The 72,089-nt window shown below is 36.5% G+C and overlaps 3 protein-coding genes across 10 annotated transcripts; 1 reads left to right on the top strand and 2 right to left on the bottom strand.

Moving 5' to 3' along the window:
• The first annotated feature begins 3,928 nt into the window (after positions 1–3,928).
• GCNT3 (glucosaminyl (N-acetyl) transferase 3, mucin type) lies at positions 3,929–7,424 on the top strand. The gene is made up of 2 exons (XM_037833812.1): positions 3,929–4,022; positions 5,172–7,424. Exon 2 carries the CDS (start codon positions 5,226–5,228, stop codon positions 6,546–6,548), a length of 1,323 nt encoding a protein of 440 aa, XP_037689740.1. The 5' UTR covers positions 3,929–4,022; positions 5,172–5,225; the 3' UTR covers positions 6,549–7,424.
• A 6,741-nt stretch (positions 7,425–14,165) lies between these two features.
• Positions 14,166–28,621, bottom strand: GTF2A2 (general transcription factor IIA subunit 2). Of its 3 annotated transcripts, none has more exons than XM_037833819.1 (5): positions 28,346–28,621; positions 23,683–23,803; positions 22,787–22,891; positions 16,836–16,962; positions 14,166–14,472 (listed from the first exon to the last, which is right to left on the bottom strand). In XM_037833819.1, the coding sequence occupies exons 2-5, from the start codon at positions 23,752–23,754 to the stop codon at positions 14,447–14,449; spliced, it is 330 nt and encodes a 109-aa protein (XP_037689747.1). In that variant the 5' UTR covers positions 23,755–23,803; positions 28,346–28,621; the 3' UTR covers positions 14,166–14,446. The 3 variants fall into 3 exon arrangements, with proteins under 3 accessions (XP_037689747.1, XP_037689749.1, XP_037689748.1); XM_037833821.1 differs by lacking the exon at positions 28,346–28,621 and adding an exon at positions 28,145–28,271; XM_037833820.1 differs by lacking the exon at positions 28,346–28,621 and adding an exon at positions 24,097–26,476.
• A 47-nt stretch (positions 28,622–28,668) lies between these two features.
• BNIP2 (BCL2 interacting protein 2) lies at positions 28,669–67,270 on the bottom strand. Of its 6 annotated transcripts, none has more exons than XM_037833813.1 (12): positions 67,073–67,270; positions 61,689–61,795; positions 44,518–44,585; positions 43,951–44,127; positions 42,053–42,229; positions 39,901–40,003; positions 39,130–39,261; positions 37,866–37,952; positions 37,659–37,757; positions 36,860–36,895; positions 34,193–34,240; positions 28,669–28,770 (listed from the first exon to the last, which is right to left on the bottom strand). In XM_037833813.1, the coding sequence occupies exons 2-12, from the start codon at positions 61,736–61,738 to the stop codon at positions 28,695–28,697; spliced, it is 1,053 nt and encodes a 350-aa protein (XP_037689741.1). In that variant the 5' UTR covers positions 61,739–61,795; positions 67,073–67,270; the 3' UTR covers positions 28,669–28,694. The 6 variants fall into 6 exon arrangements, 5 of the variants coding, with proteins under 5 accessions (XP_037689741.1, XP_037689742.1, XP_037689743.1 ...); XM_037833815.1 differs by lacking the exon at positions 28,669–28,770 and adding an exon at positions 29,671–32,685; XR_005216457.1 differs by lacking the exon at positions 28,669–28,770 and adding an exon at positions 29,672–32,685 and having other exon boundaries at positions 34,095–34,240.
• Between the last annotated feature and the right edge of the window lie 4,819 nt (positions 67,271–72,089).

The raw sequence follows: 72,089 nt of genomic DNA, 5'->3' as shown, positions 1-72,089 counted from the left end.
GCATGTAAGACATAATCCACTTTTTGTAAAATAGTAATTGACCACTGTTGACATGCACTCTTCCAAAAGTTTTCTACAAGAATATCAAGAGTCAGTCACCAGGGTGCTGGATTAAATGCCACTTAGAATCCAGTGATCCTTTCTCTCTTCAAAACTGGGTGTGGCTCATTCACTCAACCACTTTTTCACTCGTTCAACAACTTGTTATGCACCTGAGGCAATGAGTGTGAGGTAAGCAAGCTGACTCCAAAGTTGAAATTTCTGAGTGTCAGTTCATCACATAGATCTGTTATCTTGAGCAAGTAACTTTCTTCCCTTTCATAAGGTCCACTCATATCTTCTTTTATGGGCGAAGAAACTGAGGCTCCGGGCAGAGAAAGTTTTCATCCAAGGTAGTGTCCCAGCCATGGAGATGAGAGAGTCTGTTCTAGAATCCTTCCAGGAGTGGCCGGCCTGCCCAGGAACGTGGTACTCACAGTGAGCAGCTGGAGTGGAGAGGATAAGGAGGTGGACCTAGGACCACACTGCTTGGTACAAATCCTGGCCCGGCTGCTTACTAGCTGTGCAATCTTGAAGGAGCCACTCAATGTTTCTGTACCTTATAGGATTTATTGTGAGTAAAAAAACTAATAAATGTACAGTATTTAGAACAGAGCCTGAGACACATGAAATGTGAGTGTATTTGTTAGTTAATAGCCGCAAGGCACTAGGGATTAAACGCTGGACAAGAAAACATAGTCCCTGTACTGAAGGAAGTTACAACATAGTAGAGAATAGAGTACGGGAAGCACTATGATGATGAAACGTTTCAGGATGTTACCCGCAAGCAAAGAACAGGGACCTCCAACACCAGCTGAGGGTCAGGGACCAACCAGGGGAGGTCCCAGACTAGCTGAGATATAAAGCATGCAAGCCAGCCAGGTGGAGAGGAGGGCGGGCAGGCACTCCTTCCAGGCAGAAAGAACAGTCTGAATCCTAGTGGAGTGTGAGAAAGAACCTCATTATCCTGGAACTGAAAGAAAAGCTGGAGAAATACATGAGCATATTCGGGGGCAACGACAGGTATTGTGATCTTGAGGCTAAGGAAAATATGCTGGACCTTCAGCAGGGCAGTTCCCTCTACCCCTCCTATTTGCCTAACTGATTTCTATTCACCCATTAGGTGTCAGGCTAAATGCCACTTTTTCCAGAATGTCTTTGGAGAATCACACCATTCCATGGAGCTGTAGGCCTACTTGCTGCAAGTTCCCTTATAGTTCTTTCCTTTTTATTGCTTGTTTGTTGTTCTTTCCTCCTAACCATGAATTCCTACACAGTTGGATTTGCATGGTGCTTGTTTATCAGGGCATACTATTAGTATGCTTAAGCTATAGATGAAATAACAGAGACAGGGAGAGGATCCAGAAGCTTCCCAGGGACAAAGAGTTAGAACTTCACTGGCTCCTTGGATTCGTTAATCATTCCACTATCGGCTCTAGTCCAAAGTAGGTACATACCCTGACTGACGCAGGCTGCACCTCTGGAACTCCTCTGGCCGGGGCCATGCCAGGAAACATTGCTCCAAGACAAAGTTTGTATCTGCTGAGCTGGAACCACATTATTTGAGAGCTGGAAGTGAACTAAGGACCATAATCAGTCCATGTGACCTCCCACCTGCAAGGCCATCCACCCTGTGCCTCCCTGACAGGTAGGTTCTCCTGTCCTCACCTTCCCCTCTGCTCCCCATTTAGGAAGGTAGAGACTGCTCAGGGCCCAGCCTGAGATCTCAATTATCCAAGCTTGAAGGATGGTCATGACCATAATTACACACATGAAACTTTCCAGGTGGTCCAGAATGTGTTGATAGGACTTCAGAGGCAGGGACAGCCTAGAGACCACTAGAAATACTTTCCTCATCTGCTATCAGAAAGGATAGCATGGAAAGCCTGTGGTTTTTTGTTTTATTTTTTTAATTTGTTTCTTAAGATCAAGAAAACAGAACTCAAATCTATTGTGCAGTTTTATCATTTAATGTATTTTTAAAATATTTTCATGGAATAGTTGACATGGTAATCATTTTCCTTTAAAAGATAATATGAGTAGTATATATCAAACAGAATTGAAAACAAGGACTCAGGTAACTGTACACTGACGTTCACAGCAGCATCATTTGCACAACAGCCAAAAGGTGGAAATAACCCAAGGGCCCCCCCACAGGATAAACAGACTGTGGTATACATCTTCAATGGACTACTTTTCAGCCATAAAAGGGAAGCTTCCCTGCTTTTGGCTGTCTTTTAGTAAGAAACCTGCAGAAAAGGAGGACCACAACAGAAAATAGCCAAGTTCTCCTTACTGAGGCTGAGTAAAAAATTCTTGCACAAAGAAAGTGACCCTGACTGTTCTCCATTATCACACTGTCTTCAGATCAAGCCCACCCTCTTTACTCTGCTTTCAGAAGCTGGAAGTGGGACTCTGCGAAACACGCTTCTGCTTCGCTAGCTGCTCTATGTTAGGCTCTGCCAATAGGGGGAGCTGGACGGAGACAGGGAGGCAGGGGGAGGGACTTCCTGTTTGCTTCTTACCTACTTCCTCTTCTGTGAGCATTGCTACGTCAACTCCTACTTTGCCTTCTGTTGGCCGTTGCTTTTTTAGCAGCACTGAACCCAGTTTACAGTAACAGTTTTAGCTACAAACTTGCACAAAAAGCCTCATCTTGTCCCCAGTAGAAACACCAGCATCAGCCACCTCCTAAGAGTTCTGGCTCTCAGCCCAGGGGCCCTCCTAAGCACAGAGACCCCAGTACACGGTGAGAGGTGCCCCTCCTTTGAGGTGCTGCGTTTCAGCTTCTTGGAGCCCTTTTATTCAAATTCTAAATTTAATAATTCCCAATTCCTCCTTTTTTCCCCTCCTGCCTAGGGTAGTAGCTGCATCCAACAATCGCTACTTCCCTAATAATTTAGTGTCTTTTTTTTTTCCTTGTTTTTTCCTGTTTCTACTTAATAGCTTTAAACCTAGTTAAATTGTTTATGTTAACTTATTTCTGTTTAAATGTCTGGTGCAGAATGCTGTCTTTTTTTTTTTTTAAGAAGGGGAGGGACAAGCAGGATCAGGGGCTTTGATAGAGTCATTTTCCACATTTTATTGCCAAATCCCATAAGTCTCTTGCTAAAGTTTACCAACCCAGGGATAATATAATCCATTCTTTAGACTGCCAAGAAACTTAAACTCACAGACATTAGTGAGGGAAATCTACAATCTGAAACCCTGTAGGTATTTCTGCAATCTACAGATTATTAACTACAGATTATTAATAGTCATTTAAGACAAGGCAAATGGATTTTTTTTTTTTTTTTTCCAAGCAGATGCCATTTGAAGAAACATCTGTAGTTTTCATGGACTGGTTTTTTAAAAAAGAAAAGTAATGAAAGGAAAAAAATTCTTGTGGGATATTTTTATTGCCTCACTCTTGTAATGATTAGGTAAAATAAGAGGAGTGACACTTATGCTCCAGGCCAAAAGAAGGCAGGGACATACCTGTGTGTTTCTTTGGTTCCTTGTTAAGGAAAAAATAAAAAGCCTCAAGTTCTTGTATGACCATTGACAGGTTTTTACTAATGGATATGTGGCAGGAGAACATAGATACAAACTGGGTTGTTTTGGTTGAAATACCTGCTTGCCTTCTCAGATATTGCCAGCATTAAAAAAAATTTTTTTTTCTGCCTCACCCTGCCAGATAACTCAGAGAACATAGTCTATCCTGAAGGATTTAGCTGAGCTAGCTCTCTTATCTGAGAGCAGGAAATCCAAAAGGAGAATGATAAAGCCATCTGCTACTCTCTACTTTGCAGAGATTAAAGAGGAGTTGCAGCTGGTTTCTTAGACATCCTGTGAATATCAAACAATATATATTTTGGAGGGGTTAGAAGACCAGAGAAAATGGTGTTTATGTTTGGTTTCGTGAAACCCAGTAAGTTCCCCCTTGGAAATGGATTCACACCCTGGCAAGAGATCTTCCCCAAGCAGGAAAGAAGCTATTAAAGGTGAGAATTTTCTTAATTTTTTGTTTCTCTCCCTCTTAGATTATCTTAAAAGTTAGTACTGAAGATGATACAATCTTTTGTTTAGAGAGAGGATGCAACAAGGGCAAACAACCATTGCTAGAAGGATGTTTTTCTCCTTTTAGGGACTTTTCTATAATATCTGGTTTCCTTTGGTGGGTACTGCATTTTATTGAAAAGATAGCTATAGTTTGGTGGAACAAGCAATAGGCTTGATGGCTACAAAGAAAAAACTAGGGGGAAGGTGAAGTTGGAAGGAGTCCAAGATCTACTTCTTATAACATGGGTGATATTTGGCTAGTTATCTGACTTTCCTTTTCCTATCTGTAAAAGAGATCTGTGGGCTCTGGGCTGCTAACAATGCTACATTTCAGGCTGAATGTGAGAATTAAATGGGATAATATAAAGAAATATCCCTGGCGCATAGATGACACTCATTAAATGTACTCAGAGCTATGTGTGTCTCTATGTGCAGATAAATTTTAAATTTAGATAGTCTAAGAGTTACCTATATGATGATGACAATAACCTTTTTAAAAAATTATATCCACTTTTTTTTTTCACTTCCTTAAGAACATTTTTTTAAGGGTGGCTAGATACCACGTCTGACCAAGGAATTATATGTGATAATAAGCATCCTGATGTATAAATTGCCAAACAAGAGCAAAAAATACACTTTTCCTTTTAAAAGGACTTTTAGATTTCTAGAAATGACATGTAGATTCTGAATGTCATGGATTTTCTCCCTAGACTTACTGGAAATTCTAGGTCCCACGTAAGAACTATGTAATATAAACAGGGTGGTGAGGGGTGGGAAGAAGAATGGAGAATGAAGGGTGGGGACTTCCTCTTACTAATTACACATCTACTTCAGCAGGTGCTCAGTTCTGCTTCCCCTTCTCTCTCCTGGGGTGGAGGTGGAGCTTGACCCCAGCATGGTCAGTTTGTTTGTAGGGTCAGGTTATAAACCTCAATGAGCAAGCCAGGTATATGAGGCTATCCTAGGCAGGACTTTACTGAGGATGTCTGTCTAGGGAAGAAACATTTTTTCCATTGTTGGAATTGAACTTGTTGTTCCTGTGAATGTGTTCAGGTTTAGTTTGTAATTGAAGGCATTTTGTTCTGTCCAAGGATTCCATTCTCCTCTTCCCTCCCTGTGTCCAGACTCTCCCTGATCTCCATTCCATGAAGATGATTTTGTGGAGGAAGAACCCCTGCCTAAAACATTACCTGTGGGCCCTGGGCTGCTATATGCTGCTGGCCATCGTTGCACTGAGACTTTCTCTCAAACTGAAATGTCGTTTTCATCACCTGGATCTGGAATCCAAGGACTTTCTAAGCCAGCATTGTAGGGACATACTGTACAACTCCCTGAAGTTGCCAGCAAAGAGATCCATCAACTGTTCTGGGATCATCCGAGGGGACCAGGCAGCATTGATCCAGGCTCACCTGGACAACCTGGAGACCAGGAAGAAGCGGGAGCCTTTCTCAGATGCTGACTACCTCAACCTGACTAGAGACTGTGAGCACTTTAAGGCCGAAAGGAAGTTTATAAAGTTCCCCCTGAGCAAAGAAGAATCAGACTTCCCTATTGCGTACTCTATGGTGGTCCATGAGAAGATTGAAAACTTTGAAAGGCTGCTGCGAGCTGTGTATGCCCCACAGAACATATACTGCATCCATGTGGATGAGAAGTCTCCAGAAACTTTCAAAGAAGCCATCAAGTCAATTATTTCATGCTTCTCAAATGTCTTCATGGCCAGTAAGCTGGTCCGGGTGGTTTATGCCTCCTGGTCCAGGGTGCAGGCTGACCTCAACTGCATGGAAGACTTGCTCCAGAGCTCAGTGCCTTGGAAATATTTTCTCAATACATGTGGGACAGACTTTCCTCTCAAGACCAATGCCGAGATGGTTCAGGCCCTCAAGATGTTGAATGGGAAGAATAGTATGGAGTCAGAGATACCTTCCGAATACAAAAAAAATCGCTGGAAATATCACTATGAGACGACAGATGCGCTGTACAAGACCAGCAAGCAGAAGGACCCTCCCCCTTATAATTTACGTATGTTCACAGGGAATGCCTATATTGTGGCTTCTCGAAACTTCATCCAACATGTCTTGGAGAATCCCAAATCCCGACAACTGATAGAATGGGTAAAAGATACCTATAGCCCCGATGAGCACCTCTGGGCCACCCTTCAGCGTGCACCATGGATGCCTGGCTCTGTTCCTTACCACCCCAAGTATGACATCTCAGACCTGGCTGCCATTGCCAGGCTGGTCAAGTGGCAGGCCCATGAGGGAAACATCAGTGAGGGGGCACCATATGCACCGTGCACTGGAATCCACCAGCGGGCTGTCTGCATTTATGGGACTGGGGACCTGCACTGGATGCTTCAGAACCATCATCTGTTGGCCAACAAGTTTGACCCAAGGGTGGATGATAATGCTCTCCAGTGCTTAGAAGAATACTTACGTTATAAGGCCATCTACGGGACTGAACTCTGAGACACACTATGAGAGAATTGCTACCTGCAGGACAGGAACTTGAGCACACATGCCCAGAATTTGCTGGGACAATGTAGGGGTAGGAGACCGGGGCTCTGGAATCTGTGGCAATCTGCAGGGTAAGGGGACTGCTATTGGAGTGTGGGTAAGTAGATCTGCTGCCTTGCTAATTACTGCCCTTCTGTGAATGCTTACTAATCTCTTACCCTATCTCCAATAGCTCCACTAACTTTCTCACAGAGTGAGATAGGGAGGGAAGTGTGGCAGAGGACCCTGAATTTTGGGCAAATGCTTTTATGCCAGCTTTTCCACTCTGTGGAGATGACTTTCCTATCAATTCTAGGCTTGATGGGGGAGGGAGGAGGAGTGCTTCACTAGGGAAGAGCACCCAAAAGATAGCTTGATGGAAAGTTGTACTATCAACTTAAAAATAAATAGTTCCTGATTCAAAGCCCTACCTCTACTCTTTGTCTGATAACCCAGGGATAAGATAAAGAAATATAAGAAAATGTACAAGACCATTTTCTCATAACTATTGGTGACATTTAAAGTCCCTGGAGGCTGGGAAGAGAATCCCCGTTATTCGGAAATGGTCGTGGCCAGTTCTGTATGAAGAGAAAAGTCACAAGAATATAGAGTAGCTGATTCTTTTGTTACTTAAAGTCCCCCTCACTTTGTTTACATTGCCAGATTCATGTCTTTTCTGTAAGGGAAAAGGCAGAGTGAATTAACCAGTTTGACCACCCATTTCCTTATGGGAAAATTACGGCACTAATTTTGCCAACTTCATAGCCAAAGCTTAAAATTCCATAACAAAGTTATAATAAATTATAATTTATTGTTCAAACTGGACCACATTTGAGTGTATGTGGGGGGTGGGGTGGGAGGCTGCACTATTAATAATTATAGTTGAAAACAAGAATAAACTGGGACTGATCAGCTAAACCAAGATGTCTGGTTTCTCTGCATTTACACCCCTTGAGTCAAAACTCATTTCAGTATGTGAATGGGAAGGTCATACTTGTGGTTCTGCAGCTTATAAATTTTCTTGTGGGGAGACAATAAGATGTGTAAATATGTATTTACATTTTTTCCCCTATCTCCTTTCTGAATGCCAGACATTTGGAAGGCAATTGGCTATCAGTCATACTCTTCTGTGATGGGCAAGGGATACTATACAAAAATATATAGGAAGTGCCTTTTGAATATAGTATACTTGATCTGCATACAATATGCTCTGGAAAAGTACTTTATATACAAATAAATTTGTGTAATTTGAATGATGTTCCCATTAACATGTCATAATGTCACTGTTTTCCTCACTTTTGATTGTGATTCAATTAATCAAGTTTTCTCTCACTTTAGGTATAATTTTCTTTGCAATCCCACTTACCCTGACACAGTTATCACTTAAGTGAATTTTCTATTTAAAAGTCAGATTCTTTTGCCAAGGTTGTACTCCTTTGATCATGGGCATTGCCACAACCAACTTCCCTGCATTGCAAATATTGAGTCCTCCTCACCTTGCCCCTGGCCCCACCATGGAGATGACTGATGATGGCATAGCAGGTGTGCCCTGTAAGGTCTGTTCCCAGCAGTGGTGAGCAGGGACCCCACTCCTGTGGTCCTTGTGACACCATGGGTCCTACCCAGAGGGGGCTGGAAGGGGGTGCACCGCCCCTGTGGGAAGTGGGACCGAAGAGCTTCCCTGAGTGCACGGGTTTGTTCCAAGAAAACAACTCAAATCTTCAGCCTCATAAATCAGCTTGCTTTATAAGCTTTTATGTAAAATAAATTAGAATTTTTCATATAAATAAATAAAAAGGGTTAAAATGTAAACGTCATTTTGGGGGAGCACAAAATCCAAGAACTTTCCAAGGATTGAAATTTTCTCTAGAAATACATTGTGAATAGGAAGTGCTCTCTTCATTTCATATTGTAAGGTCTTTGTATCAGAAATGTCAATTTCTTCCTTATTTGTTTAATGTATTTAGAAGTCATGCAATTAAACCAACACATCTGTTAATTTTTCCCTCTGAGTCATAGCTGTTTTCTTTAATCTCTGGAAACAAAAAAATTTAACAAATGAATTCATGAGCAACAATGTTTTATTAACCCCCAAAGTATGAATTTCCTCCATATTTTTGACTTGTGGATGATTGGTGAGCATTGTTTTTAATAACTATATTTTTGTCTAACACTCTGCTTATTATCATCTTTGTTCTTTGTTGAGTGAAGTTTTTTTTTTTAAAAAGAAAAGGCAGTTGATAATCTTATTTGGGAATAGAAGAAATATTTTATTTGAGGATCAAGTATTTGGATTAAAAATGGAAAGAATTAAATGCCTTGCCTGTCCCAAGTACCTTACTTGAGCCAAAGATCTAGTCTGACTTCTTCCATTTAATCAGACATTTATTACAAAGATGAAAAAGATATGGCTCTGTGAAGCTTGAGTGTAGTGACAAGGATGAAATAACTCATTCATTCATTCCACAATGGCCATTTCAAGTATAAAAATGAGGACTGTACCAGCTATGTTTATTTCTTCCTTTCTGTTATACAATTTTTTTTGTTTTACATTTTAATTATTCCCCACCTTCCTCTACTATTATATATAGTTTCAGTGGTGATTCACTTTACAATTCAGTTTTACAAATTATGAAATACCCAGGGGGTTGTGCCTTAATTAAAAGAGGAATTAACATCACCCAGAGATGTTCACAGTGACGACAGGATTTTGTGTGTTTCTTTTGGGGGAGAGATTAAGTATATTTTTGTAGAAGGGAAAGTTGTATCCTGTTATGCAAAAGTTCGTTGTTGGATGCAAATTTAAAAATGGGCAAAGGGATAAGCAAATATGCTAAGTCAAAGGAAAGTGATGGATACTGTCTGTTGTCTTTCATCTCTATATTCTCTCTGTATCTTCCTTTTTACCACAGTGGCAAGGTGTCTGCAAGCTACCATTTCCCAGACACCCTGCAGGTGCATTATATCAGAAGGTAATTATTTTTATTACACCTTCCGGTAGTACCTCAAGCAATGGTGGTGGCAGGAGCAGAAGCAACAGTAGGAGCAGAGGCAGCCAGAGTGGCAGGATGTAGCACCAGCAATGATGACAGCAGCACAGTGGCGGCCATGGCTGGTGAGTGTAGATCAATTGACTTCTGATCAGGCAGCTTGGTTCAACATCTTGGTGGCATAGTGACTGTGGCGTCTTGGCCACACCATTTTCCCTTTTGCTTTCTCCAGCATTAGGGATTATATCTGCTTCCTACAGTTACTTTTCTTTAGATAAGCTCACCTTTCCTTTTTTGTTCTTCTAGCCCTTTGTAACTAATTCCCTATATTACCTTTGTAACCAATTCCCTATATTAAATTCCTTCTGCTTGAAATGCCTAGAGTGGTTTCTATTTTCCTGATTGGACAATGACTGATACACTTCTCCCAAACAAGCTGAAGACATGGTCTGTTTCCTCAAGGGTCCTACAGATCAAATGTCAAGATTGGTAGATAATTCAACAAGTAGTTCAGAGAAGAGTGAGGAACATGGGAAATAGAAAGGTTGAGAAAAGCTCTTAGGAAATAATGGTGATTGAGTACAACAGAAAGATCTGGGATAGGCAGGGGGAAATAGATAGCATATTTTCCTCCAGTACTTTTAACATGTTGTTTCATTGTCTTCTGGCTGTATAGTTTTTTAAAAAATGCCTGGAATTCGTTATCTTTATTCCTGACTTTAAAAATTTTCTCTTTATCACTGTTTTTCCTTTAAAAATTTTCTCTTTATCACTGTTTTTCAGCAATTTGATTATGATGTGCTGCATTTATCCTTCTTTGAGTTTAAACTTCTTGGCTTTGTCAGTTTATGGTTTTCATCAAATTTAGAAAAATTTGGGCATTATTTCTTCAATTTTTTCATCCTTTCCTTTTGGAACTCAATTTTTTATATATAATACAGCATTTTGTGTGTGTGTGTGTTTGTGTACATTAGACTGCTTGATATTATCATCCCACAGGTAAGTCACTGAAGTTCATTTTTTCTCCCCAGTCTTTTTCTCTCTGTACTCTATTTTGGATAGGTTCTATTTCTAGGTCTTCAATTTCACATTCTTTTCTTCTGCAGTGTCTAATCTGCTATTAGTTTTATCCAGTTAAGTTTTGGCAGTTATTTGTGGATACATTTGATTCCCTCAAATCCTGTCTTCAAACTTTGTTAGGGAGGGTCTACACTAAAGGAGCTTTCACTCCAGGGATATTTCACATGCCTACTACTAGGGCATGACCCCTATGGGGTCTCTATCTAATGCACTGGATGACTGTTGAGGACTCTTGACTCTGGATCCCCACTCATGTGAGCTCTGGGAATTGTTCTTGTTTACAACCATATCTTCTTCAACTCAGGAAGGCTGCTAGGTTCTGTCAGGGTTCCTTCTCCTTGTCCCTGCAGTCTGGATATTGCCTCCATGTAAGGAGCTGGGATAATTATAGGGCTCACCTTGTTTGTTTTCTCTTCTCAGGGATTACAGTCCTGGGTTGTCTGGTGTCCAACATCTGAAAAACATTTGTTTACAGCAAGAAGTTAAATCCTATCCTTGCTACTCTGGTATGGTTGGAAGCAGAAGTCTCTTTGCAGGTAGTGTTCACCTTGGAGAAGAGAATGAATAAAAGCAGCAGGAGAAAAGCACAGAGCATGTGTGCCCAGTTCTTTAACACAGCCAAAGGATCAGTGCTACCAAGACCTCTCCTGAAGTGGGAAGAACAACGTCACTTCTCCATCCAGGGACAGAAGAACCAGTTTTGAAGCAATTTCTCAGGGAACAGAACTTCAAGAGGTTCACAGAATCAGAATAAGAGAGCTGGGACGTTTAAGAGAGAATACTGTTGAGTCTTTCCACACAATGCTCTTTTGAGCTATTTGTACTAAATCCTTTGCTGCGCTGCCAAGTTCCTGTAGCTCTTCAAAGGTGAAATGCCTTGCCCCAAGGCACAAGCAGATTCTATTTATGTACTAGAAAAATAATTAAGATCTCTTATTACTACAGCATTCAATAAGCAGTTGCAATTCTCACCAAATTAGAGGGTATTTTTAGAATGTATTGACAAAATAAAGGCTATAAATTCATTCAGAAGGGTCCTGGAAGGCACCACAAACAGATGGAAAGTCATTGTCCAGAGCAGCTGAAACTGAGTTGCAAGAATACTATGGGACATACAAGCCATGATGATATTTGGATAATGTGGATGGAAGAAAGTTAGTTTTTAAAACAAGCCCCTGATAAAACATTATAGGCCAAATGCTGTGCATTGATTTTTTTAAAACTTGTTTAGGAAATTTTCATACGTCTACAGGTAGTGAGACGGGTATTACAAACTCAGTTTACCCATTACTGAGCTTCAGCTACTATCAATATATGGTCAATTTTATTTGTATCTTTTCACCCCCAGTTATTTTTGAAGTAAGTGCTAGACATCATATCATTTCACTCAAAAATATTTTAGTTTGGGTATTTTGTCCCATTGGGTTTGCACTTGGACAACTTTATGTAGTGTACTCCTGGGTGGATCTGTGACCCTCATTATGTGACCATGAGTGGCATCATGAGTAGGCCTTGACAAGTGTTCTTATCTTTATTAACAGCCTGAACTCTAGGCGCTGTTGGTTTTTCAGTGAAATTTCCCTGACCTGGAGCCCTCTCATTCTCACCAGTGCTCCTCTAGGCCAGACTAATTTTAGTTTTGCCTAGATACTCTGTTATCTTTCCTGGGTATCTCAACTTTGTTTCATGTATCTCCAATTCTCAAAGACTATTAATGGCTCCAAGAAAATTCCCGTCCTGCTTTCAAGGATTGGAGAAGAAAAATGGAGGAAAATGGTGTAACTAAAGATAAAAAGAGAAATTTTAGATTCAACTTTTTTTTTGCTATGACTCTTAACTTCTGCCAAATCAGGTTTTTGTTTTTTAATTAGAGAACCTGTGAGTTTACAAAACAATCATGCATAAAATACAGGATTCCTGTACACTGCTCCACCATCCAATTTTTTTTTTTCCTTCCTCAAACATAACTGGGACAGACGAAGTGATTGTGATTAGTGAAAGCTAGGAAGTCAACATGGAAGAGTACACAGATTGGGACACTAGGATGAAAAAGTTCGCTTTAATCTGAAAGTCAACAGCTATTGTGACATGCTGAGGTAACACTGTAGGAGCACCCAGAGAATGGCCTAAGACATTACTACTACAATTGGCAGATCAAACCAGTTAACCATATCTTATTAAAAAAAATCCTCATCTAAGGGTCAACACGCCCCTTTTGTATCTTTTGCAAACATAATATAATGACATCATTTATACGATATTTTTACGTTCGTAAAGTTATACAGTTCCAGCCCTATACATCTTTAAGATTTTAGTGACTAATAACAGGAAAAAAGGTTTAAACCATGACTTATTCCTTATGAAATAGATTATTCAAATTTCTACAATCGCTCTAAAATTACTCTCAATACACTTGTCTCCTAAACACTATTGTTGAATCTCCAAAGAAAAAAGCATTCGTTTTGGCTAATTGCAATTAAGAAAACTCAGTTTCTTCATCTGTAGAAATGGAACAAACTTCTTTTCAGGGCCATTGTGAGGACTGCCCAAGAGAATATATGGAACACACAAAGCACTGTCTCTCACATAATAAAGTTAGTAATGTTGCCTCTTGTCCTACCAACAAGTCTCACATCTATGTTGCCAAGTTGATCACACTTCAGCTTCGGATGCTAAAAAAGGAATATACCTACTGTATAACATGTTTCTTTGGAAAAAGGGGGACTATGTGCAAGATAAAGAACTATTTAAAATTGTAATAGGTTTGTGAAAAGCTATTTTACTGTTTTTTTCTCTCAGCAGAGAGAAAAAGGTGATCTTTTACCTGTGTATGTGGTGGCTTAAGCACATTGAACTAGGGATGAAATGGGGTAAATGGGATGGGGCTGTGAAGAACCTAATCTTACTTAATGATACACATAAACACGATTTATATATAGTCAGCTGTTATATTCCAGACACTCAACTACCTGGTGATTGACATTCTACGTCTTTGGATATTCTGGAAATGCCACATTCTTCATTATATATTCTTAAGATTGACAAATGAAAGAACAAAACATGGGAACAAAGGAATTACACTTAATGGGATTTTTAATTGAAAGTCTAATAACTGATAAGATTTAGATCATTTAAAAATGTATGAAACTTGACCAATATGGCCAATTGAAGAAACAGTTTACATGTCATGTGGAGACTATTTTACATTATTGGGAATAGGTTTTTTGGTTTTGCTTTGACTATGGACACTATCTAAAGATGATCTAACTTTTCCTAATTGAATTGTACTTCTTAAAGGCTTTTCATACCAATGACTACTCCTGGTTTTGTACTTTTAAAAAAAGGGATTTTCTAAGTAAAATTCCATCCACAATTTTTGGCACAAGTTTCAATCACTGAAAATAACATGATTAATGAAATAAATGCATTTTCTAATTTCATTTGCAAGGAACATGGTGCTCTTCCAAAATGCTCATCTAATAACCTCATATTGCTAGCTTTACAGCACCACTCATTATTATACTGAGTTTTAAAATGAGTTTATTAAAGAATGTTCTTACAAAGGCAACAACTTTTGATTTGTCATTAAAAAAAAGTCATGTTTCTTCATGCTGTATAATACAGGTAATTAAGAGGCTACAGAGTTATAAGCTTCTTTCTACTGGAATTCTCTGATAGTAGAGCACAGTGTAGTCATTTCTGCATTGCTAGAATAAATTAAAAAAAGTCTCTTCTATGCTTCTCTTCAAAAAGTGATGAATAATAACAGAAGATGGCATAAAAAAGCCATTTTTTTTCTATTCATTCTGTAGCATTGGAGCCAGTATCTAGAACACAGAGGAGAGAAAGAGTAAATTCAAGGAGTAATGTAATTTTAAATTTAAATATTTTAAGAATATCTCTTAAAAAATAAAATAAGAACTAATGGTGGTAGTGGTTTGAAGTGTGGGGAAAAAGAGGCGGCAATGCTGAAGAGGGTCGCTAATCATGGAAATACCTTGAGAACTTATGTAACTTTCCTCTCAGGGCAGAGGTAAAAAGACTGCTTAGCTCTCCATTTATGCTAGAGAACAACCAAGTTCTATATTCTGTTCATATAACTCTTATAACCACATTTTTTTTTCAGGTACCCTACTGTCCCAAAATTTTAAATCACAAAAGGACCACAACATATAATTAGAAGAGAATTGTATTTAAAGAAATATCCTGGTGTGAAACATAAAAATTTCAGCTATCATCACTTTCTCTCTGCTTCTATACTAGGTACCCAACTTTATTTCAGAAAGTTGGCTTTTAGAATAAAATGGGCTTACTTTATAGTAGTACCTTATTTATGTGGCATCAACCCGTAGATGCCAAACCATTTATATTTTAATTTTCTATGAGTGCATTCTTGTCTACTGATATAAAGTACATGGAACACAATCTAAGCTTTTCTTGAGTTCTCAAGGATATTTTCTTAGAAAATAATTACTACACTGTGTTGTAGAAGGTCCTCAGGAGCCACTGTGATAGGTAAGGTTGATTAGCTATTTCTCATCCACTGAAGGTTTGAAAAAAATATCTTGCATCTTTAAGCAAGGGTAACACACTCTAAGGACCACCACATGGCAATGCCTGTAAGTAAAATACATATCTATACACAGACTTTTTAATTTCATTAAGGTTGCTCAGAGGCTTTCTTTACTTACTTTTTGGTTCCTAGCTATGTTTCAAAGACTGAAACTGATATTCCACTAGTCTACATCAGTGCTGTCCAAAAAATTAACTAAATGAAATGAAAACATTCAATTTCTTACTTGCACTAACCACATTTCAAGTATTCAATAGCTACATGGGGCTCCTGGAAAGTATAGTCATAGAACATTTCCATCATTACAGAAAGTTCTATAAGACAGTACTGGTCTACATCATTAATTTATCTTTGACAGAAGCCTAGGAGTTATAAATTGATGCCCAAATTTTGCAGTGTACTAAATTAGTACACTGAGGATTATGAGGATGTTATTAGCCTAAACTATAAGAAAAATATATGAAAAATATTATACATCATCTCAAACATCGAAATGTTATCATCTTGTGATGCAGTAACTCTTGGCACCATCTTCATGGGAATTAAAAAAAAAAAGGCCTTAAAATTATAAAACAACATTGTTTCTTGCTGTAATGACAAAAAAGATCTAAGTATCTGATGACTTTATTAAAAAGTCATCTGAACCTAAAGTTCTTAGCATGATTGATCCTAGTTAACCTGAAAGGTACAAATTGTCATAATGTTGCCAGTTTCCAAGACTTTCTGATATCAAAGACTTTTCTGATATAAAAGAGTAGAAGTTATACAATAAAATATTAAAAGTGAAGTTATCTCCAAGTGGTGTTACAGATCATTTTTCTCCTGTGTGCTTTTCTGTATTCTCTACACTTCTTCAATGATTTAGAAATTTCTTTTGAAATCTAAAATATATAAAACAAAAAATCCAACCCAGAGCCTGAGAGATGGAGGCAATTACTTTCTGCATTTCTCTTCCTTTTCAAAATTCCCCTTTCTGGGGAGTGGCAGTCTTCTTTTAATTTCAGGAATAGCTACCTTGACCACAAAAGCTTCAGATAATAAGGATAAATATATATTTAAAACATAATTAGCAAAAAGGAAATAACTAATTATGGAACAGAAAGCAGAGATGCATAACTTTTGACACATTAAGGACCTGAACAAGTTCCTAAATCTACTGTGGAGAATACATCTGCACAGGCATAAAAGATTAGAGGAATGAATATTTACCATTATGACTGATGAGGCGCTTATGGTCTTAAAATCTGCTTTTAAATAATCACTTTTTAAACTATAAAATGTATAAGCATCCAGCAACACAGAAATCAACTGTTAAAATTAATCGATACTTACTTAAAGAAAAAGGTGGTACAAAAAGCCTGATAAACACTTAACATTTGCAACAAGGTAAAAAAGCTTATTAATTTCCTCCTTTACTTCCCCATACAAAATTCAATCTCTGGAAGTAGTCTAATGTCACATGAGACTAAAGTGAGTAAGAGGATTCTTTGAGATCTGGAATTCAGAATCTAGCTGAGATAGAAGTCAAATCTGTTGCCCCTTAAGCTTTTCAGATAAAGATTTATAAAACAAGATTTCAAGTAGCTTGGCTTTCACAGTAATTAGGCAAACACTTACTTTTACCATCACAGGCTACAATTTTCACTTTATCCACTTTAATAAGCTCTGTCACCTCTCTGAATTCAACATCATTCAATACAAAAGTCCACACATTATCGCAGAATCTGTACGTATTTAGAGAGCCCTTTAAAACAAAATATTTAGACATAACATGAAGAGCCATTTTCCCCTCACATTTTTCTCCAAAGCAATTTAAGAGAACTCAGTTTCTAAGTACATAATTCTTAAAAAACAGTATATTACGTTATTTGAAGCTTAGCTAGCTTAAGATTTTCCTTAATTTTAATCACATCACCTATGTAAAAAGAATCCTATATAAATTTACTAAGAAAGAGTTAAAAAATATTTTAATTAGCATACTATTTTCAGCACTGTAAAAGTGTCTGCAAATTACTTAGCAGAAATCAGAAGAAAAGCTGAATGGAAACTTGAATTTGCATTTCTACTGCCCTCATGTGGCTACATTGTGAATCTTTCATACAAGCACTTTTTAAAAGCTACGTATTTTATTGTGTATGTTAATCCTCTGAACTTGTACAAAAACAGGGATTTCCTAAGAACCCTAAACTAATTTTCATACTGTATATCGCTCAAATGCATTACTGTTATCAGTCACTAAGACTACCACATACATCGCCCTGTGCCATGGATATTCTTCTAATTAGTAAAAAGTTCTTATTAAAAAAAAAAACAAACCCTCTATTCAGAAAAAAGTATTAAGCACAAAAACATACAACTGCAGTGGTATCTATAACAGCAAAATTTGGATTCCATCTAAATGTTCTACAAAGGGAGAATGATTAAGGCAATTATGATGGCTATGAATGAATTGGTAATGAATTTGACAAATATGAGCAATTACTATATGCTAGCCTCTGAGTATACAACGGTGGGAAATACGGATATGGTTTCTGTCATCAATGAGCTAAGTTTAGCAAGGGAGTTCATTAAAACAAGTAAATTAAAACAAGTGCAATACATCCTAAAGTAATCTGGGTGGAGAATAAAAATATATATTCGGGGCTCCCGTGAAGAGCTGGGGGAGAATGCAGAGGTGTTGGACTCCCTCACCTGGATTGTTGCTGTTCTCACAAACATTGGGGACTGACAGCTTGATGTGCTGAGCCCTGTCTTGGGGCTGGCCCCTATGAAGCTTGTTGCTACAAGGAGAGGCTTAACCTATTGTGCCTAAGAGTCTCCCCGAGTGCCTCTTTGTTGCTCAGATGTGGCCCACTCTCTCTAACTAAGCCACTTTGGCAGGTGATCTCACTGCCCTCCCCGCTACGTGGGATCTGACTCCCAGTGGTGTAAATCTCCCTGGCAACGCAGGATATGACTCCAGGGGATGAATCTGGACCTGGCATCATGGGATTGAGAACATCTTGACCAAAAGGGGGATGCGAAATGAAACTAGATAAAGCTTCAGAGGCTGAGGGATTTCAAATGGAGTTGAGAGGTCACTTGGGTGGACATTCTTACACACTATATAGATAACACTTTTTAGGTTTTAATGTATTAGGAATAGCTAGAAGGAAATACCTGAAACTACCAAATTCCAACCCAGTAGCCTTGACTCTTGAAGACGATTGTATAACAATGTAGCTTACAAGGGGTGACAGTGTGATTGTGAAAACCCTGTGAATCGCACTCCCTTTATCCAGTGTATGGATGGATGAATAGAAAAATGGGGGATAAAACCTAAATGAAAAATAGGGTGGGATGTGGGGGGGGTGTTCTTTTTTTATTTTTATTTTTTATTCTAATTCTGATTCTTTTTTGGTATAAGGAAAATGTTCAAAAACAGATTGTGATGAATGCACAACTATAGTATGGTACTGTGAACAGTTGATTGTACACCATGGATGACTGTATGGTATGTGAATATATCTCAATAAAACTGAATTAAAAAAAAACAAAACACTAGTTTAACAGTCCTATGAAAGAGTAAGTTACTGAGTATAATGGGAGGGGCACTCAATGGTATGACAAACATCGATGTCCTATAGATAGAACAGAGAATGCTTCTCTGACAAAATGAAGTTTAAGTTCTGACCTGAAGAATAAGTTAAGAGTTAATAAAAGAAGAGGTGGGACAGTAGAAAGGAAGAGAAACAGTAGGATTGGGGTAGTAAGTTCCAGAGAACAGAATGTGTAAGGAGGTGAGGGAGATCATGAAGAGGCTTGGAGAGCATTTATTTAATCCTATCCTAAAGGTAATGTGAGGTCAATGCAAGAGTTTAAGCAAGGGAGTCACCTGATTAGATATGCATTTTGGGTGATGGCATGAAGAATAGATTAGAGGAATATGACTCGAGGGTAGGGAGGGAGATCAGCTGAAAAGTTGATGCCTCTTAGCTGGCTGAACCAGAGAGGCAGAAAAAAAACTGGCCTTGCTACAGAAGCAGCAAGGGAATTAGTAGAAGTGGAGAGATTTTTAGAGATGGAACTGACAGGACGTGACAACCAACTAGATATGGTCAGGAGGAGAGGGAGAAATTTAAGGTACCTCCCCTGTTTCTTGTTTGAGTAACAGTGCTTTCACAGAAAAAAGGTGGTTGAGAGGGAAATTACATTTGGGACTTGCTGAATTTGAGATATATTCAAAAAGCAGTTGGAGTATAGGAGAAAGCATGGGAGAACAAGCACAATGACTTAAACTAAAGGCATGGGTTGGATGACATCAGTCAAGGAAAGGATGTAGAGGTTCTGAAAACCCTAAGGAATATCAAAAACTAAGGGACAGGCAGATATGGAAGAGAATGACAACGGAGCCTGAGAGGAAGAGGCCAGAGAATAGAAGAAAAGTTAGGATAGTATGGTTTCAAGGGAAGAATGGGTATCAAAAAAAGAGGGAATAATCAACAGTATCAGAAATTATGCATTAGACTGAGGAATAAATAACTTTGCAGGAGCAGTTCAGTGGGGTGGAAAGAGGTTAATGTATGTAAAATCACCCAGGACATAATGTAAGTGAAAAAGGACACAGAATTGTAAATGTAAAAAAATACATTAAAAAATCAGATCTGTGGTATAAGCCTTTGGAAGGCTAAATAGCCAAATGCCAACCTGAGTGTTCAATTCTGGCATCCGTGAGCCTGTGTGCAATTAATGATCCTGTGAGTGTGTAGTTTACCATCATACCTGGTTGGTGCTACCTGTGCCAATAATTTAAAAAGGACATGGTCAATGGGATTTAGGGTTTAGTACATGAATATTCACTTCCAAATAGAAATAAAGCATTTTAGATATAACTGAGAGTGAAAAATCTGTATGTTTATATGTTGAAATTCTATTAGCTAGAGTATAAATGTATATAGCCCATTTATTTTATTGCAAAATTAAAATGCTACAAAACTTCACTGTGAAAGCTGTTAATTTTATGTATAAAAGTTATTAAATGCTTTCCAATATTTAGATTTAAGAAATAAATGATTAATATAATTAAAAGTACATTAGCCAGATAACTTTAAAGCTAACAAATGTTTTAAAGAATTTAAACATAAGGTTAGATATAAATCTAATCTTTTTAGAATTGCTTGAACTACAATCCCTAATATGAAATAAAATAATCTTTATGTATTTAACTTTTAGTTATTTAAATATCTTGCTTCTTCACTGTTTTCACTAGAAAGAATCTATTTTGTATCTCAAGCATACAAGTGTGACTGAATAATTACATTTGAAAAAAATGAAATTTTAGATTTAATCTTTATATTCAAAACATTCCTTTTACATGATAATATCTGGCTTTGGCCAAATACCAATTTTAACACTCAAGTCATTTGATCAAATTGTATCTTCAACATACCCCTAATAAATACCTATTTTTTTTTTAACATATATTCCCAACTGGGCAACACTTTTTTAAAAAAAATTTAAAATAGCATCTTAAAATGTTAGATAATACATGTTTGTTATAGAAACATCAAAAAACAGATAGGCAAAAGGAAACTGTCAGTGCTGTTATAAGGACTATTTTTTTTTTGATCAATAAATTTTTTAATGCTTTATTAATTACTGTGTTAAGATCAGTACTGGTAATGTTTATTACTTATTATTACTCTATTTTATCTCCAGACATACATTTTCTCAAAAGCATACCAGGGTGCACTTTTAAAAGCCTGTATATGTAAGCTCAATCTCAATTTTTTTTTCCTAAAAATTAATTCAAGGCTCTTGATAGATTTTGACTCGATTTCTAATAAATGTCAATATATAAATTAATAAAGGCTTTACTCTCATACTTGGGATTTTTTAACTCTAACTTTCTACTAAATAATCTCTCTTACATGGAATTCATATAAGCATTAAAAAAATTTAACATGCTAAGATTATTCTATTCTTTCAACAGGTCTTTAATCTTACTGCTAGGTTAGGTAAAAATTACTATAAATAAAAAATATATGGCTTTGAAAATTAGGTGTTTATCAATGTACTATCTCTTTTTTCTTTGCCATATGCCCTGCCAACCTAAAGAGAGGGCTGTCGCAAATATTCTGGAATTAAAATTGATTGAGTTTGCTCTAATATAGGAGGGCAATGTGATGAAAGCTTAAACTAGAGCAGTAGCAGTGGGAAAAGAAAAAGCAAAAATGGAAATTAAGTCCTGGTCAAGACCAAGAAATTATTTATAGTTTTTGGAAAATAGACTAACTTACAAAACACTATGCAAGAGAAATGCAAAAATTAAATTTCCTTTCATTTTAGCTGAATAGACCCAAACGAGAAACCTACAATAAGGTAATGATTAGAAGACCTTATCAATCCAATGACTCTTTTTTTTTTTAATTATTAAATTCAGTTTTATTGAAATACATTCACACACCATACAATCATCCATGATATACAATCCACTGTCCACAGTATGATAACATAGATATGCGTTCATCACCACAATCTATCTCTGAACATTTTCCTTACATCAGAAAGAACCAGAACAAGAATAAAAAATAAAAGTGAAAAAAGAACACCCAAATCATCCCCCCATCCCACCCCATTTGTCCTTTAGTTTTTATCCCCATTTTTCTACTCATCCATACACTAGATAAAGGGGGTGTGATCCACAAGGTCTTCACAATCACACTGTCACCCCTTGTAATCTACATTATTATATAATTGTCTTCAGGAGTCCAAACTGCTGGGTTGAAGTTTGGTAGTTTCAGGTATTTACTTCTAGCTATTCCAATACATTAAAACCTAAGAGGTGTTATCTATATAATGCATAAGAATGTCCACCAGAGTGACCTCTCTACTCCATTTGAAATCTCTCAGCCACTGAAACTATTTCATCTCATTTTGCATCCCCCTTTTGGTCAAGAAGATACTCTCAGTCCCACGATGCCGGGCCCACATTCATCCCCGGACACTGACTGTTTTGATCTAGTTGAACAAATTTTCTATGTGTAGTAATGTGGAACAATTTAGAATTAAAGGATCAGGTTTTAGATGACAAACGGGAAGATTTCCACATACAGTTATACAATCAAAGATAAAATAATTTTGCCAGAATCATAACTGTAAAAAAAGTCAAGTATCTACTGATCAAATTTATTTCTGGAAATAACTTTGTACTTTTCTGAAATGGGTGAAGCTCAGAGACAGAAAAACATAACTGAACCTTAGGGATTACTCTGCCACTTACCTTCAATCCTGCAGATAATGTTTCAGGCATTTGAAATCTCAGTAACTCTTCAGGGAAGGTAGCCAAATATACACAGGCTGATTTGTAAAACAATGCAATAAAAGCCTAAAAACAACTCTGTATCTCATATTAAGTGGATGAACTTATACAGTTCATTTAAAAATATAATTTAGTTATTACAAAAGAAATTCCAGATTTTGATACAGCCACCTCTTTCTATTACAATTACTAGACATGCAGTGATCCTAAAAAACACCATGACAACAACCACTGGTGCAGACTTCTAGATTGCGAAAAATATTCTTACCCTGAAATTGACTCTGTTTCTGACCCTCTGAGCCAATGCTGAATTTATAGCCTTATCAAACTGAAGTAGAACTTGAAGGGCAAGTTGAGGGGTGATCTGTTGAGACTGAAAAAAGTAAAGGTCATAAATCCTCTTAGGGAAGAATAGTAGGACTTAAAATAAATAAAAACATATGAATTATTATCTAAAATTTAACCAAGGCTTACCAGAGTCTCTAAACTAGAATTCCTTATTCTCTTTTGCTGTAACTGACAATTAAGAAGCAAAGTTTGAAAATAATTTTGAAAAGGAAACATGCAGTGATGTTACAAAGCCAGAACAAAACTTTGTCTATCTTTCCTCTTAGGTCTGGAAAGAGGCTCTCAATAAATTGAGGGAACCAAGTTTCTTCTAAATAAAAACATAGCACCTATGTTAGAAAATAAATAAATAAATATATCTTATTGAAGCCCATAAAACAGATCTAAATAAATGCAAATACTCAATATAGTATTAGATGGAATTTACATAAAAAGGTTAATTCTCCAAAAATTGAAATATAAATTCAAAATTCTAATTTAAATCTCAAAAGACTATTAAATTGGGCAAAATTAAAGGTACATAGAATATGTCCTTATTATAAATACGAAAAGGAGAAAACCAACAATTCAATTTTTTTGTTTAACAAAAATCTTTGGAGATTTAGATATAACAACCATATCATTTAATCATCATTATTTTTATGTACTGTAGTCAGGACAGTGTAATAAACAGGAATTTGAGGTTATTCATCAATGATATTGACTTGCTGGGTCAAACAGTCCAAGATATTTTACCTCATATCTCTATGCCTGGGGATGAGGCAAGAATTATCATAGACCCATCTAAATAAAAACGTTTGATTTTTAGTTTCTTACCTGTATGAGCTCATCTAGGCTCTCCTGAAGACTGTTTCCCAAAGTGGTATTTCTGTATAACTGATATGCCATGGCTTTGGAGGAAGAAATTGTTTTTCTTATTCAGGCTTGCATTGATGTCCTAAAAATTTAATAAAAAATTATGTATGTAATATAGTTTACCTCATATATTCTAATATATACCATTAGAACTCTAAATAATTGCAAATTACTATATAATAATTTTAGAATTACAAGGAATAGTTTAAAAATGATTTTTCTAGTTTTTTTTTCCTGTGACTTTGACATAGGCATATATACTGCTTTATCTAGTCAAGACATGTGTTCATAAAAATGTATATCTTTACCATTTCTTTCAAAATTCTGCCTTCTATCCTAGTCTAGAATTTACTGTGCACCATCCTTTCTACTTACTGTCAAGTCACTGATCCACACAATCTTCAGCTCACATTTACAAGCCTTCCTCTTCTTTTTCCTGCTCACTTAAAATCTGGTATTTATAGAATGCCTACCAAGAAGATGGCACTGTGCTAGGTATCAGGTAGAGGAAGATGAATAAAGATACACCCTCGACCCTAAGAAGTTTATATTCTCAAGAGGGTATTGGATGTACAAAAACTTTAAATTCAGTCTAAAACAACTGTGAGAGATATGCACAGGGTTCCATGAAGGCTACCTGCAGCCTGAGCAAGTCAGTTCAGAAAAGCTTCCTGATTCTTAAAGGTAGACTTTAGCCAAACATAGGAGGAAGATCATTCTAGGCTGAAAGAATAGAATGCGTAAAGTCACAGAAGGATGAAATAAGGTCTGTGGAGAAAACTACAAACTGTTCCATATTATTAGGGCATAATTATGAACAGGAGTGATAGGAGATGAGACTGAAAGAGATGGCATGGACAGACTTGTCACACCAAGAGAGGTGCCACGATTTGACACAGTAAGTAAAGGGGAGCCATTAAGCATTTTAAGGAGGAGAGGTCGGACTAATGGGCAGCAATGTGAAGAATAATATCTGAGAGATGAGGGCTCAGACAGGGGGGCTGTATAGCCACAACAAATATTTATGCAGCTTTTACTATATATCTTGTATATAGGATCCCTGATCTCATGGCACTGCCAGTCTAGAAAGGAACAGAATAATAATCATCAGATAAAAATCAGTAAAATAATGGTTAGTTTTCAGTCTTCACAGTACATATCTTATCAGCATTTGACACAATCATTTCTGCCTCCTTGAAACATTTTCTTTGGCTTTTGGGACACCACTCAATTCTCTCCCATCACCTCAGTGGGCACTACTATTCTTTGTGCTTTCTTTTGCTGGTTCTTCTTCCACTCCTTGACTTTTAATTATCGACTTCTGATGGTTTCTCTGCTATATATGCTTTACTTCCTTGGTTATCTCATCCAGGTTTATGGCTTTAAATACCATTTATCTGGTGATGACTCCCCAATTTTTATCTCCAGCCCTGCCTTCTTCACTTGTACCCATAAATAAAACTGCCTGCTTGACAATGGATGGGAATATCAAGTAGATATTTCTAATCTGTCAAAAACCAAATTCACAATGCTACCCCTTCAAACCTGCTACGCCCTCAGTTTTGCCCACCTCAGTGAACAGTAAATCTAGTCTTCCAGTAACCCAGCCCAGAAACCTTAGTCTTTCTTCCTTTCTTTCTTTCTCTCACCCTGCATCCAATCTGCCAGCCAATCCTTTCAGCTATTCCATCTAAACATAGCCAGAATCTGATAACTTCTATCACCTCCACTGCTACCACTCTATGTCACCATAATCTGTCACTAAGATTACTGTGATAGCCCATTAAGTGGTCTCCATATTTCTACCCTTGCCTACCCCCATTAGAACCCCCAGAGCAGCCACACTGAGCCTTTTAAAACGTAAGTCAAACCACATCACTTGTCTGTTCAAAAACTACCCAGCAACCCATCTCACTCAGAGTGAAAAACAAAGTCTTTCCAATGGTTTGCAAGGCCTACATGATCTAAGCCCCCTACTGCCTCTCTGACCTTATCTTCTACTCATTCCCTCATTCCCTCTGCTCCATTCTGGCCTGTTGCTGCTCTTCAATATGGCAAATGTACTCTTGTTTCAGGGCTTTTGCACAGGCTATTCTTTCGGCTGCAAATATTCTTCTCAGATATATGCATGGTTTACTCCCTCATTTCATTCAGATCTCTGCTCAAATGTCACCTCAGAGGGGACTTCTGTGACTGATCAAAAATAAAAAATTACCCCCTTCCTCCTTACACTGTTTTATTTGCATTCATACCAATAATCAAAGCTGATATATATATATGGTTATTGTCTCCATCCACTAAAATATATACTCCCATGAAGGCAGTGACTTTTATTCAGTTATATATTTACCACCTAGAACAGTGCCTAGTATGTATCATGTAAGTGTTAGTTGAGTGAATAAATGACTGGGAGATATGTCAAAGTGCTCATATCAAATATTAGAAGTATGAGGCAAAGTTTTCTACTTTACTGAGGAAACAGAAGCAATGAAATGTTCCAGACTCTCAAAACCACATCTAACCACCTACTGACGTTTATACCCATATATTCTGCCTTCCTGGCCTGTCGCTTTTAGTTGAACTACCCATGATCTTATCTAAATCCCATCCTTCTAACTATACATTAGGTCCTAGTCCCTCTAGAACACTCAAGGATATCAGATAATTCAATTGTTTCTTCTCTCCCTCACCATCAAATTTCACCTCTCTATGGATCATTTTCATCAGCAAATAGACGTGACTACTTCTCCCAACTTAAAAAAATATATAAAAGTCTTGACCCACACACCTCTGCCGACTACCATCCTATTTCTCCATTCCCCTTTGCAGCAAAACTCCAAAGAACTGCCTGCACTCACTGTCTCTGCTTCCTTTTCTCCCATTTACTCTTAAACTACTAACAGGGTTTTTGTCTCCAACATTTGAAGGGTCAAGTTCACCAATGGTATTGCTAAAGTTAATCTTCAATTCTTCATCCTCACCAAATGGCAGCATTTGAAACACTTACTCCCTCCTCCTCTCTGATAAATGATCTTCACTTAGCTTCTGAAACACCACACTTTTTGGGTCATTTTGTCCTCTCATCTCACTGGTTCATCCTCAATGTTGTTTGTTGGTTGATTCTCTGCTCCCTGAACTCTTGATGTCACAGGACAAAGGCCTTGATCCTCTGCTGCTTTCTATCTACGCTCATTCCTTAGTGATAACATTCAGTCTCTTTGCTTTAAATACCATTGTTGATGATTTCTAAATGCATACAATAATGCAGACTTCTCTCACTCCTGGATCCAACATTTCCATTTGCAGTCTTTCTCATCTCAGTTGATATAGCATATTTCTGTGGACGTAGGCAAAACCTTTGAAGTCATCCTCCACTTCCTCCTCTATCTCACACTCCACATCCTATCTCTAGTAAATCTGTAAATCTGTAAGTTCTAACTTCCAACCATTTCTCATCATTATCACCCTCGCCTGAGACATTATCATCATGTCATCTGCATTACTGCAATAATCTCTTAACTGGTTTCACTGCTTCCACACTTGTCCCCTACATTCTAATCTCAACTCAGTGTGTGTGTGTGTGTGTGTGTGTGTGTGTGCGCGTGTGGTGAGGGAGATTGGGGGGGAAAGGATCTTTTAAAACATAGGTTAGAACATGTCTCTCCTCTGCTCAAAATCTCCTATGGCTTCCTTTTCACTCAGTCCTATTTACAATGATCTGCCTACCCATTACCTCTCTGACCCTATTTACTATTCACCTCCCCCCTTGCTTGCCCTTCTCTGGACATACTGGTTTCCCTGTTATTACTGGAACAAGGCAGGTATGCTCTTGCCTCAGTCTTTCCTTCTGCTTGGAATACTCTTCTTCCAGTCACTTGGCTATCAATTCCGTCAAGTCTTTGCTCAAATAGCACCTATTAAATGCTGCCTAGATTGACCATCATATTTAATATAGCAACTCCTATCCCCGAACTCTGGAACTTTCCAATCCCCCTTAATCTGATCTATTTTTTTTTTTTTTTTTGATAGCACCATCACCTTCTAACACATTATAGAATTTATGTTTATTTTCTGCCTCATCTAATAGAAGTTCCAGGAGGGCAGAGATTTTTGACTGTTTTCTTTACTGAAATAGACTAGGCACCTAGAACAATACCTCTTGCACATAGTTGGAGCCAAATAAACATTTGTTCAAGAAATGAAAGAGGGCAAACCATTAGTAAAGAGGTATAATGGGGTATGGGGGAAGGGTGAAAAGGGCAAGGGAAAAAGAGAAGTCCCAATCAGGAGATAAAAATTTGACAAAGTAGGAATACAGAATCTTGTGCCATGCCCCATTTGACAAGTGTAAGAGCCATTTAGACAACAGTTATAAGTCATTTAACCCTTTGTTAAAAGTGCTCGCTTTAATGATCTCACATACTTAAAAATTCCCTGCGAAATGCTCAAATCTTTTAGATGTTGGTATGAGCCACAGAAATTCAGAAGTCCTTATTTTGTAGTTTAAAGGATGAAGCATAGAAACCAGGCACTTATGAATGCGCTTCCCCGATATTCGGAAAAAACAAAAAACAAAAAACAAAAAACAAATTAATTGTTGATCTGGATGCTTTAAGACATTTACCTGTATAAAAATACGGAACTGGGCTAACGACCTTCTTCCTAGGTCGGTTCAGCTATGGTGGGATGCCTCGGAGCTCCCCGTGGACAAGCTTCCCGCCACAGAACGCAACTGTCTCCCTCTGCCTCGCCGCCCCTCTCGGGTACTGGCCGCGGGGAGTCCCCGCAGGGAAGTCGGTTTTAGGCCGACCCTGGGTATCCAGGGCAAAGGGCCCTAGAAGTCGTCCTCGGAGAGTACCCATCCAGCCACAGTCCTCTCTAAGGCGGCCCGACTTTCCCTTCCTAACCCGACCTAGTACCTGTGGAGAAGGCGCTTCCCGCCGCGTTGCAGACAGAAGTTGGGCGGAACGTGCCTACTTCCCAGACCACCTCTTCAGCAGCCGCAGAGACCACACAGCAAGGCCGAGGACCCGGAAGTGATCCCTGAATCTGGAAATGACACCACGGCAGTGGGCGGCGCCCCGCCCACTCCACTCCCAGCTTTCGCACGCCACTCAAAACGTAACAAGGAAGGGCGGGCACTTGGAGACGAGGGGCGAGGGCTGGAGCTTTTAAACCGTAGGGACAGGCTTAATTTTCGAGTAATTCAGCTGAGACTGAAGAAGCCGTTTTACTAAATCGTTCATAAGGGAATTATAGTTTTTAGGTACTAATATTCTTCACTGATAGATTCACAATTTATGCCTGGGGTACATTTGGAACGATATTGAAGACCTTGCAATACTCAAATTGAAGACAAATTCTGAAAACAGTATAGCCATTCACTAACGGCTGCAATTCACTTAGCAAGCTTTAAATTCGTGATTCATGAAGAATTTAAACTTGGGAGAATTTATATTTAAAATTTTGAGCCCAATGCAAGACATGCAAGACCAATACTTTTGATATATATTTTGTATTTGCACAATCTCAAATTCCTTTAAGGGTCAGAGATGGTATCCTAACTGTGGATTAAAGGTAGCAGTTTGCTATTACTGAATAATGACCAAGGAGTGTAAAAACAAGTGCTACCAACTGGAATCCTGAGAAAGTCCATAAACAAGTTCTCATGTCATGTTTCCAGCAATTTATTGAGCTGAATTCATCCTTGGATTCTGCACTAATTAAGATAACTCTAAACCATGAAAATACAACATTTGGTTATAGTTAATGTTTAAATCAAAGCAGGATGAACTCTTCATTACCCCAAAAGATTCAGAAGCACTTAAGACTATCAGAACAGAAACATCAGTAAGGTCTAAAATTACTTGTACAGCTTACAAGATCATTAATTCAGCGTCAAAATTTTGTATCATAATGGAAACAGATGTGATAAAATAAGGCAAAAACAAAGTTTCCAACTAATTTATTTAAATTCATTAACGTTGCAAAAATGTGATATGCAACAAACCAGGACACAAGTTATATTCCTAACAGATCAAAGGGAAATAAAATATAAATCTCCTTAGTAAATCATGACCAACCCTAGTATTTCTTACAGGCACCACATCATCATCTTGCACATGTCATCAGAATTGAATTTCTCACACTGTAAAATGACAGTTCCAGGCTAGGCATCCTCATCTGAATAGCAGTAAAAATGACCACAGTACATTAATTTTGTTTAAATGACAGCATGTGAACCTGTGGTAACAAAAACATTTTTGAAATATATCAAAGTGCGATAGTATCTAACAAATTCTGAATTGTGTTCTATATGGATGGTACCCCAAGGGCTGTGCAGTCAAGGGCCCTAAACACCACCAATATTTATTAGCTAGGTTTATGTAAATAAACAATTAAGCAATTGTTTAAGGGATATAAAACTTCAGGAAGTCTATATACAAAAAATGCAGTGGGGTAGCTGATAATTTCAACGTTATTTTCCAAGTTCTTCCTTAGCCAAAATGAATGTGCAAATGCATAAAAATCTCAAAATGCAAATGTTTCACCTCTTTTGGAATGTCTTAAATCAGACAGCTATCTGAAGTAAAAAGCTTAATATCATTCTTTATTCATTTGAAAGCACTAAATTCCTGATTTTTTTTCTGGTGCTTGATTTGTTAAGGGCTTTATGTGAACTCTCCATAGCATTTTTTATTTAGTTCTCAAAACCTGAGAAATTAAGTAGAAGATCTATTATATATGAGGCTACAACAGACTAACTGTTCTATTCAAACTCTATACTGTTCAAACACACTATCATTTAGAACTTAGAAGGAAAGTTACATTATTGGGCCTCATCACTGATCGAATTCATTCAGAATCTGGAGAAGGGGAAGGGAAGTGAAGGGCTCCCCAGGTTAATTCTTCTGAACTAGTTTAGAAACACTTAGTAGATAACCCCTCCTCCCCCACTTTCCTCACCAGTTGGCCTTCCCATCCAAGTCTAGGTTCTTGACTCATCCTCCCAGCAACACAAACCATAGAATTCATATTCTCCACGACAAGGTAAGTTCTTTAACAAAATAACTGGTAGGTCAAATAATTCCTCTAGGTCATCCCTCTCAAATTTGTTTTGGGATTCATTTCTCACATATTGATATAGAATGGGGAAAAAAAAAGAATGAAAACAAAACAGAATGGTGTAAAGGATCTCTAATTTCTTCAACTGATAGGAAACTGGCCTGCTCTACCCAGTATATCCTAATGGTAATTTACGTAAAAAGGCTACTTTTGCACTAAATCAAATACTCTTTCAAATTCCCTGAGCATTCACATAAAAACAGCCAAAGAGTAATGTTATATAACCATTGAAAAGAAGTCTCTATCAAAAAGCAAATCCCTTACCTTCGTAAATTTCTGGGATTGCAGTTGAAGAAATTATAGCTACAGATACATACTTGTCAATCAGAAGATTTCAGTATCCATTGCAGTATACTAAATAGGTTAATGCTCATTTTGGACGACTAAAGTTTACCAACCATGGAATATGACAGAGAACCCAGTCTTTAATCTAAGCACTGTAATTGATGACCCTCTCTGTTCAAATTTGCTTCTGTGTGAAGAGACAAAGAAAAAGAAAATATGAACTCTCATCACAGGTATTTTTAGTCTTTGTTCCTGCTGCTCCATGTATCTCCTTATTCACATATTCTATGTGTAGCCTGCAAGTTTTCCTGCTGGATACAGGAAACAGTAGCACCAATTGCCATACATACAGTACTTCCCTAACAGGGACAAACTCAGTGGTACCATACAAATGGCTAACTCTCTACCCCTTTACAGTCTTCTTCCTCTTACTTCGTTGTTTCACAATCTTCCTTTCCAACTGTCCAGCTAGGCCCTATTTAGAATCATTTCTTCATATCTCCTTCTGAGTTAAAGACTATTAATCTTAGACGCTGGGAAAATATAGCATCTTTCCTTGGTGCTACTTAAGAATATGATCAAGCAGAACAAAGAATCAAATTATTTCATACTTTATGTGCAAAATTTTTAAGTTAAAAGGGGTACTCAGATCCCAGGTATAACAAAAAATAGCAACAGACATCCAAGCAACCAGTTAAGACCCATGACCCTGACAGAAAGGTAAAATAATACAATTATATATGTACTTTCACCTCAATCAATAACGGAATATTAAAATGAAATGATTGGGGAAAATGTTACGTAGCAAAAAATTACATATAAACTCAATAAATCCACTTAATCTAACCTACTAGCTATGGTCTTAAATCTTATAGTTATGAAATATTTATTGTGGGGCACTTCCCTACACCAAATTCCTTTAAGGTGGATATTGAAGCAGTTTCTTTTTAACCTAGTGATTCATAACACATCCCTTTTGTTATATCCCAGGTGTTAATATTACCGTTCCCTCTGAATTTTAATGTTCTAATAGAATGTAAGCTAATTCTACATATAAAACATTTAGAAAAACTTTTCATTTTTGGAATAAGTTGTACAGTTAGGAACAATGATTGCAGAAGCAAAAGCCAATAAACACAAACAGTTGAATTCTTTGTTGAAAAACTGTGCTTAATATAGTGAAAAACCACCTTTAAAAAACAGCCCACTTTGAGCAAGAGAAAGTCCTATAGATGAAAAACTACTTAATATGCTCTACACATATAGACTCTAATCACAATTAAATTCAATATGATCCTTTATTCATAATCTTCATACAGTGAGTTAAGAAGGAATGCCTAAGTTGTTATTGTTAGCTTATTTTTTTAACACAAAGTGTTTCTAAGATTTCAGCAAGCAATAATGATTTTGACTTTATTCACTATAGTGACGTTAGTTTAAGATTTACCTACAGCTGCTGAATCCACATTACATCAGGAGGCTGCTGAGGAATTTCTTATCCTGGCAATCCCCCAGTATCTCCTGTGACTGTTTTTAAGTTAGCGAAGTTCATGACTGATGAGGAAAAAAAGGTAAAGGAAAATGTCCTTTTGAAATTGGAACTTTATGCTCAAAAAGGCAATGGTAAAAGCCAGACTAGAACAGACTAAAAGTAAGAAGTTTAGCTTGCATCCATTTCAACTCTGCTACTGTAGGCCACTCTTTTGTAAAATGTCTCATAGGATGGTCAAGAGAATAGTGTGACCTCCAAATCTGGAGGGTACTAATTTTACCAAATATATATGAGTCACACAAATATATGACACAATATTAGACTACTCTTTTTTTTTTTTAGGATGATTTTATGGGTAAACTCCATTTGGAGGTGCTAGTACAATTTATTTTAATGTAAAGTGAAAGTACTTACCAAATTAAACAAGTTTACATGTTTTTTTAAATGTGTCATCCAAAAGAGCACAATATAACAATTCTCTAAGATTTACAAAGTTAACATAATTTACAGTACTTACAAACAGAAATGTGAAAACAACACTATATCTGACTAGGTCCAACACCTACCAATTACAGATAACTGATATGGAAGTATTTTGGTAAAGTGCGCACACTGAGAGCAGTTAAAAAGCAGCCCTTGTTTCTACAGAAAAAAGTAGTGACAGTGAACAACTTCACTACATACTCTGCAATATTACAGCACTCACGCCAATTCAGGGGAGTGATATTCTGGACAAACAGCTTATATCACATTAGTGAACAAACCTAAGATTTTTATAAAATTCTGACTTTTGACTAGAAGATAAAATGTTCCATTTATACATATACACACACCCTAATTCCTAGCCCCTTAAATTTTCTAGTTCCAAAAATGGCTTTTTGACTTGCCTTTAAGTTTAAAAAGGAAAAAATGTGCTATGCACTTGTATTTGTGCTTTTGAATTAAGGAACAATATACGTTAAGTGAGAAAAAAGCTTAGGATAGAACTACTCTATTTAAATTATGTTCATAAACAAGAAGGATCTTTGGGTATTCATGAGAACCAGTTTAACTGTCCTCACTTATGAGCAACTTAATTTTCTAAGTTACACAAGAAATGTATTTAACCATTTACAAAAACACATGCACTTTACAAAACCATGGTCTTATTTACCTGCATATTCTTCCAGAAGACAGGTATACATTTAAAATATTGCTCAAAAACATAAAAATATATATTACCTCTTTCCTTTACCATTTTTGAATATAAATATTTTACTGAAGAAGATGCATCATTTGATAAACAAATGCAAAAACTGCTTATATAAAGTGTGATCCTCGGATATTTAGCAATATAAAATATAAAATGATTACAATATAATTAGCTATTAAAAAGCTAAATTCAATAGATTTGCAAACCAATACAGCAGTGAACAGTCCCTTGTACAAAAATCCATTAAGAAAAAGTCAAGTCATCTTTGTAACAGGTTACCTAAAAATAAAGGTGAATAAATGCATTATAAATGCAAAAAAGAGCACTGCTTCATCAGCACATTCTTCAGTCTTGTTTGGACTAGATGCCAAACTTACTGTTCACTTTTTGGTTCATCTTGTTTTCCATTAAGCTCTTGATCAACTCTGTTTAATGAAAAATAATATAGATAATTAGAGACCAGCAAGTGAACCATTTTCTTTTTAAAAATAACTACTTTAAATATGGAATATTACTGTTAAAAACAAAGCTTTGCAAAGAAGCAGACATAGTAAAAAGAGTTACCAAACATTATTTCCCCAACCAGGAGAGAGAAGAAAAATTTTAAAGGCAGGAGACTGGCAAGAAATGTGACTACTGTTTCTTTCAAGATTAGAAACTGTTTTACCCACAAATGCAAACTGGAATACTGAATTGTAGCTTGGCTTGGGCAAGGACTGAAGTAGTAAGAGAGATTCGGCAGGAAAAGCAACTCCCTCAAAAAAGATTTTGTTAACTGAAGTTAAAGTGCCACTAATGTCACCAACTCATTAATTAATATTTTAAAATCCAATGATAAAATGCGCATTAACAGAAACCATAATAATTCTCCAAAATTTATTTGTAGACTTAGAAGATGAATGCCCTTCACTTATTTGGATAATAAAGAGCCAAATGAATTTATCATTCAGAAATACTTCGATGCAGACGTCACAGCAAAATTTAGGCAAGTGAGGATTAGAAGAATTACATAATTTACTGCACAAAAATTATAAGCAACTTTTCAAGGATAATATACAACAGTCTATTACTATTATATTTGTAGTAGTTTGAATTAGGAAGGGGTTTAAAGCAATCTGGTATGATATATGAAGATACTCTCACACTTATTTCCATTACTATGATCATCATGCACTCGAACATTACTGAATCTGACCTAAGTGTGATAAAGAAAGATTAACAACATTTTAAAATATTTTTTCTATTGGTATCAAACATTTGAAAGGTACACACTCTTCATAAGGAATGCAATATATACCTCAAATTTTCAACATCTGAATATCCTTATGAGCTAGTTTCACAGTTACTCTATTTTTGAACTGCTGAAACATTTTAATATTCATTATCTGCCTGGTCACAGTTGTATGGAGTTGGTTGAAAGAAATGTGGAACATTTAAAACTGCTATACATAAATACTCAGTTTTGTACCCTCCCATCACTAGTACTCATTACGGAGATTTCACCTTAACTAAAATCCAGCCCCATCCAGCTTCTGATAAGTTTTGGTTTTTAAAATAGGCCTCTCGATTCTTAAAAACTCAATTTTGTCATTTCAAATATGACAGGACTTACTATTTTTTTAAGGCTAAAGAAACTCTGTAAAAAACTAAGAAGTCCCTGAAAAGTCTAAGTAGTGATCCCATTTAAAGTTAAACACAAAAGTAAAAAAAAAGGGGAAAAAAATAAAGATAAAATAGTAATGGTAGGTTGTAAACAATAGATTTAAATTAAAAGTACAACAAGTTTCACCTTTTTATGATGCCTAAATTACTTCCTGACAGGTTTTTAAACACTAAGAATTTTTTTTAAAAGGCACAATACAGAACATTTCATCAACAAAGGCAATTCATTCTGAAACCCATGAAATAGCTAGCTTAAAAATGTTCTACCACTACAGATTGTATATTTTATTTCAGCCAGTTGTCTGGCAAATGCACACCAATACCCAGGAAAGAATGAGAAATTAGCAAGATCTAAAATCACTGTCCACATTTCTATGTTAAAGTGTTTGTTAAACTGTGAAGTGTCATATAGAAATAAATGTAAGACTATTATTTTATCATGTGGACAACTGAGTTCTAGCTCATCAACAGAGCCAAACTGTGTTCAAGTTTCAGTTCCAATTAGTTACAGTTGGTTCCTCAGAATGGGCAAAATGAAAAAACTACATATAACTTTCGCACCTTAACTTTTAAGGAAGAAAGACTGTATTAAACTATGTTTTGCTAACTTAATTGTCAATAGTTTAAATTTCATTAACAAATTAGATCCAAATCCTATACTTTCATAAATTATCATATAAAATGAAAACTAGTTTACACCCTTACCTTTCATTTTCTATGCCAAGATATTAATAGATAATAGTTTGTTATGCTCAAAGCAGAAATGTTGAGAATTAAATTTAAAATGAAAAGCAGAATGCTTAACTGTTAAATGGTACATTGAACTTTCAGGTATTTTATTACATGTAGAATTTGACTGGTTAGCAGGCCATTTAATTGAAGCATACAAGGAAATCAACATTGGTTAGCCAAAGAATATATGCATTGCAAATATAATCATCAACCCCAGGGAAATTGTGATTCTTTGAAAAAAAGGCTGCATAAATATTTTAAAAGCACAAGTTGGAGTTTTTTTTAAATGGTGAAAACAGATATAGTCTTAAAAGTAGTGAAAACAGATATAGTCTTAAAAGTATCTGATATTTCAGATAGTATTTTCGTAATTTCTGTGGTTTCACCTTCAGTATTTATACCAAAAATGAGTGGGGGAGGGGCAATGACTTTTAATTCCATTATATATGGTGGTGTTTAATACAGGGTGAATCCAAGTCATATTCAGCACGAGAAACTTTGGATTCACCCTGAATTTGGATGCTGGGGTATATTTATACTTACAAATGCTATTATCTTTGTCTACAAGCTAACCAACCAATCAGGAAGAGTTAGTCTGTGCAATGCAAATAGACTAGTCTAGATGCAACCCAGTCAAGGTGTGCATATACCTTTTTTGTTTCTTTTTAAACTTTTCTTCTTCATACCTTGGTAGGGAAGAGTTATTTTAGTAAATATACATGTTATGAAGATGAATTAAACCTCGAAATAAGGCACTAAAAATAAACCCATATAAGTTTGCAGGTGACACTAAAAATACTTAATACACTATGTACAAAGTCAAAACTCACTTGGTAAATCTGGCGTTGACAACTTAGACTAAAACCTCATATTACTAGAATAAAGGATCTTTTTTTATATAACAGCATTGTGATGCTCAAGTATTTGTTAGCCTTCTACCAAGTCCTTTCAAAAGTTAGATGGAAGTGAATTTTGTAAAGAGAACAAATTCCAGTCACTGGAAGGTATTAAGGTTAGGTGATATAAATATCATTTTATTTCTCTAGCAATATGGTAATTTTATGCTATGATGAGCTCACTCAAATTTGGAAAGAAGCATGTTCAAGTTTGGATGATGTTGTTCATTACTGACCAATCAAGAAGTAATCTCTTTGATTGTGACCAATCTTTAAAACTATAAAATGAATCACAGCAAGAACTCATTTCTCTTAGTTCTTCAACTGAAAGTCTGAAGAAAAAGGTGACTTAAATGGGGAGATCAGTCTATACATTTAGGAAGTTATGGAAAATGACTTCTTCCCCCTTTGTTACAAAAAAAAAAAAAAAAAAGAGCAGCTACAAGATATTTAAATAGATGAAGTGAGAAACAATGGGTACTGAAAAATATTTACCTCTTGCATATCAAAATATAAAGATCCAATACAATTAAAGAAATAAAACAAAACATACTGTTTTATGCATTCTGGTATGCCAACATATTCCATGGGGACAAGTTCCGCTAGTTCTGCCAAATTAAAGACGTATCTAATTTTTTGGCTGAATTTTGAGCTATGGAAGAAAATAAAAATAATTACCTCAATATCTCTGACCAAAATTACTTGGCAAGAAATTTATATAGGGAGTTTTTTTTTAAGTCAATGGTTTTCAGAAAATTACCTAATAAAGGGTCTTGTAACAGCCAGAAGTGTTCTTATAAACCAAGAGGGATGTACAATGAGTAGCGATTTTAAGTTTTTCCGTAACCTGGAGTAAAAAAAACACAAAAGAAAAAAATCTGTATAAGTGAAATTAAGAAATTAAGACTTAATAAGTATGTGTAATTTTATATAAAATAATAATTTAAAAAGTTCATCCAAGAGTTTTCATTTAGCTGTGACAGCCTGAAAACAAGAAAATGCACTTTTGAATTTTTATGGTCCCTCCTACCACTATAAAATGAACTTTATTTCATTTGGCCAAATATATGTCCTAGTATAGCTTGTTATTACATGTCTCATAGAATACATTAACTTGTCTTCAGGACTCAACCAGAGGTAGAGGGCAATACTGAATATAGAAGTACCATGTTTTCATTTTTCAGGAGTGGGGAGAAATTGGTACTAATTCCTTCAACAACATTAAAGGCACTGCGCAGTCAGAGATGTAGGAGTGGACATAGCTACACAACAAACAACATGAATCAGACCTAACTCCTATTCTTAAAGTTTAAAACTTTGATTAGAAATGAAAGACATTATCCTAGGCCTTTTCTTTTAAAATGATTAAATAAAAATTGTTGTTTATTATGCATATTTCATGCATAAATAAAGTGATCATTATCACTTTTTTTTTTTTTAATCACCAGAACTGGCCAATGTTATGTTAGGTATGAAGAGAAATCTATTAAGGCATCTGAGTGGATCAAACTAATTTGAATTACCTATGGCCAAATCAAACCAATTGGAAGACTAAAGTTTCTTCCATTAGCATGGGTGACTAACTACCAGGAGAATACACTGCTCGAGTTCATTCCAAAGAATGACTACAGTTAAACAAGTATTTTTTTTAAAAGGCAAAATGTGCAAGCACTATAAATTAGGCAAGAACTCAGAATGTAATGAATAGGAAATATTATAAGTTCTCTATCCTTTCCTAAGCTGTAAACTGTAGGAAGGCATTCAATGTGTAAGAAAAATAAGGGTTTTGAAGAATTTAAGTTATTCTTAAAAAAAAAAAAAAAAAAAAAAACAGATCAAAATTGATTTCCTTCATGGCTTAACAAAATAATGTTTTGAGAAAACAGAAAACTGTTCTGAAATTAATAAATGTATTTTAGGAAGGAGATACATGGTATCTTTAAGAGGTAACAAAATAAAATTTAATCTAATAAAGTCACTATAAAAAGTTATTTAGACTACCTTTCAACCTGTATTTATATTACCTTCTATCAATTTGCTGATAGCATTTCCTAAGCCATCCCAGACTGGGCATTTTTCTTCGAGTTGTCGCACCATTTAAATAAACTATCATGTAGTTTTCTGCTACTAACAGCTCCAAAGTGCCAATAACATATCTGTAAAAACAAATTAAGATTAAGCCTTACATATTGCTGTGCAGAACTGAACTAGATTCCCCAAATTATATAACTCCTATCCCTCTGCCTCAATGCAAGCAAAAATAAATTTTAAAAACTGCATTACCTTGTATTATGATTAAAAATTTTAAAAGTGTGCTCATCTTGAAAAACTAGAAATGAAGTATAAATTGATACTACATGAAAGTTCAAGATACTTCTCCCTAAACTTGTATATACTTGAAATTTTCCCATAAAGTTTTAAGAAACTGCACTATCCTGAAAAAGAGAATGAATTTGTGGAAATATAACTAAACTCAGTCAATTCAGCTGTATTTGGCTTCTAGGGCTTAGGTGTAATTTAGTCATATGATATTGGGATAAAAGCCACTTTAGATTTACTATGTCCTCAAATGTAAACTAAAGAAGTTGGAACAGATAATTTGAGATATCCCTTTCAGTTTAAAATTGACAATTTTTCTTTTGAGCTGGAAAACACTAGTACTATAATGCCAAAGAATAAGGACTTATATAACCAGAATTGGGACATTTATAATTTTTACACAGCTAAGTTCACTTCCTTAAATTATCTAATTAGCTCAGAATTCTGTTCCAACAATTTTGAGAAGATGTACTTACTTAAAGAGATTGTCCATCAGGTATCTATAGTTAGGTTGACCACTTTCAGGCATAAAGCAGACAGCAAACACAACAATGGCATTTAATCCATCCCCATAATATCCTGAAAAAGAAACCCAAGAAAAAAATCACCAGTGTTTCTTCACTCTGAAGATTTTTCAGAGGAAATTTGTACAGTTGGTAGATTATAGTGGTTTACCTACCACAAATTTCTGGATTGAAAAGTGTATGTTTTATCTCATGCTGTCTTACACAGATCTTTAAATCTCCTCTTCCAAAAAAGAAAACAATAAAATTTGAAGAGGAAAGGGAGTGGACATAACAACCAAGAAACTCACCTAAATGGCACAACTAAAAAGTCAGCTTTATTTGAGCATGTAGGCAGACTGATAGAATCCAAGTAGACACAAGCCCAAAACATCTGAATTAAAACATTCTTGTGCTATTTACAGTTAAAGTAGGTACTTTCTAAAAGGTAGTTTTACATTCAGCAGTATCTAGGATTTTGCAGATTTTAGGATATTAAAATTAAGGAATTCTAAGTGAAGAAAAACAGAGTTAAAAATGCATGTTTCTATTACAATCTCTAGATATTAAGCTGAATCCAGTAATTGATTTCTATTGTTTACAAACATACACTGAAAAAGTTTTAATATTTCAAGTACACCAAAACTTTCACTACCTTTCTTAATTCTTTAGTCACAAAACATAATATATGATAATCCATTAGGATTAGATGGCCTTAAATATTTTTCCCTAAGAGAAATAAATTGTCATTTCTGAAAGACATTAGGTATAAACCATAAGGAAAGTCTCATGAGTCCCACCTTATGAACAAGTTGAATTAATGTATGTCTGAAGACTTCCTGATCTAGATTATCCTGTTATCTTCATCTGAATAAGATTTAATTAGGCAGAAAAATGTGACTGCAAATATTCAAGTGATTTGCCTTCAGATGAATGAAGACTGTAGAAATAAGTCGGGAAATGCATTCAATAGAGTGAATTAAGCAGAAATGACTCTATGAAAAAGCAGTCTACTTTTCCTATGTGCTCTTTCTGACCTGTTAGGAGGATTTATGATAATATGATATACTCTACAACATTGCCTGTGCATTTTGATGACTGCTAACATTTTGGAACTATTTACTCAGTGCCAAGGTAAACTTCTACAAATGGCACAGCCTGAAAGATATAAGTTATAACCTGTATTTTCATAGCTTTTCCTATTTGACTTGTGAATTTCTTAAGGGTAGGGAGTATGCCTTATATTACTTTTATACCCCACAAATATTCAAAGTAGATGCTTCAGAAAAACATGGAAAGAACTGGTTCTCTACTTTGTGATAGAGCTAAATGATCTATTTTAAGGTAAATTAAGAATCATAGTTTAAAAAGTATAAGTTTTACTTATATCCATAAAAAGACTTGTACAAAAATGTTCACAGCAGTTTATTCATAATACCCAAAATGGGAAATGACTTCAATGTCCATCAAAAGGAGAATGGATAAAAGAATCGTGGTTTGTCCATGCAGTGGAATATCTCTTGGCAATAAAAAGAGCAAACTACAAATACATGTAACAACATGGATAAATCTCAAAAACATTATGCTAAGCAAAGGAAGCAGAAAAGAGTGCAAATTATATGATTTTATTTACATGAAATTCTAAAACAGGCAAAGCTAGTCATGATGGGAAACACTGAAACATTGGTTATTACTGGGTAGGTAGTGGGGGATTCACTAGGAAGGAGTATTAGAGAATTTTCTGGGGCAATGAAAATGTTTTAATATCTTTAGGGGTGTAGATTTATGGGTATTTGTAGTTACATGGGCAATCATCAAAACTCACTGAACTGCATACTTAAGATCAGAGCATTTCACTGTATATAAATTATACCTCAAAAAAAGGGGAGAAGGTAAAGTCCCAGTTTTGGGTGACTCAAGCATAGAAGAGGGAAGGATACAGTTTTCCCTGCATACCTTTTTGTACCTTTTGAACTTACTGTATACAATATTAATGATTTTTAAATGTTAGCTTTATCCTTTCACTTCAAAACTGTTCCTAAAATGATATGAGAGACATTTACTATTAACATTTAGATTTCTGATATTCATTTAAAAAATCTGAACAATCTTTGGTAATTTTTACCTCCATGGCTGATAACTTTTTTATAGGGTTCAATTGCCTTCATATCAACCCTGTGATCCTGTTCTCCAATTCTGAACATACGCCAGCGTCGTCCATCTTCTTTTTCCTCTGCAGCTGTGTATTCAGTAATTGACCCTTTCCTGATTACTTCAGTAGTTTTGGGTTTTGGAAGATCATCTGTCAAAATAAAAGGTTTTTGCATCACAAATTGTTATTTTTACAATCAAAATCAAATTATATGTTAACCACTTTACTATCGTAGATTATTCAGAACACTTTTTATTATATATCATCTGTAGAATTTTAAATTATCTCTTCCTTAAAGAGGGAAAAGGCTTGCTCTTAATATGAGGCCATTTAAAGTTTTTTGGAAATCATGGTTCTTTAACTTTTTTTTATTGCCTAATTCAGCAAAGCATCTAACATAAGGCAAGGTATAGCCACATGCTGAGGAAAGAGAATTCCTACAGCAATCCAAGTCTTATTACATTGGTCTTACAGTGCCTTTCTAGGATTCTATTTATGAAAACATTATCCTTGATAGTTAGTACTGTGTGTTACTTAAAGTAACTATCTGGAAGCCAACTGTTTTTCTGTTAAGCACATAAATTATTTCCCAAACATTCTAGTTCTAGATAGAAAGTGGTTAACTAGTTGACGATTAATTCTCATTTGATCAGTTTTATAAAGCAGCAATTTATTTACAATATTCTGAAGTGTACATGCAAAAAAGTCTATTTGAACTAACATTAGTCAAAGCATAAGCAGCAATGATTAGGTGTAATTTATGTTTCAAAATTGCATTTTAGCTGATTTTTAATGAAGTAATGATTTTCAGAGTTTTAGTATCATAGTCCTTACCAAAAGATGGGGGGAGGGGGAACCTACTGCATGTTAGTTGTTTGTTTCCAAGATAAAGCTGTTAACGGAAAATATCCTTCCAGGAAATGACTACAGCAGCATTAAAGAAAGAAGAGACAAAACACATAGGCAGAAAACTATTTCAGTATCTTTATAAAATATTGTTTATTACTGGAATGCTTACTAAACCAGTAAGACAGGGAGGAAAAAAGGAACCAATAATCTTACTCTTTTCTGCATATAAAGACATCTAATGCTAACACTCTTTGAGGTAAAAATCATTTTAGAGACGGAATATAAATTATTAACAACCACATAAAGATACTACAGACAGCAATTATCTAATTAAAGAATGCATGCAAAGCAAAATACACGCCAATTCCTTTGAATTCCAAATAACTAATGATAAGAAATATAAGGTTTGGGGGCTAAGAGTATGTATTATTTCAAGTGGGTCACTTCACAAAGTATAGCACTATCAAGCAAACCTATTTAAAAAAAAACTCCAAAAACACTGCTTTCAGGACTCCTCAAATCCTTAACTACTTTTAGTACATTCATTAAATTATATGTATTTTTCAAAGCATTTTTTAGCTGATCTACTGAATAAAAGAGCATGCCGTAATTATCAAGTAATATTTTTGAAGCAACCATGGGGAAAAAAAACTTTATTAACAATAGGCAATTAAGAAAAAAATAAAAGCCACCTATGTAATCTACTATAAAGTTTTGAAATGTATGAGACTATTCAGTTATAGAATTTCATATTTTAGTAACAAATGTATAAACTTTAGAAAGAATAACATATTTCAAACAAAATTCCTTAATACATTGACTTAAATATATTTTTTATTACAGAAGTGGGGGTTTACAGAAAATTCAAGCATAAAATACATGGATTTTTAGAAGGTTTCATGATCGTTTTAAGTTTTTCCAATTATCCTAGTTTTCCCAATAGGAGAATACCATTGTAAAAACATGTACACATATAAACACAAATATTCATTAATAATAGATAAAAATAGTGAAACATTTACCTTCCCAGTCAAACTCATTGCTGTTCTCTGATGGTGTGTCTAAGCCATCTAAGTCAATCTCCCCACTTTCATCCAAATCATCTGACAACACAGAGCCATCACTAGGATCCAGTGTCAAGCTAATGTCTGGAGCCACTAATTTCTTTCTTACTTTATTTCCATTAACTTCTAGTGAGCCTGGAATGGGAAAACAAGGTGAGAGGTATATTAGAAGGAATGCTTAGATGCTCAAGTTGAATAAGATAAAAATTTTAACCACTCATTCTTGAGAAAAACAACATTAATTTAACAATGTTTAATTTACAAACTTTGAATTTTGATCACTGTTGCTTCTATATCACGGCAAGAGATAATGAGATATCCCAGCAAGGATATGTCTTTTAAAACAATAAGAGCAGACCTTATAGTCGCCTTTTACTACTAAAAATGACCCCCCAACCACTACTTTTTTATTTTATAAATTTCAAGAAACCAAGGCTATGTTTTTAGAGTGTTAAATTTCCACAGCATTCCAAAAAATGCTTTCTTGGAAGTTTATTTTGTTGAAACTAACTGTCAAGTTCTTACCAGGCTGGCTTTCAGGTCCAGATACAGGTAGTATATCTGCTTCAATACTATCATCTTCTGGTAATGGTCTAGAAGACATATACACACACATTATAATCCAGATATTAAAAAAAAAAAAAATTTAAGTCTGAAGATCTATGAAAAATAACTTTAATACCATATGACCCGGCAATTCCACTACTAAGTGTATACCCCAAAGAATTGAACACTAGGACTCGAACAGATATTTGTACACCAATGTTCAAAGCAGCATTATTTACAATAGCCAAAGGTGGAAGCAACACAAATGCCCACCAAAAGTTGAATGGATAAACAAAATGTGGCAGATACACACAATGAAATACTATTCAGCCATAAAAAGGATCAAAGTCCTGATGCATGTGATAACATGGATGAAACTAGAAGACATCATGTTGAGTGAAAAAAGCCAAACACAAAAGGACAAACATAGTATGGTCTCACCAATATGAATTAATGATAATGAGCAAACTCATGGAATTAAAATCTAGAGTACAGCTTCCTAGGAGATAGAATGAGGGTAGAGAATGGGGAGCTGATGCTTAATTTGTGCAGAATTTTTAAAAATGTTGATTGTAAATGCTTGGAAATGGAGAGAGGTGATGGTAGCATATTACATGAGTGTAACACAACAGCACTGAATTATGGGTGTGATTGTGGCTGAAAGGGGAAGTTTAGGGTCATGTATGTCACTAGAAGGAAAGTTAGAGAACAAAACATGGGACTGTATAAAATAGTGAATGCTATTGTGGATGACAACCACAGTTAATAGTACAAATATAAGAATGTTCTTTCACGAACTAGGACAAATATATGACACTATTATAAGGTGTAAATAATAGGGAGGCATATGGAAAAAAATACAACTAATGCAAACTATTGCCTATAGTTAACAGAAATATTGTAATATTCTTTCATCAATTTTAACAAAGGTACCATACCAATGCTAAGTGTCAATAATAGGGGGGCATAAGGAATACGGGATTTTTCTTTTTGGAGCAAAGAAAATGTTCTCAAATTGACTGCAGTGATAATGCAAACTCTGTGGTTATACCGAGAGTCGATGATTGTACGCTTTGGATGAATTGTATAGTGTGTGAATAAAACTGTTTAAAACAAAAACAAAAAACAAAAATAAAACTCCCAAAGAAAAGCCCAGGACCAGAATGCTTCAAGGTGAATTCTACCAATGATTCCAAGAATTAATACCAACCCTGTTCAAATTCTTCCAAAAAACTGAAGAGGAGGGAACACTGCCTAACTCATTCTATGAAGCTAATATCACCCTAATACCAAAGCCAGATAAAGATACTAAAAGAAAATTACAGACCAAATTCTCTTATGAATATGGATGCAAAAATCCTCAACAAAATACTTGCAAATAGAATCCAATAGAGCACATTAAAAGAATTAAACACCATGATCAAGTGAGTTTTATCTCAGGTATGCAAGGGTGGTTCAACACAAGAAAATCAATTAAGATAATATACCACATTAACAAATTAAAAGGGAAAAACCACATGATCATCTCAATCAATACAGAAAAGGCATTTGACAAAATCTAGCATCCTTTCCTGATAAAAACACTTAGAAAACTAGAAATGACAGGAAATTTCCTCAACATGATAAAGGGCAAATATGAAAACCCACAGCTAACATTGTATTCAGTGGGGAAAGACTTGAGAACCCTCACCAATGTTGGAAACAACACAAGGATAAAGATGCCCACTATCACTATTGTTATTCAACATTGTGTTAGAAGTTCTAGCTAGAGCAGTTAGGCAAGACAAAGAAATAAAAGGCATCCAAGTTGGAAAGGAAGAAATAAACTTTCACTATTTGCAGATAACATGATCCTAAACATAGGGGAGTCTCGAAAAATCTACAACAAAACTACTAGAGGTAATAAATGAGTTCAGCAAAGTGATGGGATACAAGATCAGCATGCAAATATTAGTAATGTTTCTTCACACTAGTAATGAGCAACCTGAGGAGGAAATCAAGAAAAAAATTCCATTTACAATTGCAACTAAAGGAATAAACTAAATGAAGGATGTAAAGGACTTATACCCAGAAAACTACAAAACATTGCTAAAAGAAACCAAAGACCTAAATAAATGGAAGGATGTTCCATGCTCATGGATAAATAAATATCATGAAGATGTCAACTCTACCAAACATGATTTACAGATTCAACGCAACCGCAATCAAAATTCCAACAGCCTACTTTGCAGAAATAGAAAAGCCAAACATCAAATTTATTTGGAAGGTAAGCAGCCCCGAATAGCCAAAAACATCTTGAAAAAGAAGAACAAAGTTGGAGGACTGACACCTCCTAACTTTATAATTATTACAATGTTACAGTGGTCAAAACAGCAAAATTCTGGCATAAGGACAGATACATTGGCCAATGGAATTGAACAGAGAGTTCAGAAATAGACCCTCCCATCTATGGCCCATTGGTATTTGACAAGGGTGCCAAGCCCACTCAACCGAAACAGAATAGTCTCTTAAACAAACGGTGCTGGGAGAACAGGATAGCCATATGCAAAAGAATGAACGTGAACCTATATCTCACACCTTATAAAAAAGTAAACTCAAAATGGATCAAATCCCTAAATATAAGAACAAGGACCCTAAAACTCCTAAAAGAAAATGTAGGGAAGCATCTTCAAGATCTTGTGGTAGGCAATGGTTTTACAACCAAAGCATAAGCAGTGAAAGAAGAAATTAATAAATAGAACCTCCTCAAAATTAAAAACTTTTGTGCTTCAAAGGACTTGGTCAAGAAAGTAAAAAGGCAACTTACTCATTGGGAGAAGATATGTAGAAACTACATATCTGATAAAGGTTTAATATCCAGAATTACAACTCAACAACACAAAGACAAACAACTCAATTTAAAAATTGGCAAAAGACTTGAACAGACGTTTTTCTAAAGAGTAAATACAAATAGTTAAATAGCAAACTGAAAAGATGCTCAACATCACTAGCTATTAGGGAAATGCAAATCAAAATCACCATGAGATATATCACACCTACTAGAATGGCCACTATTAAAAAAAACAGGAAACTACAAGTGTTGGAGAGGATGTGGAGAAATAGGAACACTCATTACTGCTAGTGGGAATGTAAAATGGTGCAGTCTCTGTAGAAGACAGTTTGGTGGTTCCTCAGGAAGCTAAGTATAGAAATGCCAGATGATCCAGCAATCCCACTGCAAGGTATATACCCAGAAAAACTGAAAGCCGGGACTCAAACAGACATTTGCTCATCAATGTCCACAGTGGCATTTTTCACAATTGCCAAAAGATGGAAACAACCCAAGTGTCAATCAACTGATGAATGGATAAACAAAATGTGGTGTGTATATATATATACACACACACATACACACATTGGAATATTATTCAGCATGAAGAAGGAATGAGGTCCTGATGCATGAGGCAACATGGATGAACCCTGAGGACATTATGTTGAATGAATTAAGCCAGACACAAAAGAACAGATGTTATATGAGTTCACGAATAAGCAAACTCACAGAGTTAGAATCTAGAATACAGGTTACCAGAGAATAGAATCAGGGAAGAGAATGAGGAGCTAATGCTTAATTTGTGCAGAATTTTTAATAAAGTTGATTGTAAATGTTTGGAAATGATAGTGGTGATAATAGCACATTATTGTGAGCATAATGAACAGCACTGAATTATGTTTGTGAAGGTGGTTGAAAGGGGAAGTTTTGGGTTGCGTATGTTACTAGAAGGAAAGTTAAAACATAAAACATGGGGCTGTATAACACAATGAACCTTGTGTGGATGATGGATTGTGGTAAATAGTACAAATACAAGACTGTTCTTCCATGAATTATGACAAATGCATGACACTACTAAAAGGTGTTAATAATTGGAATATGGGGAAAGTATACCTAATGTAAATTATGGACTATAGTTAGTAATATTTTAATATTCTTTCATCAGTGGTAACAAAAGTACCACACTAGACCCAGCATCGTGAGACTGAGAGTATCTTCTTGACCAAAAGGGGGATGCAAAATGAGATGAAATGGTTTCAGTGGCTGAGAGATTCCAAATGGAGTCGAGAGGTCACTCTGGTGGACATTCTTATGCACTATATAGATAACACCTCTTAGGCTTTAATGTATTGGAATAGCTAGAAGTAAATACCTGAAACTACCAAACTCCAACCCAGCAGTCTGGACTCTGAAGACAATTATATAATAATGTAGATTACAAGGGGTGACAGTGTGATTGTGAAAACCTTGTGGATCACACACCCTTTATCTAGTGTATGGATGAGTGGAGGAATGGGGATAAAAACTAAAGAACAAATGGGGTGGGATGGGGGGATGATTTGGGTGTTCTTTTTTCACTTTTATTTTTTATTCTTGTTCTGGTTCTTTCTGATGTAAGGAAATTGTTCAGAGATAGATTGTGGTGATGAACGCATAACTATGTTATCATACTGTGGACAGTGGATTGTATACCATGGATGATTGTATGGTGTGTGAATGTATTTCAATAAAACTGAAGTTAATAAAAAAAAAAAAAACGCAAAAAAAAAAAAAAAAAAAAAGGTACCAAACTAATGCTAAGTGTCAACAACGGCAGGGTGTAAATGGGAATGTTGTATTTTTTAAATGACTTTTCTATAAATCTACAACTTTTCTAATGAAAAAAATAATTAAAAAAAAACTTTATGCTAAGGGAAAGAAACCAGATGCCAAGTACTACATTTTGTATGATTCCAATTATATAAAATATAAATAGATTTACAGAGACAGAATTAGATTAGTGATTATGTAGTGCTAGGGAAGGATAGCGTGACTGAGAGGCCACTGCTAAAGGGGATGGGGGGGTTTTTCTTTTTGGAGTAATGAAAATATTCTAAAGTGGACTGTGGTGATAAACGCACAATTTTGTGACTAGACTAAAAGCCACTGACTGCACACTTTGGATGGATTATATGGTATATGACTAAATCTCAGTAAAACTGCTTAAAAAAAATCAATTCCTCCAAAACTATTTATAACACTAATAAAATTCTGTGAGGCGGGGCAAGATGGCTGACTGGTGAGCTGTATGTTTTAGTTACTCCTCCAGGAAAGTAGGTAGAAAGCCAGGAACTGCGTGGACTGGACACCACAGAGCAATCTGACTTTGGGCATACTTCATACAACACTCATGAAAATGTGGAACTGCTGAGATCAGCAAAATCTGTAAGTTTTTGTGGCCAGGGGACCCGCACCCCTCCCTGCCAGGCTCAGTCCCGTGGGAGGAGGGGCTGTCAGCTCCAGGAAGGAGAAGGGAGAACTGCAGTGGCAGCCCTTATCAGAAACTCATTCTACTGATCAAAACTCCAACCATAGATAGACTGAGACCAGACACCAGAGAATCTGAGAGCAGCAAGCCCAGCAGAGAGGAGACAGGCATAGAAAAAAACAACACGAAAAACTCCAAAATAAAAGCGGAGGATTTTTGGAGTTCTGGTGAACATAGAAAGGGGAAGGGCAGAGCTCAGGCCCTGAGACTCATATGCAAATCTCGAAGAAAAGCTGATCTCTCTGCCCTGTGGACCTTTCCTTAATGGCCCTAATTGCTTTCTCTCTTAGCATTTCAATAGCCCATTAGATCTCTGAGGAGGGCCCTTTTTTTTAATCATTTTTTCTTTTTCTAAAACAATTACTCTAAGAAGCCCAATACAGAAAGCTTCAAAGACTTGCAATTTGGGCAGGTAAAGACAAGAGCAAAACTAAGAGAGCTCTGAGACAAAAGCTAATAATCCAGTGGCTGAGAAAATTCACTAAACACCACAACTTCTCAAGAAAAGAGGGGTGTCCGCTCACAGCCATCATCCTGGTGGACAGGAAACACTCCTGCCCATCGCCAGCCCCATAGCCCAGAGCTGCCCCAGACAACCCAGTGTGACGGAAGCGCTTTAAATAACAGGCACACACCACAAAACTGGGCGTGGACATTAGCCTTCCCTGCAACCTCAGCTGATTGTCCTAGAGTTGGGAAGGTGGAGCAGTGTGAATTAACAAAGCCCCATTCAGCCATCATTTCAGCAGACTGGGAGCCTCCCTACACAGCCCAGCAGCCCAGAACTGCCCTGGGGGGCACTCACCTGTGACATAGCACAGTCATCCCTCAACAGAGGACCCGGGGTGCACAGCCTGGAAGAGGGGCCCACTTGCAAGTCTCAGGAGCCATACGCCAATACCAAGGACTTGTGGGTCAGTGGCAGAGACAAACTGAGGCAGGACTGAACTGAAGGATTAGACTATCGCAGCAGCTTTAAAATTCTAGGATCACCAGGGAGATTTGATTGTTAGAGCCACCCCCCCTCCCTGACTGCCCAGAAACACGCCCCATATACAGGGCGGGCAACACCAACTACACACGCAAGCTTGGTACACCAATTGGACCCCACAAGACTCACTCCCCCACTCACCAAAAAGGCTAAGCAGGGGAGAACTGGCTTGTGGAGAACAGGTGGCTCGTGGACGCCACTTGCTGATTAGTTAGAGAAAGTGTACTCCACGAAGCTGTAGATCTGATAAATTACAGAGAACGACTTCAATTGGTCTACAAATCCTAAAAGAACCCTATCAAGTTCAGCAAATGCCAAGAGGCCAAAAACAACAGAAAATTATAAAGCATATGAAAAAACCAGACGATATGGATAACCCAAGCCCAAGCACCCAAATCAAAAGATCAGAAGAGACACAGCACCTAGAGCAGCTACTCAAAGAACTAAAGATGAACAATGAGACCATAGTACGGGATACAAAGGATATCAAGAAGACCCTAGAAGAGCATAAAGAAGACATTGCAAGACTAAATAAAAAAATGGATGATCTTATGGAAATTAAAGAAACTGTTGACCAAATTAAAAAGATTCTGGACACTCATAGTACAAGACTAGAGGAAGTTGAACAATGAATCAGTGACCTGGAAGATGACAGAATGGAAAATGAAAGCATAAAAGAAAGAATGGGGAAAAAAATTGAAAAACTCGAAATGGACCTCAGGGATATGATAGATAATATGAAACGTCCGAATATAAGACTCATTGGTGTTCCAGAAGGGGAAGAAAAGGGTAAAGGTCTAGGAAGAGTATTCAAAGAAATCGTTGGGGAAAACTTCCCAAATCTTCTAAACAACATAAATACACAAATCATAAATGCTCAGCGAACAACAATAGAATAAATCCAAATAAACCCACTCCGAGACATATTCTGATCACACTGTCAAACACGGAAGAGAAGGAGCAAGTTCTGAAAGCAGCAAGAGAAAAGCAATTCACCACATACAAAGGAAACAGCATAAGACTAAGTAGTGACTACTCAGCAGCCACCATGGAGGTGAGAAGGCAGTGGCACGATACATTTAAAATTCTGAGTGAGAAAAATTTCCAGCCAAGTATACTTTATCTAGCAAAGCTCTCCTTCAAATCTGAGGGAGAGCTTAAATTTTTCACAGACCAAAGAGACCTGCCCTACTGGAGATACTAAAGGGAGCCCTACAGACAGAGAAACAGAGAAAGGACAGAGAGACTTGGAGAAAGGTTCAGTACTAAAGAGATTCGGTATGGGTACAATAAAGGATATTAATAGAGAGAGGGGAAAAATATGACAAACATAAACCAAAGGATAAGATGGCTGATTCAAGAAATGCCTTCACAGTTATAACGTTGAATGTAAATGGATTAAACTCCCCAATTAAAAGGTATAGATTCGCAGAATGGATCAAAAAAAATGAACCATCAATATGTTGCATACAAGACACTCATCTTAGACACAGGGATACAAAGAAACTGAAAGTGAAAGGATGGAAAAAAATATTTCATGCAAGCTACAGCCAAAAGAAAGCAGGTGTAGCAATATTAATATCAGATAAAATAGACTTTAAATGCAGGGATGTTTTGAGAGACAAAGAAGGCTACTACATACTAATAAAAGGGGCAATTCAACAAGAAGAAATAACAATTGTAAATGTCTATGCACCCAATCAAGGTGCCACAAAATACATGAGAGAAACACTGGCAAAGCTAAAGGAAGCAATTGATGTTTCCACAATAATTGTGGGAGACTTCAACACATCACTCTCTCCTATAGATAGATCAACCAGACAGATGACCAATAAGGAAATTGAAAACCTAAACAATCTGATAAATGAATTAGATTTAACAGACATATACAGGACATTACATCCCAAATCACCAGGATACACATACTTTTCTAGTGCTCATGGAACTTTCTCCAGAATAGATCATATGCTGGGACATAAAACAAGCCTCAATAAATTTAAAAAGATTGAAATTATTCAAAGCACATTCTCTGACCACAATGGAATACAATTAGAAGTCAATAACCATCAGAGACTTAGAAAATTCACAAATACCTGGAGGTTAAACAACACACTCCTAAACAATCAGTGGGTTGAAGAAGAAATAGTAAGAGAAATTGCTAAATATATAGAGACGAATGAAAATGAGAACACAACATACCAAAACCTATGGGATGCAGCAAAAGCAGTGCTAAGGGGGAAATTTATAGCGCTAAATGCATACATTAAAAAGGAAGAAAGAGCCAAAATCAAAGAACTAATGGATCAACTGAAGAAGCTAGAAAATGAACAGCAAACCAATCCTAAACCAAGTAGAAGAAAAGAAATAACAAGGATTAAAGCAGAAATAAATGACATAGAGAACAAAAAAACAATAGAGAGGATAAATGTCACCAAAAGTTGGTTCTTTGAGAAGATCAACAAGATTGACAAGCCCCTAGCTAGACTGATAAAATCAAAAAGAGAGAAGACCCATATAAACAAAATAATGAATGAAAAAGGTGACATAACTGCAGATCCTGAAGAAATTAAAAAAATTATAAGAGGATATTATGAACAACTGTATGGCAACAAACTGGATAATGTAGAAGAAATGGACAATTTCCTGGAAACATATGAACAACCTAGACTGACCAGAGAAGAAATAGAAGACGTCAACCAACCCATCACCAGCAAAGAGATCCAATCAGTCATCAAAAATCTTCCCACAAATTAATGCCCAGGGCCAGATGGCTTCACAGGGGAATTCTACCAAACTTTCCAGAAAGAACTGACACCAATCTTACTCAAACTCTTTCAAAACATTGAAGAAAATGGAACACTACCTAACTCATTGCATGAAGCTAACATCAATCTAATACCCAAACCAGGCAAAGATGCTACAAAAAAGGAAAACTACCGGCTAATCTCCCTAATGAATATAGATGCAAAAATCCTCAACAAAATACTTGCAAATCGAATCCAAAGACACATTAAAAAAATCATACACCATGACCAAGTGGGGTTCATTCCAGGCATGCAAGGATGGTTCAACATAAGAAAATCAATCAATGTATTACAACACATTAACAAGTCAAAAGGGAAAAATCAAATGATCATCTCAACAGATGCTGAAAAAGCATTTGACAAAATCCAACATCCCTTTTTGATAAAAACACTTCAAAAGGTAGGAATTGAAGGAAACTTCCTCAACATGATAAAGAGCATATATGAAAAACCCACAGCCAGCATAGTACTCAATGGTGAGAGACTGAAAGCCTTCCCTCTAAGATCAGGAACAAGACAAGGATGCCCGCTGTCACCACTGTTATTCAACAGTGTGCTGGAAGTGCTAGCCAGGGCAATCCGGCAAGACAAAGAAATAAAAGGCATCCAAATTGGAAAAGAAGAAGTAAAACTGTCATTGTTTGCAGATGATATGATCTTATATCTAGAAAACCCTGAGAAATCGACGATACAGCTACTAGAGCTAATAAACAAATTTAACAAAGTAGTGGGATACAAGATTAATGCACATAAGTCAGTAATGTTTCTATATGCTAGAAATGAACAAACTGAAGAGACACTCAAGAAAAAGATACCATTTTCAATAGCAACTAAAAAAATCAAGTACCTAGGAATAAACTTAACCAAAGATGTAAAAGACCTAGACAAAGAAAACTACATAACTCTACTAAAAGAAATAGAAGGGGACCTTAAAAGATGGAAAAATATTCCATGTTCATGGATAGGAAGACTAAATGTCATTAAGATGTCAATTCTACCCAAACTCATCTACAGATTCAATGCAATCCCAATCAAAATTCCAACAACCTACTTTGCAGACTTGGAAAAGCTAGTTATCAAATTTATTTGGAAAGGGAAGATGCCTCGAATTGCTAAAGACACTCTAAAAAAGAAAAACGAAGTGGGAGGACTTATACTCCCTGGCTTATTATAAAGCCACAGTTGCCAAAACAGCATGGTACTGGCACAAAGATAGACATATAGATCAATGGAATCGAATTGAGAATTCAGAGATAGACCCTCAGATCTATGGCCAACTGATCTTTGATAAGGCCCCCAAAGTCACTGAACTGAGTCATAATGGTCTTTTCAACAAATGGAGCTGGGAGAGTTGGATATCCATATCCAAAAGAATGAAAGAGGACCCCTACCTCACACCCTACACAAAAATTAACTCAAAAAGGGACCAAAGATCTCAATATAAAAGAAAGTACCATAAAACTCCTAGAAGATAATGTAGGAAAACATCTTCAAGACCTTGTATTAGGCGGCCACTTCCTAGACTTTACACCCAAAGCACGAGCAACAAAAGAGAAAATAGATAAATGGGAACTCCTCAAGCTTAGAAGTTTCTGCACCTCAAAGGAATTTCTCAAAAAGGTAAAGAGGCAGCCAACTCAATGGGAAAAAATTTTTGGAAACCATGTATCTGACAAAAGACTGATATCTTGCATATATAAAGAAATCCTACAACTCAATGACAATAGTACAGACAGCCCAATTATAAAATGGGCAAAAGATATGAAAAGACAGTTCTCTGAAGAGGAAATACAAATGGCCAAGAAACACATGAAAAAATGTTCAGCTTCACTAGCTATTAGAGAGATGCAAATTAAGACCACAATGAGATACCATCTAACACCGATTAGAATGGCTGCCATTAAACAAACAGGAAAGTACAAATGCCAGAGGGGATGTGGAGAAATTGGAACTCTTATTCATTGTTGGTGGGACTGTATAATGGTTCAGCCACTCTGGAAGTCAGTCTGGCAGTTCCTTAGAAAACTAGACATAGAGTTACCATTCTATCCAGCGATTGCACTCCTCGGTATATACCCGGAAGATCGGAAAGCAGTGACACGAACAGATATCTGCACGCCAATGTTGATAGCAGCATTATTCACAATTGCCAAGAGATGGAAACAACCCAAATGTCCTTCAACAGATGAGTGGATAAAGAAAATGTGGTATATACACACAATGGAATACTACGCGGCAGTAAGAAGGAACGATCTCGTGAAACATATGACAACATGGATGAACCTTGAAGACATAATGCTGAGCGAAATAAGCCAGGCACAAAAAGAGAAATATTATATGCTACCACTAATGTGAACTTTGAAAAATGTAAAACAAATGGTTTATAATGTACAATGTAGGGGAACTAGCAATAGAGAGCAATTAAGGAAGGGGGAACAATAATCCAAGAAGAACCGATAAGCTATTTAACGTTCTGGGGATGCCCAGGAATGACTATGGTCTGTTAATTTCTGATGGATATAGTAGGAACAAGTTCACAGAAATGTTGCTGTATTAGGTAACTTTCTTGGGGTAAAGTAGGAACAGGTTGGCAGTAAAGCAGTTATCTTAGGTTAGTTGTCTTTTTCTTACTCCCTTGTTATGGTCTCTTTCAAATGTTCTTTTATTGTATGTTTGTTTTCTTTTTAACTTTTTTTTCATACAGTTGATTTAAAAAAGAAGGGAAAGTTAAAAAAAAAAAAAAGAAAGAAAAACAAGGAAAAAAAAAGATGTAGTGCCCCCTTGAGGAGCCTGTGGATAATGCAGGGGTATTCGCCTACCCCACCTCGATGGTTGCTAACATGACCACAGACATAGGGGACTGGTGGTTTGATGGGTTGAGCCCTCTACCATAGGTTTTACCCTTGGGAATATGGTTGCTGCAAAGGAGAGGCTAGGCCTCCCTATGGTTGTGCCTAACAGCCTCCTCCCGAATGCCTGTTTGTTGCTCAGATGTGGCCCTCTCTCTCTGGCTAAGCCAACTTGAAAGGTGAAATCACTGCCCTCCCCCCGATGTGGGATCAGACACCCAGGGGAGTGAATCTCCCTGGCAACGTGGAATATGACTCCCGGGGAGGAATGTAGACCTGGCATCGTGGGACGGAGAACATCTTCTTGACCAAAAGGGGGATGTGAAAGGAAATGAAATAAGCTTCAGTAGCAGAGAGATTCCAAAAGGAGCCGAGAGGTCACTCTGGTGGGCACTCTTACGCACACTTTAGACAACCCTTTTTAGGTTCTAAAGAATTGGGGTAGCTGGTGGTGGATACCTGAAACTATCAAACTACAACCCAGAACCCATGAATCTCGAAGACAGTTGTATAAAAATGTAGCTTATGAGGGGTGACAATGGGATTGGGAAAGCCATAAGGACCACACTCCACTTTGTCTAGTTTATGGATGGATGAGTAGAAAAATAGGGGAAGGAAACAAACAGACAAAGGTACCCAGTGTTCTTTTTTACTTCAATTGCTCTTTTTCACTCTAATTATTATTCTTGTTATTTTTGTGTGTGTGCTAATGAAGGTGTCAGGGATTGATTTAGGTGATGAATGTACAACTATGTAATGGTACTGTGAACAATCAAAAGTACGATTTGTTTTGTATGACTGCGTGGTATGTGAATATATCTGAATAAAATGAAGATTAAAAAAAAAGAAAATTCTGTCAGAATCCCCGCAAAAAAAGGAATAACCATATTTCCTGACAATGGGCACGCAGAATATAAAGACGAAGTGTGGGACAAAAACAACATAAAGGGGGAACAGAGGGATATGGGACAAAAAGTGTGTATGCTAATGAAGTTAAGCTGGTATCCTTTCAAACTAGTAGGTTATAGACTTAGGTTGTATAATACAAACCCCAGGACAACCACAAAGAAAGTATTTAAAATATATACAGAAATGGAAATGAGAAAGGGATCAGATATATCACAGAAGATCAACTATTTAGAAAAGGAGGTTTCAATAAAGGAAAAGAAACAAAAAAGATACAAGATATAAAAAACAAAGGACATAATGGCTGAAGTAAGTCTTTCCTTTATAGTAGTAACACAGAATGTTAATGTAATAAACTCCCCAATCAAAAGACAAAGATTGACAGAATGGATGAAAAAGCATGATCCAACTATATGTCGTTTACACGAGATTTACCTGAGATCCAAAGACACAAATAGGTTGAAAGTAAAAGGATGGAAAAAGACATTGCTTGCAAACAGAAACCAAAAAACAGCTGGAGTAGCTATACTAGTATCGGACGAAATAGACTTTAAGTCAAAAGCTGTTAACAAGAGACAAAGAAGGACTCTATATATTAATAAAGGATCAATTTACTAGAAGAAATAACAATCATAAATATTTATGCACCTAACCATGATACCCCCAAATACATGAGGCAAACACAGGCAAAAGTGTAGGGAGAAACAGATACCTCTGCAATAATAGGTGGATACTTAATTACACCACTCTTTTTAATAGATAGAACATATAGATAGAACATCAATAAGAAAACAGAAAACTCGACTAATATAATAAATGAATTAGACCTAACAGACTATATACAGAATACCACACCCCCCCCCAAAAAGCAGAATACACATTCTTCTCAAGTGCACATGGAACATTCTCCAGGATAGACCACATGTTAGAGCACAAAATGTGTCTCAACAAATTTAAAAGGACTGAAATTATACAAAGCATTTTCTTTGATCACAAAGGAATGAAGGTAGAAATCAGTTACAGGAGAAATGGAAAATTCACAAATATATGGAAGTTAATCCACTCTTAATCAACGGGTCAAAGAAGAAATCACAAGGGAAATCAGTAAGTATCTTGAAATGAACGAAAACATGTGGCAAAAGCAGTGCTCAGAGGGATATTTACAGCCCTAAATGCTTACATTAGAAAAAAAGAGCAAGCTCAAATCAAAGACCTAACCATACACCCAGAGGAACTAGAAAAAGAGCCTCAAACTAAACCCAAATTGAGCCAAAGGAAAGAGATAAGATTAGAACAGAAATAAATAACAGAGAATAAAAAAACAATAGAGAGGATTAACAAAACAAAAAGTTGGTTCTTTGAAAAGATTTGACAAACCTTAAGCTAGACTGAGGAAGGAAAAAAGAGAGGATGCAAATAATTAAAATCAGAAATGAAGAGGGGGCATTACTGCTGACCCTGCAGAAGTAAAAAAGTTCATAAAAGGATACTATGAACAACCGTATGCCAACAAATCAGACAACCTAGTTGAAATGCAAGTTCCTAGAAACACACAAACAACCTGCACTGACTCTAAAAGAATAAGAAGATCTCACCAGACCAATTACAAGTAAAGAGATTGAATCAGTCATCAAAAACTTCCAAATAAAAGCCCAGGACCATATGGCTTCACAGATGAATTCTACTAATCATTCTAAGAAGAATACCAATTCTGCTCAAATTCTTCCAAAAAACTGAAGAGTAGGGAACCCTAACTCATTCTATGAGGCCAATATCACCCTCATACCAAAACAAGATAAGGATACTATAAGAAAAAAGAAATTACAGATCAATTTCCCTTATGAATATAGATGCAAAAATCCTCAGCAAAACACTAGCAAACTGAATCCAGCACCCTTTCTTGATAAAAACACTTACAAAACTAGGAATAGAAGGAAACTTTCCTAACATGATAAAGGGCATATATGAAAAATCCACTGCTAACACCCTACTGAAAGCTTTCGCTCTAATACAAGGGTGCCCACTGTCACCACTGTTATTCAACATAGTACTAGAAGTTCTAGCTAGAGCAGTTAGGCAAGAAAAATAAAAGGGATCCAAACTGGAAAGGAAGAAGTTAAACTTCTACTGTTTATAGATAACATATCCTATATATAGAAGTCCCAAAAAATCTCAACAAAGGTACTAGAGCCAATAAGCAAGTTCAGCAAAGTGGCAGGGTACAAGATCAACATGAAAATCAGTAATGAACAGTCTAAGAAGAGAATTAAGAAAAAAATTCCATTTACAATTGCAACTAAAAGAATCAAATACCTAGGAATAAATTAAACCAGGGATATAAAGGACTTATACATGGAAAATCAAAAGACAATGCTAAAAGAAATCAAAGAAGACCTAAATAAATGGAAGGACATTCCATGCTCACGGCTTGGAAGATTAAATGTTGACAAGATGTCAATTCTACCCAACATGATTTACAGATTCAATGAAATCCCAGTCAAAATTCCAACCTTTGCAGAAATGGAAAAGTCAATCACCAAATTTATTTGGAAGGGTAAGAGGCTCTGAATAGCCAAAACCATCTTAAAAAAGAATGAAGTTGGAGGACTCATACTTCTAGATTTTAAAACTTCTTACAATGTGACAGCAATCAAAACAGCACGATACTGATATAACGACAGATATCTTGACCAATGGAAGCCAATCAAGAGTTCAGAAATAGACCCTCACATCCATGGTCAATAGATTTTTGACAAGGGTGCCAAGTATACTCAACTGGGACAGAATGGTCTCTTCAACAAATGATGCTGGGAGAATGGATATCCACATGCAAATGAATGGAGGGGGATCCTTATCTCATACCACATATGAAAATTAACTCAAAATGGATGAAAGATTTAAATATAAGAACCAGAACTATAAAACTCCTAGAAGAAAACACAGGGAAGCATCTTTGGACCTTGTGTTAGGCAATGGTTTCTTACACCTCACACCAAAAGCATAAGCCATGAAAGAAAAAATAGATAAATGGGACCTCAAAAAAATTAAAAACTTTTGGGCATCAAAGGGTTTTATCATGAAAGTAAAATGACAACTTACACAATGGGAGAAAATATTTGGAAACCACATATCCAATAAAGGTTTAATATCTAGAATATATAAAGAAATCCTACAACTCAAGAAGACAAACAATGCCTTCAAAAAAAAAATGGGCAAAAGCCTTGAATAGACATTTCTCCAGAAGATATACAAATAGCCAAAAAACCACATGAAAAGATGTTCAACATCTTTAGCTAACAGGGAAATACATATTAAAACCACAAGGAGATACCACTTTATACCCACCAAAATGGCCAGTATTAACAAAATGGAAACTAAGAAGTGTTGGAAAGGATGTGGAAAAACAGGAACATGATTCATTGTTGGTGGGAATGTAAAATAGTGCAGCTGCTATGGCAGATATAGTAATTTTCCAAATGACCCTGAAATCCTACTTCTAGGTATATAGTCAAAAGTACTGAAAGCAAGGACTCAAACAGAGATTCATAGTGGCATTATTCACAAATGTCAAAAGATGGAAGTAACCCAAGTGTCCATCAACCGATGAATGGATAAGCAAAATGTGGTAAACACATACAACAGAATATTATGCAGCTGTGAAAAGGAATGAGGTTCTGGTACATACGACAACATGGATGAACCCTGAAGACATGTTGAGTGAAGTAAGGCAGACACCAAAGGACAAATATTGTAGGATCTCACCGGTATGTAATAATTAGAATAAGCATATTCATAAGAATCAGAAACTTGAATACAGGGCTTTTGGGGCTAGACAGGGCTAGGGAAAGGGGAGTTAAAGCTTAACTGGTACAGAATTTCCATTGGGGGTGACAGAATAATGTTGATAATAGATGATGGTGATGGTTGCACAAAATTGTGAATGTATTTACACCCACTGAATTACATACCTGATTGTGATTAAAGGGGGAAATTTTAGGTTGTTTATATGTTACTAAAATTAAAAATGTTAAAAAATTAAAAAAAAAAATATTAAATAAGATAACATATATATTTGGTTGGAAAGTAAGATTACAGGAGAATTATTTTAACCGCTGGAAAGCAACTTGCATTTTCTAGTATTCAAATTATCACTTGATAATACTATCCTTCTCCAAGAAGTTCAATACTCATTTAATAAGTGACATTAATAAGGAAATTTTAACATTTTGTTCTAAATTTGTTTTCATTTGAAAGAACTTCTCACATTGGAAAATCTTCATCTTGCCATTCTTCCTTAAGTTCCACACCTTCCATCCTCAGTCTAGCCTCAATGTCAACTACAAATTCCCGATGATCCAGGGATCCAATGTCCTGTGAAGGAGACAGAAAAATTTATAACCATTAATAACATATATTCCACTTTACTTTTTATCTGCTGAAAGGTGCAATAATCTTATACATTAGTTCATGCCTCTACCCTATCAACCACTGTACTTTAGCTCAATAATCTGGCCACGACATCAACTTACTGTATTGCAACTACTTTTACTAAAAAAATTAGAACAGAAAACACCCAGAATACATCTATTCTTAAAAAAAAAAAAAGTATTGTTTATAGTAAGGGGGCTGTTCAGTGAAAAAAAAAAAATCTGTTTTCAGCTGCAATTTAAAATGCATTTCTTACTGCAGATTACGTTTAAAGAATTGGGGTTGGGGTAAAAGTAGATAAATATATACTCTATTCTACAGTTATAATTAAATCTTCTGTCCTTTGAATAGAGGTTAATTCTAGAAATTGAAAACAAGTAAAAAGCATTTCACTCTCATGACTCAGTGGGTATGCTATCATTTATATTTCTTTCTCTATAGTTTCAGTGCCACAACTCTTCAGCCAGTTAAAGAAGTCTATATAGCAACTGTTCAGTAAATGAATTATGCTATATTTTGATTTGCTTCATATCTACACCATCTTTCTCATATAGTTCAGTGTAAGTTTTCAGACATTGAGCTTGGTGAATGTCTCTGTTTATGTAACTACTTACTTTAACTTAGGCCAAGAATTTTAATTTTAGTTTTTCCAAGGAAGGTGTGAGTGCCAATATCCTCATTTTACAAAGCAAGGAGTCTAGAGATACTCCCTTTGGTTGATGGAATAAGAAATAGAGGTTTAGGTATTTATTTAAGAAGTCTTGGGTTAATAGATGGGTATTTAGCTCGCTTACCCTAGAGTAAGTCAATAGATGTCTAATGTTATTCAGGAAACAACAGAATACACACATTTCTTAAGAGATATAAAGTATCACTAGAAGTACTAAAACAAAACTAAAATTGGTTAACTCCAGGAAAGAGGGCAGAATGAGAACTGATGTTTTCCACTGTAAGTTCTTCTACATTACTTGCTTTCTAAAACTATGCATACATGATTTTTTTAAACACATTTATCAAATAAAACAAATGGTGCCAGCCATTCATATCCAACCAACTAGTCTTCTAAAACAAAGATCTGATCATGTCTTATGGTTGACTTATCTACTATGTCATTAAACCACAAAGGTGTACAGAAAAGCATTGTATTCCAGAACAACAACAAAATTACACTGGAAATTTTCTAAAGTGCTAAAGTTCACACGGTAGACCAAATTCATAACCCCATCAAGACTGGGAAGCTCTCTTCCCGATTTGAAATCTTAATTATGCTCAAGGGGAGGTTTCAAACATCCCTAAAAGGTTTTAAGTTTTTGAGTACTTACTTGTTAGCATAGAAAAAACTGGCAAATTCTGACTTTTCCTCACTAACATATTTGCTAATAGAGAGTTAGTTTATTTATATAAGGAGAGTTTGGGAAAACAGTGAGCCAGGCAATTTTGATAAATTAATGAAAGACACACCTTAAATTAATGAAAGAGTTTGACTTACTTAGCAGTTCCTCTATTTTTAATACATAATTTATGCTTTAAGGTAATTTTAACACACATCTTCAGTGATCACTCCATAGACTGTTTTCTCATTGCAACTCTTTCTCTATGTAGAGGCAAAAACAAACAAAAAGGGACATCTACCTTACCAAGCAACCTCTTTTACTTAGAGCACAGAACCAGTAGAAAAGAACTCAAAATCATAGCCAACAATCCCAAATACTTAATACACATCACTCTAGAATTATGCCTAAGAGAGCCCAAAGCATTCTACCACTAAAGGTTGAAAACTGGCAGATTCTCCCAAATTTTTAATTCACAATTCTCAATGTCAAGTTTTTTTCAAGTCCTTGGTAGTCACTCTAAAGTGAATAGATATATTTCCTTAAATTCAATAACCAAAGAAGTTTCCTATTATCTTGTCTCACCTTTTTATTGGGTGTTTATCAGGATGTTCTAGATGTTGTTTTCCAATTTCCCATATATTCAGAAAATACTTAACATTTCTAAATAAAAGCAGTGGCTGAAAATTGCTACCACTCTTATTTCCACCATCTAGCACAGTGCCTGGCATATGGTAGGCTTGTAAATATTAGTTAAATGAACAAATACTTAATTGTAAAGTAGCAAGCCTTTGCTCAACCTCTTAAGCTCATTCTGTTTATTAAACTTCATAAATAAAGCCTCCTCTTATGTCTACCCCTCAAAAACATAATAAAAATATTTTGTGACAACCTACAGACATGTAATAGAAACTTCTGTTGGTAAAATTAATATATCTTGTGGAATTCTAGAAGACAAACCACTTGAATAAGGTTATCACTTGAAAACACCTTGTCTTCACAGAGAGCCTAAGCCCCTCTCAGCCTATTTATTCAACTTTTCTTTACTATCATATTGAATCATGTGAGGTTAATATGCCACACCATATAATCATGGATATTTAGAATTTGGAGATAATTAATTTAGTTAAATAGAACCTAAGAGTAGAGATAAAGATACATTTACTCTTGACCATTTCATCAAAAATAGTACACTAGGTAGATAAAAACCATTTAAACAATTGAGAGTTCTTGGAAGCACCTTATTATCAAGCAGTTGTAAGAACAGGAAGCTACTAACCGAAAGGAATAATATAAGCACAACCACTTTGAAGGAAATCAGGATATTGCTGACTCAGATTTTTTTTTTTTTAAACTAGATTGGGGAAATAAACACTTCACAATGCTATTGGTTAAAATAACCCAATGCAACAGGAATAATCAAGTCGGTGGTAGTGGTGGCACATCCTTACTTATGCTAGTCATCTGGGGAGGTCATAAAGATGAATTAGAAAAAGTTGCTGACCTCACTGAGGTTAAAAATCAGGGAGATATGGACTTCCTCCTGACAAAGCCTTGTGGCGGGTGGGGGATGGAGGTGTGTGGTGATAAATCCAACCAAATAAAGAAGGGGATTTCCCCATGCACCTCGGCAACGTAAGCAAAAATTAAATATTAAGACCATGTTTAGAACTGTCTAAACTTATAACATAATTTTACAAGGAAAACTATTATTATGTAGTTTAACAATGCCACTGAAATAGGTGCTAGTAATAACCACTATCTATGCTGAAATCAGTACAGCTGGCAGAAGGAAATGCCCAGGGAAGCTGTCCACTTCCCCATTTAAATGAAAGGCTTTAATTTTAAATATTTATGTTCACTTTTTTCCTGAAAGATTGGCAACCTTATAAAATACTTTAAACCAGCCTATATGTTTACAATGATCACCAAAACACCTCTGTAAAACCCCTAAATGCTTGCTTGTCATTATTCCCTTAAGGGCAGGGTTACACAGGTTTTTAAGAGTGAAATGAGATTCTCTATCAGGAATGTTATCACAAAATTTAAAGAAAAACTAGAATGGTCCTGAGTTTTCTCAAATTGTAAAAATAAAGCAAAGGATAAATACATCACCTATGAGAAGACAAAACCTCTGCTACCAACATTAGCATGCAAACACAAAACAACAGAACAATGTGGTACATTTATTGAATTATTAGAATGCAGAACATACTGAAGAGGTGAAACTTTTAAAATGTCTAATTACTGATCTCTAACACTCCGTTGCAGAGTTTAAAAATATTGGTTGTAATATAAAAGTATAATCTTGGAACATTACTATCACAGTATTACACCAGCATGCTGCTTTAGAAGACGTCAATGTAACAAGCCATCTTTTGCAAACGATCAGCCTAGGCTGATTTACTGGATCTGGCTACACTGCCTTTCTCAAAAGCCTTCTTCCCTCATTGCTCCTTCTACCAGCATTACCCCAGGCAGATTGTACGGAAGAGAACCACTTTCGCAAAGAGTGCTTTTCACATTTACTAATCATTTTTACATTCATCCACATATGTTCCAACCAACAATTTCGTAAGGTATAGAACACTGGTATGTAACATTTTATCTTATATACCAGGCACTGGTTCCCACATCTAGTCCAGAACTGTTTCTAATACAGCACACTGTCCTCAGCTCACTTGCAACTTTATATAGAATAAAGATTTGGTTACACTTAGCTTCAAAGGTCCTGCAATGCCTAAAGACTATAATAGCCCCGACTTAAGATGATCTAATTCAAGTTCCATGTTTGCAGAAGTGGACCTGACACTGGATTTCCTGTCTAAATCCAATAATATTAGAGCAATAGAGGAGATTACAAAGATCAGGAATAGAGCCTAGAGAAAATATAAAATGACAAGAACAGAGTAGGAGAAAACGTGCAAGAAGATCAAGAAACTACTTTGTAGGGTAACTTAATTGGGTAACCAGTTATAAGTTTGAGATAACATTATCCATTTAGGAATTGCAGAAACTCTTATGTTGAGAAAGTATATGTTTCACTGAAAATAATTAAGAAATTAAGCATTAGGAGAAATAGAGATCCTAATTTAAACAATGGTGGGGATGAAAATCATACACTTTACACTTAGCAAGGATTCATTCAACCAAATATATAGAAGACATTGTGACTACAAAACCTGTGCCCTCAAACAGTTCCTGGCAGACAAAGGAACAGTTTCAATAGCAACATGATAAAGACACAAATTTTTAATTTTACACGAGTTGATCTAAGTGATCTCCAGTGGCATCAGGAACGCAGGAAACTCAAAACCTTTTTTGCCAGGTACTTATGCGCAAAGGGTACAGCATATGAATCCAGGGAGGGACTCGGCTTTACTCGTACACACCCTGTATTTGGCTTGGCTTGGCTTGCCCAGGAAGGTCTAACAGAGACCTGATTACTAATGACGCTTCCGTGTCTATTCTGCGAGGGTACGAGGCACACCACCAGTCCAAGTTTCTTTGTTCTGCACCAGAACGGTCACTAGTCATAGACACGGGACCAACGCGGCCCTTTCACTCAGACCAGGGTGTGTGTGTAAGGGTTCTCGGGAAGGAGAAGGCTCCGTCCCGAGCACCACAACCACAACAAACAGAAAACGGGTGGGGGGCAAGGTTGGCAAATGCGAACAGGAGCCTAGCCAAGGGCGGGGACCTAAGCTGGGCGCGGACCGGGAAGCGCCTCTCGGGCAGGTCGTATGGCGCCCCATATGACGGATACCCTTCTTGCTGTTGGGCCTCCCTCTCTCTAGGCGCCCGTGGACACGCGCCACTCAGACCCTCCGTCCCCAGGTCTTTTCCCAGCCCAGGCCCACCTTACCAGGCCCTACTGGAACGCACTCACCCCGGAGGAAGCCTCGGCTCCCTCGTGCTCTTCGTCCCTCCAGGCCGGCGACGTGGGGCTGACGGCCAGGTCGTACAAGGTGCTGCCGAGCGGAGCCCGCTCTGTTCGGTGGGCGGCGGATACTAGGGTCCAGTCTCCCGGCTGCAGCTACAGTAGGGACGGCAGCAGCGACGGCAGTAGCCCTGACCCGGACGCAGACGTCGGGTACAACGGAAGTGACAACACCCGGACATTCTCCTGGCACCACAGCCCTCGGAGGAAGAGGCGGAGGCGTGGCGGGCTTCTTGAATTCCCCAGGGTCACCTCAAACCCAACCCAACCCAAGCAACCCACGCCAACCCGGAGCCTTCCGGGCTGAATCCGGGCATGCGCCACCGGCCGCCCAGAGTTTCCCCTGGGCGGATCATAGAGTTGAAAGCTCATTAGTTGTGCCTTTAGGGCCAGGGGCACTTCCCGACCAATTTGTTTTTGCTGGCAGGCGTCCCTTAAGTCCCAAGGAGCCTTTTTTACTTTCCTTTGTTTTATCTTTACTGGTAATTTAAAAAACTATGTACAGGTATACCTCCTTTTATTGCACTTTACAGATATTGCTTTTATTTTGTTTCGTTTTTACAAGTTGAAGGTTTGTGGGAACTCTGCCTCCAGCAATTCCCATTTGCATCATTTTTCCAACAGCTTGTGCTCATTTCCTGTGTCTGTGTCACATTTTAATTAAGGTATGTACATTGTTTTTAGACATAATGCTATTGCATTCTTAATAGACTATAATATAATGTAAAAATAACTTTTATATGCATTGGGAAACCAAAAAATTCATGTGATTCACTTTATTGCGGATATTCCCTGGCCTGGAACCCAACCCACAAGAGCTCCAAGGTATGCCTGTGTTTTAAAATGAATAAAATGAGGGGAAGAAAAAAATCTGAGACCCTATTTTGGGGATCCAGATCTGACAAGAATCCTTGAGAGTTTGGTAAAATTCATGAGCGTGGACAGCTTTACTCTAATGCAGTGCTTCTCAAGCTATCTATGGGGAGCAATCACTTTTTTTTTTTTTAATTTCCAATTCATGTGGACCATAGTTTTATAAAATAAAATATATATATATTATAAAAATGAGATGAAAAAAGATATACAAAGTACAGGTCAACAGCAACAAGAGTACTCTTTAAAATTGCCATAAAATTTCTAAATGCTTTCCCTTGACTTCTGCACTTGTCTTGCTGTGGACCAGTAACAAAAGTTTTCTAAACGGCACAGATCCCTGGATCATTCTTTTAGTAGCAAAGCTGCTCTACAACTCCAAAGAAATAAGATTAGTTATTAGTTTGGAGAAAGCCAGCAGCATAATAATCCCTCTGAGAGTCTCATCTGCATAACCCCCTTCAAGGGCCCAGCAGGCAACCTGATGCATTTGTGTAACGCACATGAAAAGAACTGAAAAGTTCAAAAAATCGAAATCATTGGCCAAAGTCTGCGTGATCTTGGCAAGTGGTTAAATGCTCTGAGCCTCATCTATAAAATATAATAATAATATCTACTTTATAGGGTTTTGTGAGAATGAAGTTTATGGTATATATTTTGTATATATATTAAAGAGTGCTTGATATATTGTAATCCATATAAATGTTAGATATTATTTTCCTCCTCTTCTGGGAATTTTGTTAAATAGCTTACAGAGAAAATAAGCAAAGCTGATCAGTGAAGCTGTAGCTAAACAAATCGGGCCATAATTCTTGTAGCAATTTCAGGATTAGTTGCAAATTTTTCATAGTTGCAAATTTTGCCTTTTTTTTTCAGTCCTGTAATGAGTAGTATTCTCCACAGGGGGACAGAAAATCATTTATAATTATATGTGATTTTGCAATCTTTATTCTCTTCTTCATTTTAGTAACTATTTTTTAAATAAGCTTGATCAGTGTTTGCTTTGATTTGGGTAAGCATTTCTACTATGTGTCTTTTTATCTCCATCACAAATCCCCTACACTTGTTGAATCATTGGTAACTACAGAGAAGCTAAAAAAGATAATCAGTGTTATGTATATCCTTTCAGATTTTCTAATGCCTATAACTGTATAAATTATTTGTGTATATACTTTTTATAAAAAATGAGCTCATGTACCTAATGGTTTCATTAAAAATGTATAATGAACTCCTTTTCAGATTACTAAACACATTTCAACACCATTTTTATTATGGGTAATTTATTTATTAACAATCCTTATTGAACATTTAGTTTGCTTCATTTTTTAATAGTTTAAAACAACACTTCAAAGGTGTACAAAAAGTCAGAAGTAGTACAAAATTATTTCTAAACAATATACTTGTCACATTTTCAAAAAATATGCTCAATACATTTTCCTTCAACTTCCAGACACCTTCTCAAGTGAGGTATCTCTCAAGCAGTGCGTCCAATTGTTAATCTGGAAAAAGTATAAAAAATACACTATTTTCCCCATGTTTCAAGACATTTTGAACAGTCTTTAGTGTATTTTTACAATCACTTGCTGTTTTTATAGGCTTTGAATACAGATATTTGGACCCTTAAATATTGGAAAAAAGTTTCAGAGAAAAAAAGTGTGTGCCTTCCAGACCCTAATGGAAAGTATTATTTGGAAAATGATACACTCGTTTAGAGCTACCATCAACTTTTTCCTTTTTGGTTTCTGGCTTTTTTGTTACATTTAAATAGGCCCTCCTAATCCTAAAATTATACAGTCACTGTTTTCTTCTGGTGGCTTTATAGGTTCATTGTTTTTACATATGAATGTTAAATCGATTGGATTTTTGTGTATGTACTTATGATATGAGGTAGGGATCTGCCTATTAAACTGACTAAATAGTTTGCCTAACATCATTTGGTGAATAATCCAGTAATTCTTGAACTTGCCTAGGGTTCAGTCAAATGAATGTTTACCTTCACAGATGTCATCTTAAGTTACCCTCTTATTCTCCACTTGCAGCAGATTGAGAAAAAACATGTTCTTAATCCATTCCTGTGAGTGTGAACCCATTGTAAATAGCACCTTTTAAAGATGTTATTTTAAGTCATGGTGTAGCCAACTGACTCAGTATGGGTCATAATTCTGTTACAGGAGGCTTTGTAGTCAAGGCTATAGAGAGAAAGCCACAGAAAGAAAGCAGAAGTCCATTGGACTTGGAGGAAAAAGGAAAAGTCATCGCCATGTGAGAGAAAAGCCAAGGACCAAGGATCACCAGCAGCCAGTCCCAGAATGCCACAGTCTTCAGGGAGAAAGCTGATGCCTGAAGTTTGGACTTTTCCTAGCTGCAAACCCATGAGCCAATAAATTCCCATTGTTAAGCCAACCTATTGTATGATTTTTATTCTAGCAGCTAGAAAACTAAGACACCACTCATTTGACAAACCTTTATAGAACAGTATTGTGTGTCAATACTTTTGGGCCCTGAGGATACAAATAAAAGAGAGAGTGTCTGTCTTCAAGGAGCTTATAAATTAGAAAGGGGGAAAGGTAAATCAAGACAATAAACAATTTGGGGGATTGAAGTGACTTTGGTATTTCCAAACAGAAGGGAGCTAAACAGATTGAGGGGTGAGAGAGGGGCAGTAAAGGAAGGACTTGTGAAGGAGGTGATCATGAGCTTAGTAATAAGAGAAGGATCTTCCAAGTAGAGGGAATAGCAAATGCATAGAGGCTTCTAGGAACTGAGCAGTGTTCAGTATAACTGGAGCACAAATAGTAGGTGGGAGGGTGGGTAGTATGAATGACCAGTAAGAATAAGACCAGATTAAAAAGGGATTTTTATTGTGCTAAGGACTTACTTGCCTTCAGAACAATTCGGGGATAAAAATCAGTCCTTTCTTAGTAATTGCACTCCAGAAAAGGAGATTGAAACATTTCCTGCACAGTGACAACATCATTAGGATAAGTCTTCGTGAAAGAACCACTTTGAAGGGGACAACTCATCTGAATACATGCTTTCATATGTGTGTTAAAATCATTTATGTTACTTTCTCATAATTAATATATCAGAATAAAAGCACCCAGGCAATATAAACTTGAAGAGGTGTTGAGTGTCTGTGCCAAGGAATGGTAAAAGTGAAGACAGGCTGCAGGCATGGCTATGTGAGCCAGAGGCTAAGGGATAGGAGCCACCATCTGCCCTGTGCTACCAGAGAGTGATGTCAGACTACAGTGAGGACAGACCTCTGCTACTTTCTCAGCTGTCAGAATGACAGTGTCTCAGGGTGAGTGGTGGAGTGGCTTTCTCTGGGAATCTCTGTTCTTAGGCACATGGTTTCCAGAAGGAAGAGTATCATTTGTATCCTGGGAATTACTCCTACTGCCCTTCCTCAAAGAATCCCTGCCCACCCCACCCCACCCCACCCTTTTTTCTTTTCTTTTGCAATGGCAGCTTTTCCACATGGGAGAGCTATGGTCTTCAAATCAGGCACATATTTTGTGTTCCATTTCCCTTCTCCACCTGTCTCATTCCTGCCTTGAGTGTACGAGTCTTGTGCAAACTCCTCTTCGGTACACAGCTTCTCCTATAGCTCTTTTCTGCCTCTGTACTTTTGCTACTCCCATTGTTAGTCCTTACTCCTCTCATCAAACTAGTCCCATAGCATTTTGCAACAGGTGGAGAAACTTGGGTGTGCCATTACACTGCACTAACAGGGCATGTTGTACTCCTTCAATTTTTTTTTCTTTTTTTTTTACTTCAGTGTTTTTCTAGCTCTTACTTTACAAATGGCAAAATCAAATTATTCATTAGGGTGAGAAAGTTTCTCATAGAGCTGCCCGTGTGACACCTTTTTACAAACTAGCCAAGATCATCTCTGGCTGAATGAAGCACCTTGGGGCAGTGCTTGGCTAGCCTTTTGTAATAGGTACCTTTGTGCAAACTTGTAAAAGATACCCTTCCCTCCTGGGTAGATCTAGCCTTACTCCAGGGCATGTGACTTCATGACTTTGTGTGCAGAACACCATACTCAACTGTACAGGGTGGCCCTAGTTTTCCACCAAGATCTTGGAAT

The sequence above is a fragment of the Choloepus didactylus genome, chromosome 4 (assembly GCF_015220235.1).
Source record: "Choloepus didactylus isolate mChoDid1 chromosome 4, mChoDid1.pri, whole genome shotgun sequence".
In the NCBI taxonomy this organism is placed as follows: Eukaryota; Metazoa; Chordata; class Mammalia; order Pilosa; family Megalonychidae; genus Choloepus; species Choloepus didactylus.
Note: the sequence above shows the minus strand (reverse complement) of the source record. Positions and strands in the feature narration are given on the sequence as shown.

What these genes read in the sequence shown, in the direction of transcription:
- GTF2A2 (XM_037833819.1), bottom strand. Translation starts at nt 23,754, where the DNA reads ATGGCATATCAGTTATACAGAAATACCACTTTGGGAAACAGTCTTCAG. An exon ending in GCCTAGATGAGCTCATACAG is followed by an intron (nt 22,892 to 23,682) that starts GTAAGAAACTAA and finishes TACTTTTTTCAG; the next exon opens with TCTCAACAGATCACCCCTCA. An exon ending in TGTAGCCTGTGATGGTAAAA is followed by an intron (nt 14,473 to 16,835) that starts GTAAGTGTTTGC and finishes TCTGTGTTCTAG; the next exon opens with ATACTGGCTCCAATGCTACA.
- GCNT3 (XM_037833812.1), top strand. Translation starts at nt 5,226, where the DNA reads ATGAAGATGATTTTGTGGAGGAAGAACCCCTGCCTAAAACATTACCTG.
- BNIP2 (XM_037833813.1), bottom strand. Translation starts at nt 61,738, where the DNA reads ATGGAAGGTGTGGAACTTAAGGAAGAATGGCAAGATGAAGATTTTCCA. An exon ending in CAAGATGAAGATTTTCCAAT is followed by an intron (nt 44,586 to 61,688) that starts GTGAGAAGTTCT and finishes TATGTCTTCTAG; the next exon opens with ACCATTACCAGAAGATGATA. An exon ending in CAATGAGTTTGACTGGGAAG is followed by an intron (nt 42,230 to 43,950) that starts GTAAATGTTTCA and finishes TTATTTTGACAG; the next exon opens with ATGATCTTCCAAAACCCAAA.